Source organism: Patella vulgata, chromosome 5 (assembly GCF_932274485.2).
Source record: "Patella vulgata chromosome 5, xgPatVulg1.2, whole genome shotgun sequence".
Classification (NCBI taxonomy): Eukaryota; Metazoa; Mollusca; class Gastropoda; family Patellidae; genus Patella; species Patella vulgata.
The window spans coordinates 69,982,756-70,054,844 of NC_065883.2; the positions used below are offsets into that span (position 1 = coordinate 69,982,756).

The following is a 72,089-nucleotide window of genomic DNA, read 5'->3' on the forward strand; positions in this document are numbered from 1 at the left end:
GCTACGGACAATGTTAATATGAAAGTCAATGGTGATAAAATAAAGCGACGATTTAAGCCAATCTTACAAAGGGTACAGCTTATTTTTTCATATATCCAAGTGTATAAATCGCCCGAATTTTGTTTAGTTTCTTGAGATTGTATGAGGCCTTTCAAAACACGAATCCAAATTGCAGGGATCGTTATTACATATCGACTGATAGCTCCTTTCATCCCCCAACCCCAACCCACACGGCTATCGTTAGTATTAAACAATTCATTTGTGTTTATGGCAGTGATGTAAATGATATAAAACTGCATGTTGAGAAACATATACAAACCCTGAAGCATTTGATTGAAATTGACACATGTACATCCATTATGATTCACGTATCCTATTCACATGATTGTCACGATACGAGAACATTTTTGTCGATTTTTGAAAATTGTGGTCTTAATATTAACAGTGACTTTCCTGTAAATATGATGTTTCTATTTGAACGGGAAATAAAATAAAATTATAAGCTGGAATAAAGATACAAAAATAATTGAACATATCAAATTATTTTATGACGGTGGTTGTGTCAGACTGATAACTAATGCTTCCTTTAAGTGTTTTCGAAATAATATTCACATTTTCTTATGATAGCTCTAAATATAATTTGACAAAGACCACTATATAGCAATGCCATTTTGGATTTATAATTTTGGATTTCTATTATAAAAAAAGCAATAAAACGTCCGTACTGGTTGTTATGGGTAGCGGTATACTGATTATGTGGGTTGGTGCCACATAGAATTTCCTAGTTGTTTTGGTTGGTGTCACGCTCTTTATTGTATGGGAGAGGCGAGTGAGCTGATCCGCGGGGCACGCTGAGCCACCCCCCTCTCCAGATGCGAGAATGGTGGTGAAAGGTACAAAAAATTTAATTTTTAACCTCAATGTGGATTTTTTGAAAACAGGTCTGTTGTTTTATATTTCACATAACCATAACTTGAGAGACAAATTGACGTAGGATTGTTAACCACTATACGGTTGTAATTTAGCATGTTGGGGATGGTTTTGTTTAGGTTTGATGTGTGAAGATACGGAGGCCAACTTAATTGGAAAGTTCACCACGGGCAAGTTGTTCAATTTTCGATGCCGTGGACGAACTTTCCCACCTTTAATTTATCAGATGCTATAAAGTGATATTGTGTGTTCAGTACAGTGATATTTAAATCTATGGTTTTTTTTTTTTGGGGGGGGGGGGGACTCAGCTTATCCCCTATCCCCGACAGGTTGCCACCAAATCGATGTTAATATGAGTTAAATAAATAAAAAATACCCTACCCCCTTCCGGAACTTTGGAAATGAAGGTATGTCTTCGGCAGTGTAATTTGAATATGTCAATAAATTCTACAGGCACATCCATAAAGATAAATACATATAGCTTACAATCAAGAGAGACCCCGACCCCTCCCGTCCCCTCTCCTCTCCCATATTACCTGTCCTTGAATCGACAGTGAAATACATTCAAATTGGGCTGTACTTATGGCACAGTCAAACATAACCCGTTTAACATAAATGAGTAACTTGTTACAAAGAACATGCGTACAATGCAATTAGCCCCATGTTTGCAAAATCCTTGCAGCAGTCTCCACACCTGTCTATAGTTCGCCATCGTTAGTATATGTTTGTATACCTAGGTTGCTGCATGTTCCTGAAGCAACGACTGTGAATTTTACAACACCTTGACGTTGCTATAGATTACTTTACAATTCCCGAACTTTGCAACTCGATTGTCACAGGTAGACATTTTAGCTGGAAAGCGCGAGACTTGGTATTCGCGATGATCGAGGAATCTGATAGGCTTTCAAGATGGGTGAATACCCATTCGAAATTAGCGCCGAAATATGCACTTGCAAAGATGTACGTTGTAAAAGTGAGATCAAGCCTTAAGGTGATAACAGACAATAGACAATTTTCAGAATAATTTCTGTCTTGCGAAAGTGTAAATTATGGATTACAAATTATAATGAATACATTTGACACCAAACAAAGACTACCCCCTAATTTCGACTGACTCCAAACGTATGCCTTATTCTACAAATCTATAGCAAATGTCAAAGGATTTCAAACAGAATGATATTGGTGTCACCAAACATGACAGAACATTTCTGGGGCACTTTTGGCTAGAGAAAGTTTGTTTTAATTTACCTATTATACATATCGTCCCTTGAGAGGTAAAAGGTCGCAAGTGACAAAAGGTAGTAAGTACACTGGTGGCAGTGTAACAAGATCGTAAGAGACATTTAGATGAGTGCAGTAACTATCCCCAATCATAAAATATTAGAAAAAACAACAATAAATAAACAATTTTACAGGACCATTTTCAAACCATTAAACTCGATTTTCTCGCTTACGACCTTTTCCCTCTCATGGGACGATATCTGATATTTCTGGTTACAGTCCGGCCCCGTGTTCACAAAGCATTCTCAGACTTAAGTTGAGAATTTACTCAAACTTGTTTGCCTTATTTCAACTAAAATATAGCCCTTTATAATAATTTTGTTGTTTTAATGTATCAGATATATCAATAAGAAATATGTGCAAAGTTTTGTGTTTCTGCATCAAAGATATTTCTCATAAACAGTGATTGAAAGTTGAGCAAATTATCAACTTAAGTCTGAGAATGCTTTGTGAACTCGGGGCCTGGTTAAACAATAACGCCAATGACCCGATCTGAATTACTTAACACCAAAATAAAGAAGCCGGGCTGAAATTTCAAGGTAATGGAGTACACGGTATAAAACATTGCAAGCCAAACACAAATTTTGAAATCAATTTTATTGGTTTATAATTCAATCTATCATCACAATGTTTCCATATGGCTATCACACAATTACCTCCGTATACAATTGTATATTAAATATCAGATCTAAGCTAGTGATTTGATGCAAAAATTAGTGAGCACATGAGTATTAATTGTTCAAATATTTTTTTTTTCATTTTCTAGTATCTATAACTTTTAAGACAACACACTTTAGAGTAGTTATTGATAAGATCAATCTGATTAAAACACAGATCCTATTTCGTTTCGTTTTTTTTTAGTTCAAAATTTTGTTTTACTTGTCTTTACTACACTAGGATCTGGAAGAGTTGTTATATAACCTGTGTTCTGGATGATGTGAGGGATTAGCTAATGAAATGGTCTGTTACCACGAGTCTTTGGTGTGAGTTGCACGGAACTGTGGTTAACCACAAGAAACATCAACGCTGATTGATTAATCAAATGACTGATGTCATAGGGTAAAAAACCTGCCGTATGACCTCTGAAGCGACCTCCCACGACAACAGGTCAGATCTTCATGTAGTAGAGGCCTTCGAAAGTATATAAAAAAACGAAACGAAATATAGATCTGTATTTTAATCAGATTGTGATAAGATGTTATTATTACTACACTATCTAGAATTATTTTAACCTTAATGCATGTCAAAGAATTGACATTTATAGTTCTAATTACTTTTAGAAATCAAAATCATTACAAAGCTGTTAGTTTTAATTTAAAACATTATAACCATTTACCAGCACCACCAAAACAGATTCTGTTAATTGTTTATTTTCTCAGTGACACAAATGAAGAGCCCAGAGAAAGAACGATCTAAGTCACCTTTTTCCATGAACCCCAGTTAATGCCCCCATCTGGTAGCAAAGCGTATAAGCTTTCTGTGGAACAATCGATTTCAGGTAAAAACGATCTGAGTCACATCAAACTAGGGCCCTTCTGAAATGGTCTCCCGGTCGAGAACGATCTAAATCTAAAGCGTCCGGGTCGCGTCAAGCAATCTTGTCCTTCAGATTTCAAAGCGTGTTTTGTGTTTTATGCGAAAAGACAAAAATGTGACTTAGATCGTTCTTCCCCAGGGCTCTTCAAATGTTTTGTGACCCTTAAACTGAGCTCGGTGTTGTGTTCATACTAATGTTCCATATTAAATAATTTCCAATGAAAAGGCCAGAAGACGCCAATAATTCAGACAAAACTGATTTATCAACACACCAATGACTTTTTGTTGGGAAATGTACAGTTCGACAAGCTATTATTGCCCGATAGGTTTGGGGCAGCCAACAAGAATCGATAGAGTTTCTTAAAGTCCGGTTATAATTTTACAAGAGTAACGAAAGCTTAGCTATTCGTTGGATATGGTACGATAAGGCGGTTATAAATGGAATTTCAGTAACAATAGTTATAGGATCAAATTGCGTCTCCCCAAAGACCCCGCCCCCGCTCCGCCCCGCACTGTATTACAGTATACAAAGTTAGCTTATTATTCTGTTTCTGTGAAAAACGTAAGTCATGAGGTTTATGTTGGTTGGAGTGATGCAGGGGATATGCTTGAATGTTATATTCGGGTCCAGATATGAGCTACAAATCACCCCGATTTTTCTAAAATATCCTCGGAGGACCAAACAAATATCCTGTGTCCGACACTTTCTCCTACGACAGAAATATTTAGTTCACGAGACATCAAATCCAACCCCACCCCTGTCTCAATTATATCCTTTGGTTGCATTTTAAAATCTGTTAACGAATGTCGAACCGTAGATTTGCCATACACAAATATCACATGGAATATCGCAAATCATTGATTCCCATGTATGTATATATCTAACATGGCACACTAATTTCCAAAGGCTAGAAGGAATATTTGACAAAGAGGAAGAGGTATTAAATTATTGATAGAGCAATCCAATTTTAAAATATATAATGAATGCAATCACATTTCATATAGTTCAAGATGGCTAATAAAATATCGACCACGTCTACAATAATAACAATTATAACAACAAATAACAACAATAACAATAAATAAAACAAATAATAGAGTATGGTTTCTGCCCCATACAGGAATCTTAGATTTTAGCTTTTGCTGCTAATTGTTTTTAAATATATCTTTGTGGGGTGTCAAAAGTTTGAACGTATGTAGATCAAGGGGTTAAACGTATGTAGATCAAAAGGTTCCAAGTATACAGATCAAAAGGTTTAAGGTCTGTAGATCAAAGGTTTTAACGTATGTAGATCAAAAGGTCTTTTAACGTATGTAGATCAAAAGGTTTAACGTATGCAGATCAAAGGGGGTAGTCAAATGGTTAAACCAAAATTGGGTTTCTGGGGGATTAGAGTAATCAAATCAAAAGGGGGGTCAGAAGGGTTAAAGTATGCAAATTATAATCAAAGAGGGTAGGGGCGTTGCGAGGTTATGTAACTTGTGTTACAAATCTTTACCCAAACAATCGATCTCATCTAAAAGGAAGTCGAGATCACGTGTCGTTATGACCGGGTTAGACATGGCAACCCGGAAAAAGTTTGGCAGCTCCCCTAGCGGCTGATATTGTATTAACATCGTTCCCGATTCCATCATTTGAGCTTTTATCATTGGTGCAATCTGCAAAGAAAATCATACATATGTTTTGGGTTTGACATAAAGTGCGAGCGTAGCATCAGAAATGTACCTCTCAAAATGGGAAAGCCGTTGTAGTTGACGCTAGCTACGATTGTTGCGGATCGTCCATATATAGTCTGTTAATTTTATTTTGAATTCAGGGGGGGGGGGGGGGCTCGAATGGTTAACACGTGCGCGCTGTATCGCAAGACCTGTCATTGAGTCAACTGGCGTGGTTTCGAATCCCCGGTTTTACGTGACAAGGAGTAGGGTCGCCTGTCCAACCTCGTGGGTTTTCTTCGGGTCCTCCGATTTCCTCCCACTGCTAAAGACCGCTACGCGCAAGCGAATTATAGAAATAAAATTGAACCATGTGTTAGCCCCGAAATGACCTAGTTTGTGTCGAGTGGACGTTAAACCCCATTTCTCTCTCTCTCTCTTTCCCTCTCTCTCTCTCCCTCTCTCTCTCTCTCTCACTCTCCCTCTCTCTCTCTCTCTCTCCCTCTCTCTCTCTCTCTCTCTCTCTCCCTCTCTCACTCTCTCCCTCTCTCTCTCTCTCTCTCTCTCTCTTTATTTTGAATTCAAAGAACGTATTTCTGTTTTCCCGTGTGTTTTCCTCTTGACAGTGGTCCAGGACGGAGGGTCTGACAAGAAACAGTCTCTAGTTATTCGGATGGAACGTAAATCAGAGAACCGTTTACAAATCAAAATAAGAGTAATTCGAAATAAGAGTAGGCGGCAGTTCGAGCAAAATTTTCTTCATAGCACACTGCGTGGCGTATACCCGTCTTCATTACCCCAGTCGGTGCAGAAATGAAGTGAAATGAAATGGGGGTTTAACGTCCTACTGTTCTGCTCCTAAACTGGTCTAATGAAGACGGGCATACGCCATACAGTGTGCTATGAGGGAAATTTTGCCCGGTCAGCGGCGCTACGGCCTACTCTTATATCGAATTCCAACTGCCAAGGGATAATTTACGTGCACGCCAATATGTACACGGGACCTCGTTTTTTCGTCCCATCCGAACGACTAGACAGCTGTCCTTGTCAGGCCCTCCGTCCTGCATCACTGACAAGGGGAAAGCACGCCGGAAAATCTGGATGAACTTTCTCGGCCAATGCACGGATCGAACACCCGACCTCCAGGCTAGCGAGCCAGCGTCTTACCCACTTAGCCACGTGATCCCCCAGTCGGTGCAGTAAAGTATAACCCCCATTTCATATCCAATATTTAATTGTATATATGTTTACCTTATTCAGTTGTTTGTGTTCAATTTGAGCGAATGGTAGAGATCGCCATTTTAAAGGTATATACCAAAAACATACATTTGGTGCTTCTATCTGTAAATAGATAAAGTGGTCTACATATTAACCAAGAGTAGCGGAGTAATTTTGTTACTGCTCTAATAGAAAGCAATGCAGATTTTATTTATATTAACACTAGTCGCAATCATCTTTAAAAATAAAATGCACTGATTGATTTCGTAGGTACCACGAAAGATCCTTTCCGAAACGAAGGCGTAGAAAACGCAGAAATTGTTAATCCTAAGTTCTCACTGTTGTACGATGCGTTGAGATGGGGTTGTCCCTATTGGGTCCACGGTCTGGTACGTTAAGATACGTTTGGTTACGTTTGGATACGATAAACACAATTGCTACGACTTAAATATGTGATAAAACCTGATAGGACCACCACGATTAATCCACAATTAAAGCCACGAATTCAATCCAGAGGCCTATCGTGAAAGTGGAAACCAAGCATGTACGAAATCCTGGGGTCTACCCAAAGTACCTATGCACGCAATCGAAAGTGTGTAAAAGGGTCCCTAGTGGTTAGAATGAGAGAATGAGTAAACGGTAATACCGCTGCCTATCCAAAATTCCCCTGTATTACTCAAGAAACAATAATATACTAGTTTCGTTTTCTTACCTCTTCTATAACTAAATGGAATCCATCTCTGGTCCTGACCTTCTCTAGCATGTACCTTAAAATAAAGACTCTACATGTATAGACCGTTACTTTTTCGCCAATTTTCACAAAACTAAATTCTCTATTGGCAAACTATAATAATAATATAAAAAAAAACTTGATTTAATGAGGCAACTTATTTAGTTTGTAAGAACTAATCTTCCATAAATCCCTCCTAAAGACATATATACATGTAACACGTCGCACCGGTGTGTGTGGATGGAGGCGATGGTAGTGGTAGTGGGGTGTGCACTTTATTCGAGTGGCGTGGTTTTGTCCATTCGACACAAACTAGGTCATTTCGGGACTAACATATGGTTCAATTTTATTTGGATAATTCGCTTGCGCGTAGGGGTCTTTAGTAGTGGGAGGAAACCAGAGGATCGAAGAAAACCCACGAGATTGGACAGGCGATTCTACTCCTTGGCACGCACAACCGGGGAATCGAAACCACGCCAGCTGACTCAATGACAAGATATCTGAAACTCGAGTAAATTATTGATACATATTTTGTTTCGAAAACTTATAGGTATCTCAAATGTCCGCATCTCAGTCAATTTTCAAGCTACAGACCACAACTTGTACACAGTTTCTAGTTTTTTCATGTACAAAATAATCTTTTGACCAATTATATATATCTCCGTGTGTTAGAGATTAATGATACCACCGAAGACGATTTGATTCTTAATATTAGACCTCACATGCATTGTATCGATGCTTTGGAACTAATATGTTATTAATAATTGTTAAAACAAACCCTCCCCCGCCCCCAAAAGTATTCATTTACAGGCGTTTGTCTTATGGCGTCTTGTCCAATTTGAGTGGTAACCTGTTATACTATATTATATAATACTTACTTGGATAAGTCAAAATTTTTATTCAGTTGATCTTCAAACCCTGCATCGCCCTGGAAATTAGAAATAGTATTTTACAGCAACTTCCAGTATGAACAAAAAGAAATTGGTGCTCTATGATAAACTATTCATAAACATTTACTAAAGGCCCGAAACATATAAAAGACAATTGTTTTAGTGACAAACACGCACTTCGAAAAACAAAAAAAAACCCAAAGAATATTGGTCATAGACATAGTTGCTATCATAGTCAATATGAAAAGAAAACCAGTAACGTTAGCTATGCCCCTTTCTTCTTTTTGTCGAAAAACCAGTTGTTTTCCCTCTATAGGCTGGCTGGGGCTTAACTGTGCAATAACTCTACATGCTCGTTGTTACTGCACACTTTTGCTGGTTTACGCCAGATTAAGTGTAGGATAAAGCACAAGACTGAGGTTATGCTGGGGAAAGGAAAAAAGAAAAAACAACGAGGCCTGGTAGGTTTTTTGTTTCGGGGAATCGAAACCAAGCCATTTGACTCCATGACAGACCTTATGATACAGCGCACGCGCTAACCATTCCGCCATCCAACCACCTTGAGAAAAATAAACGAGACAGGTGGAATCAACAATTGTCCGTAGTAAAAATGTGGATTAACATCCAATTCCGCCTAGTGTAGAATCACAGACAAACTATCCTATTGACGACTTTTTACACAAAATGCATACTTACTTTAGCTCTCCACATTAACCATAGTTTAAATACATCATTATGTCGTCCACATTGTATCGTCTTATCGCCAGTGTCATACGATGTATCGTAGTTTTTATCTTTTTGAAATAAATAATTAGCATTCATCTGGTTGGCTTCTTCTAAAACACCCTGCAATCAAATAAAACAATGAAAGTCATTCAGTGCATCGATAAAATTCAAATAAAATCGATTGTACCAACAATCTGATTAAAATACAGATCTATATTTCGTTTCGTTTTTTATACTTTCGATGGCCTACACTACCTTAAGATCTGACAAGTTATAGTGGGAGTTCACCTCAGGGGTCAAACCTATCACATCAGACATTGATTAATCAATCAGCGTTGACGTTTCTATGAATTTACCCACAGTTTCGTGCAGAGTACGTCAAGAAATCTCCGTAACATACCGTTTCATTGGATAATTTTTCTCTTAGATCGAATTTCAACAGCAAAGGGGTATATTACGTGCACGCCAATTTATACATGGGACCTCGGTTTTACGTACCATCCGAACGACTAGACAGCTCTCCTTGTCAGGCCCACCGCCCTTCACCACAGACAAGGGGAAACCACGCCGGAAAATTTCGATGAACTTTCTCGGCCAACGCCGGGAGCGACCCACGACATAGAATTGGGATGATCTTTGTGTTATGTCGAATAGTACTGATGGGACAAGCTTTGTGGATGATTAAATTTGTGTTTTGAAGGATTCAGCGGAAGTTGTCTTGCTATAATAGTTCAAAATTTAAAAAAATGAAAAATGAATATATTGAAAATTAAAGTCAAATTTCTTTCTGTGGGAAGTTATGATTGTTTGAAGTTTTGTCAAAATGTAGTGTAGATTGTTTATGAACTATTATATGCGGTCGCAGTGTTCTAGTCTAATTAAAATCGGAGCATCCCGATGACCCGGAAAGGTGATTATGATTATACTTGAAAAATAATTTTTATAAATTTTAAACCAGAAAAAAGACATGGCCATGTGTTCATGAAGCATTCCCAGGCTTAAGTTAAGAATTTACTCAAAATTGTTCTACTTATTTGAACTAAAATATGTTTTATTGTATCAAATACATCATTAAGAAACTATGTGTTTCTGGACCAAAGATATTTCTTATCAACAGTGATTGAAAGTTGGGTAAATTCTTAACTTAAGTCTAAGAATGCTTCGTGAACTCGAGCCGGTATGGACCAAGACTAGTAATTATTTCCCCTTATTTCATACGAATGTAGTGCGAGTTATTAATAGACAATTTTTCCCTTAATTTTTCCCCCCTCTTCCTGCATTTTTGGGTTGACCTTTTGGTCTAGAATAGGAGAAAAGGGATCAAATTTGCAATTTTATAGCAGTTTTGGGTAATATTGGTGATATTACAGCGGAGGGATAGGTGTGTAAAATGTCTTTCTGCGGAGCAATTATTGTATCGGAAGTGAGATTTTCACCCCAGTCAACTTCAAATCCCCGTAGCAAAATATCTAAACGGTCACCCCCAACAAATTTATGCTGAGGAGATTGCCAAATGTGGGTCCCCATTGTGCCTATAGAGATTGGAACCAACGGAATGTTGAGCAAAAAGCTACAGCCTGTGATGTTACACCCATTTAACATTGATGTCAATGGGCAAATAATTACTAGTCTGAGTCCATATAATTCATGTTTAATATACTTACTTTATGCTTTGTTAAGATAGCTGAACACTGTAAGGGTACGCCCATCATTTTATGGGGATTCCACGTCATAGAATCGGCCCTAACAGAAATATTAGAACATAAACATAATTAACAAGAAACATAATTTCGATCTAAAAGATAAGTATTAAATCCTAGCACACCAACTAACATAAACAAATGAAATGGGGTTTAACGTCCTACTGCTCTGCTCCGAATCGGCTAATGAACACAGGCATACGCAATACAGTGTGCTATGAGGAAAATTTTGCCCGGACAGCGTCCCTACGACCTACTGTTATATCGAATTCCAACTGCCAGGGGTTGTTTTACGTGCTTGCCAATATGTACACAGGACCTCGGTTTTTCGTACGATCCGAACGACTATACGTTGTCCCCCACTGACAAGGAGGAACCACGCCGGAAAATCTGTATGAAATTTCTCGGATAATGCAGGGATCGAACACCCGACCTCCAGGTTTAGCGTGCCAACGTCTTCCTCAATGAGCCACCGTGGCTCCCCCCCCCCCCACAAATCCTTATCGACATTATGCAAAAGAATAATCAATCACATCATTTCAAAATGTGAATCTTGTCTATATAAAAAAAGGAATGGTGGTGCTATTGATATAAGAGCAACATAGTTCGTGTATCAAAGGTGCCATGAAAACGTTGGGTTATGATAGGAGTGGAGCCTGTCAACACAATATTTAAAAGGTTATTTTCACCCATGGCCACGTGTGCAATTCTAGGGAATTGAATTTTATTCGGAAAGCGGTTTGTATACGAATGATTTAGCAACACTTGCTTTGTTCGCCGTATAGCCTCTACCCGTCACAAATTGGCATAGTACTTGTTGCCCTTGAACATATTAGCCGAGAGTCAAGTGCACTTACCAATATCTGTCTGATATTTATTTCTAATTTTGGACACGATCATGAACAGGGGCATTATCATTTTAGTTATTTGTTTGACTAAGGGGTTGGATGGCCGAATGGTTAGCGCGTGTGCGTTGTATCATAAGGTCTGTCATTAAGTCAATTGGAGTGGTTTTGATCCCCCGGTTGTACGTGACAAGGAGTGGGGTCGCCTGTCCAACCTCGTGGGTTTTCTCCCGGACCTCGGGTTTCCTCCTACTGTCAAAGATCCCTACGCGCAAGCACATTATTGAAATAAAACTGAACCATGTGTTAAGGCCCGAAATGCCCTAGTTTGTGTGTCTCTCTCTCGTTATTGGACTAAGCTTACCTTTCTACTCCATGTAAAAGATGTCTGTGGTCTCTTGATAGTAAACTCGAACCTCCCCAGGCTCCCTGGATTAAATTTTAATTCAATTAATATAGGTTAGTAACAAAACAAATACACTTTATTATATCAAATAATACGACCTCCCTGACACGAATTTGTTCGGGTAAATTCGCATCATTTACCAGATAATGTGTTGCGATGCGGGACGGCAGCGGGAACTATGTGTTTTGTGGGTGACACTGCAGTACACTGCGGGACAATGCGTTACGACAGACATGAACAATGCGCAAACAACACTTAACCTATGCGTAAACAAGTATAGTGCCATTGCGTATCAATGTGTACCAATGCGGTCCATGTTGTGCTGCGCATTTCATAGACAATGCGTAACTTATGTGTGTACAGTGCGCAAACATGGCTTCCACGCGTTGCTGCGTACCACAGCGCATCGCGCAGTATTGCGGTGACAAGAATCATGCATAAAGCGATAGACCATGCTGCCACGAAAGGCTGTTTTCCTGCATTCAACATTTGGATTTCTTCAGAATGACCATACAGCATTAATTAACCTCTCCCTGTTTCTGGGAGTTAGCGAAAAATAATACCATTTAATTTTATATTCATATTTAATGCATAAAACTTACATCTACATGAAACCAGATATCATATTTTTCACAAATTTCACCAATTTTTTCCAGTGGATCGTAAACACCAAGCACAGTGGTACCTGCCATGCCGTTAACTAGTAGTGGTATTTTACCCGACTGTTTAGCTGCCAATATTTTATCTTCCAGATCTTTAATTAACATCTTCCCTCTAATACAAATAATTACGTTACAATAATTAAGCTACAAAAACTAATCTGATATTGCTTTTATGAAAAATGCCCAGTTCATAAACGTATATGTCCATGCACGCCACTGTGTGAAGTGGTTCCCTAACTAAGCTCGTTTGTAGAATTTAAGTGATATCCCTGAAGCAACGGGCCGAGGAATCCCTTTCTCGAACTAACCAAACGAAATACTGCGACGAGCTTAATTTAAAGGGGTATAGAGGTCTTACCTGAAAGGTACCATAATAATTATCAATTTGAATATACAGTTACAATCGGCATGTCCAAGCTAGAGACAAAGCCACTTAGCCAATCATTGTTCTAGTCCTGGGTATGTATTTTTTACCCATGGTGACCCGGTCGATTACCCTTTGGAACTAAACAGTAAAAGAAGCTACCGAAAATTTATTTCGTTTCATGATTTAATGTTTTTTTAACACAAGGGAGGAATTAATGAACATAATGTTATTGGATTTAGTACTATGGAAACTGTTTCATTGGCTGGGGTATTGAGACTTATAGCCCAGCAGATAGCGGCTCAAATACAAGGTAAACGTTAGTAGATAGACGTATCGAAATTGACACAAATATACCGTGGGGACTATTCTTTTTAAAAAGCTTATTAGCCGCTAGAAAATTCAAGACGGTTGCCATTTTCAAGGCAACGAGACAAAGTCACACTAAATTGTAATATTTTATTGTCCGTAACATATATGTTAAGTTTCATTTAAATCGAACCTAAGATTGTGGGTTCTAGAGGGTTCACAGAATTTGCACACAATTTACATTTTGCTTAAAAGGCAAGGGCAAAAACCCAAAAACTTGCGATCTGATGTAACCAGAACAGCGAGTCCTTGTTTTTTTGTCCAGTGTTAACAAGGGAGATCCGATGATCGTGTTTTTCTGGGCTAGTCGGGGTATTGACATTCCTTAATCCTGTTGGTCACCTATTGGTCAATACTGCCAGGATTAGTGGACAGTGTGCTCAATCAATAGAAGGGTTAATCAACCACTTGACCAGCTTTAAATAAAGACCCGATCCACAAAGAATCATTAACATGGAGTATTTACCTTTGGTCACAGTCAATATAGATGACGTTGTTAGATCCTATTCCCAAGATAACCGCAGCTCGCTTGATTGAATAATGACTCTAGAAAGACAGAAGGTTGTACATCAGTAGAAATTATTTGATGTGTCATCAGAGGCGAAATGTGTAGACATAGTTCTTTAATCCATATATGGATTTATTCTGATAAGGACGTCCACGTATAGTATATACATTAAAGAGAATATGAAATGGAATAATGTTGAAAAAACATCCTGGTTTAGGATCCGTTTTAAATTTTAAAGACCTAACGCTATTGTTCGCGATATCATTTGTTAAAATGCAACCTTGCAGAGAACAGACCTATTCAGACCAGACAAATGGTTTTGTTTTTTGTTATTCACAAAGTTTACAAGAAAGGGTATAAAAGAATCGCTAACACAACACTCTCAACGCCTATTCTTTAATGGCAATATGTTTTATGGTTATTAAGTATAAATAACTTATGCGTGATACAATCTTAGATATATTTCTTCTGATCTATTGTCCATGTTCCTTTTATCTTAAATCAACAACCTTTTGAAAAATAAAAGTTGAATATCCGATTATTGCAATCAATAAAATGATCGGGATAGAACAAGTGGTGTGATCATTAGCTTTATAGAACGGACTAAAATAACTGGTTTTAGTTGAAACTGTGCAATTTGGTACGGAACTGATAACGACACTCATCCACCATACTAGTTATTTTTGATAAGATATTGAGTGATAAAATGTATACTAATGTTAGGGTTTCACCTAGGAATATCTTATAAACAAAACGTAATGACCTAATAAATTCATTCAGCGCAATAGTAGAAACCGTTTGTACACTGGACCGGTGATTAGGTCCCACAAATTAAAACGTTTGCCTTCTCCAATTCCTTCAGGATACAAACTTTAAACAAAAGTACTTAGTTGCTCCTATAAAAAGCTTATGAGGTTAACGTCCACTCGACACAAACTAGGTCACTTAGAAAGTAAAGTATGGTTCATTTTTATTTCATTAATTCACTTGCGCGTAGGGGTCTTTAGCAGTGGGAGGAAACCGGAGGGATTCGGAGAAAACCCACTAGGTTGGACAGGCCACAGTTTAAGCGAATAAAATGACGGGCAGGGGAAAACGCCATCGTCTGGGAAATTCCCCCATATCATAACAAAACATTGCACACAAGAATTTAGTGAATGTTAACACAGTATAGGGAGAAGTTCTGTGTCACTGGATTTTAAAGATTTATTAGGCGACGTTTCGATCAATCAATAACAACAAATCACAAACCATTTTAAGGAACTTGAGCCAACAGAAAATGGATGATAATGTTCTTGAAGTATCTATTGTATAGTTTTAGTTTCATTTGGAAATTAATATTTAGTAATCTACCACTTAAAATTGGTAGTATCTTGTCGATATGTACTAACAATCTGTTTGGCATACATCCAGGGGAGTGTTCCGAGCGCCCATCGGCCAAGATTAGGAAACAAATTATTTGACAACTATTTTTTTTATCAAAAATAAAAATAAAAAAAATTATCTTCGCACCCACTGAAAACAACTAATGACCTATATCCTATGTTAAAAATGATCTATGAATGGGGTGCAGAAAAAGCAAATCGAGCTAGTTTCGTTTTCTTCGGCGCTATCGGTGCCGAATCCCTGGTTGCACGTGACAAGGAGTAGGGTCGCCTGTCCAACCTCGTGGGTTTTCTCCAGGTCCTCCGGTTTCCCCCCACTGCTAAAGGCCCCTACGCGCAAGCGAATTAATGAAATAAAATTAAACCATATGTTCGTCCCGAAATGACCTAGTTTGTGTCCAGTGGACGTTAAATCCCATTTTTCTCTCTCTCTCTCTCTCTCTCTCTCTTTTCGCAATCGGTGCCCAAGGAAACCAGTGGGTCCGAGGTCACAAAGCTACCCAGTCAGCCGCTAATAATAATAATAATTTGTAAAATTTGTAATGCACTTAATAATCCACCCATATTCGCATGTACAAGGCGCAACATTTAAAGAATCTCTCGTCAATAAAAACGCACATAAACAATATGTTTCTAATCTAAATAATAAACTTTATTATAAACAAATGAGTTTTGTGAAAATATGAAATTCTCTAATGTTTACTGGTAACTGATTACAAAGGTGAGGTGCAACAGCACACAACATAAGGTAATGGATCCAATGTAATGCGTGTTAGTTGTTTTTTTTTTAAATTACAGTCTGCATATTTGTTGTCTGGTCGTGATGAATCTCGTATATTACCTGTTTAGATGTAAAGATAACGGCCTCACCACAACCATTCATACCATTGAGTTTAGCCTGAGGAAGATGTCGCTGTCGTGCTAATAATACAGCGTAAAGGTTAGAAACTGCACCACCTAAAATAACAATACAACATATGGGTAGAAAATCGCAACTCCTAAAAGGTGGAAAACCACTATACAGCAACGAGGTTAGAAAAGGCATCACCTCGCACAATAATACAGCATAGGGGTTAGACTTGAAATGACACAATCTAAAACAACAATACAGAATACAGATGGAAAACCACTATACAGCAAAGGGGTTAGAAACGGCATCACCTCGTACAATAATACAGCATACAGAATATATGTCACAATCTAAAAAAAACATACAACATGCGGGTGCGAGAATGCACCCCCCCCCCCTCCCCAAAATAACAAGACAGCCAATCTGATTAAATTAGAGATCTAAATTTTGTTTCGTTTTTTTTATACTTTCGATAGCCTCAACTACATGAAGATCTGACCAGTTGTCAAACGGGTGGCTTTTGGCCCTCTGACGTCAGACTTATGATTTACTAATCAGCGTTGATGTTTCTACTGGGATACCCACAGTTCCGTGCACCGCACGCCAAAAACTCGCCATAACAGACCTTTGCATTGGCTAATTCGTCACATCAACCAGAACGCTAGTGGTCTAGAGTGCCTCGCTTCGACCTCTAGCTGGTCGGTAACCTCTGGCTTGCGGTTGTGGTTTCGAGCGTATGTGGCTTAGAGACAGGGTCAACCTCGTGGGTTTACTCCGGGTACTCCGGTTTCCTCCCAAAGGATAGGCCCCTACATGTGCACTATGACAATAAAAATGAAATATAAAACTTGTCTGCGATATCACCTTCGGTGGATGCGGACGTTAAACACTAAGAAGAACAACAACAACAATAAAGCAATGTCAACTGTGTCCTTCGGGCTGTAACCACGATAACAAAAACACATGTTAATTTTGTAGCACGGTTTGGTAATATCAGACAGGGGAAGGCTTCACTTAACTAGAATCAATACCAGATGGGAGATTTATTGAAATCGGTTTCGATTAATCCATATACATTAGACAAAATAGATTTCTTACACTTTATTACAGAATCTGTCTTATCCAGTTTAAAAGTCCAATTTATAGCAAACATCTTCACTGTCCCCACCCACACACATACAAATTTAATTCTTATGGAAAGACAGTTAGACAGTTTAGATTTAATTTCTTTTTAATTGTCTAATATTGTTATGTGTGTTATACATAGCCTCGATCGCTCCAGCCCAACATGCCTTTTGTCTACATAGAAATTGGCGTCCAGGCTGTTTTTTCATGTCCTGTATACAGTCTTGATCGCTGCCACCCCGGGTGTCTGGCTGTTCGCGTATACGGTGTTCACTGGGCTCAATCCATTCGCAAACGCAATTTGAGGACCAAATCTCCGTATGACCTTTGACACGTATAAACAATTGTCGCTATTTAGTCCAGACCAATATTTGTTTATACTAGTAGCGTAGACAATTTAGGCTAAATCGACCGAGATTATCTGATATAATGTAGGTATTAAAGATACATTATTTAAGATTTAGATAAAGAGCTAGCCATTTTTGCTATAATAGTTCGAAAATAGATAATGTAAAATGAACAATTTGAAAATTTCATTCAAATTACTCTATTGCGAGCGAAGATATTCGCCTTTGATGGTTTGACAAGACGTGTGCAATAATTACAACCACCGTACTGGTTGTTCGAAGCTAAGTCTCGCTCCTCCATTTTTAGCTTAAATCAAAATATGGCTGAACTGTTCTAATCTATTTAATATAGGAGAAATCCTATGCCATCGAGAGTTGATTATGGCCTGGATAAGTTAATATAATGTCTAATTAATAATTTAGAAAATATTTCAGGCCTAAAGAAAGACCTGCAATAGGCAGATTTAGTTCTTGCATAATGTATATTTAAGAGTATATAAAGCTAAACAAAGTGAACAAATCTATTTTATATAGTTCATAACATGAATGAGTGCACTGGCGATATACCTGTTCAAATATCCAAAATATGTATTACACTAAAACGCTCAATCGAAACGTTTAAAAAAAACTGCCCCTTTACCTGGCGCGAAAATTCCGTCACCATTTTCCCAACCAATCAGATTCATCATTCGTTTTAATATCACCTCTTCCATCAGCGTAAATACTGGAGCCACTTCGTATGTGAACCTGTAACATGGATAGTGCTAAATGATAAGGCCAGCTCAATTTTTCGTCATATGTCAGTAGATGTAAACAGGGCTAGCGCGAATCCCATCCCTAACCCTAAACCTGGACCTAGCCCCAATGCTTACTCTAACCCTAATCTACAATCTCGCCAACAATCACATGCCCTAACCTTATTTACATCTAAAAGATCTTGACAACAATTGAGCTGGCCTTAACAAATAGATTTAGCTCTGTAACATGGATAAGACGGAACGTACAGTTAGATTAAAAGGCAAATAGAGGGATTTAGATCACAAGCAGTGAAACAAACTCTTTTTAGACAAACCGGTTTTTGACACATTTGACCAATTACCCCCAAATTGGGCTCCGCACTAGAAAGGAGCCCCCAGCTCACCAACTTAAAAATTTTCCAGGCTATCTGGATTACAGGTATTAAACGATTACTAATTGTGACGTAAAGCATAGTTGGCCTTAAATATAAATAAATATCGACCTAGTTAGAGTTATAATTCATATCCTGCAATGTATTCATATCCTGTATGTAACGCAAATTGAGACACACATTTTCTCTATCTGCATGAAAATACACATTTAAACAACATTTAAATACTATCTACCACCTGTCGCACTTTACCCTCGAACTAACAATAAATTGTTTATTGAAATTTTCCATTAAACGGAAACGTTCTGGTAGCTGTCAAATATTCTATCAAAATACAATGTGTTAATATATATGACAATTTAAGGTCTACCGTGTAATTAGCAACATGTTTTAACATCATATCTTTCTTCATGAGATGACAATAAATTGTTTATTGAATAAAACAGAAACATAATGTTTTTGGTATTTTGTAGCTGTAAAATAATATATGAATTATTTTTTTTATATAGCTTATTTCTACTGATGATTAAAGTAATCAAGTTATGTCGAATTTTGCAACACGTTTTAACATCCTATTTTTCCCTTCACTTTTAACCATGGTTGTTTCAGGGATCCCGAAACTATTTAATATATATTCTTCCGAAATTTAGAATCCCCTTTTAGTCATAAATTTACGTTGTTTTTTTTTTTATAGATTTCGGCTTCCAGTCGCATTCCCTTGCCAGACCCCCTGTCTTGAACTATTGACAAAGACTGAAAAATCACGAAAACCCGAGAACGCCTTGCGTTGATCAGTCAGTCCAGGAAATCTGAACTCCTAATGGCGATAGATCGACCGATTTTTCTCAAATTTTGCACAATAAGGGTATATGAATATCTTGAATGTGACTGAATATTGAGCTTAATGTAAATATGTGCTTCATTACCGACTGCTAATGACGTTTAAAGATGTAAAAATATTATCTGGTGTTCCGAGAGGAAAACGTTCAATGTTATATTATAGTAATCGAACTGAACTATACTGTTATAGTATACAAAATCGCCATTCCTTACTACGCATTTGATATGATATTGGCCACCGGAACATCATAGGAAAGGTTATTTTTCATTAAAATTTAGAACTGGATACCCGTTGCCTCATAGGAAAGGTTATTTTTCACTAAGATTTAGAACTGGATAATCATTGCGTGATGAAGTCTACTACGAGCGTGGAATATTTCAAATACACCCACCTCTAAAAGCCCCATTTGGATGATTATTTTTCTGAGAATTATAAAATACAATTTCGTTAATATCAAAGCTTTATTGGGAAATACTAATTCCCATCCAGATCTCATCAAATTTTAAAACATGTAGGAGAACTTGATCAGGGAATTGAAGATGTGTGTCACGATCAATAGAGGTTATGTTCTTAAAGCAAGGCTTGTCATCACTAAAGCAGGAATTGTTGACTTTGTTTTAGGTTCCATAGATCAGTATATCTATTCTTATCGTGATGACCAACATCAAATATCAATAACATGAATGAATTTAAATCTTCGTTGATCGATACGGTTATACCAAGATAAATATACAGTTTTTTTACTTTATTTGTACAACAATCTGATAAAAACACATGTCCTATTTCGATTCTCTTTTATTATGGTTCGAAATTTTATTTTACTTGGATGAACTACACCAGGTGAAGGGCATCTACATGAAAAAAAACCCCAGCGAAACGAAATATATATCTGTATTTTAATCATATTGTTCGTACAACGAGAAAAGGGGGTGGTTTCATTCTGATAGCGTTTCCATCTATTCGTCTTACAATTCTAATATACAGGTCACAATTCTAAGGAATACAATTACTACTTATTACTGAGCGACGTTTCGACTAGGCTTCTCTAGTCATTATTATTAAGCAATGATAAAATTTATCTTACTTTCTTAATGCCATGCAGGGATGCCGGTATAGTGCTCAAGGGCCCAAGGGGTATATCTGGTTGGTCAGCATGAACTAAGTATGGTTGTGTACATGTCTATATTGTCTTGTTATATTTTCATATTTTATCACTGCTTAATAATGACTAGAGAAGCCTGGTAGAAACGTCGCTCAGTAATAAAAAGTAAGTGTATTCCATAAAAATTGTGACCTGTATACACCAGTTCAATTACTAAATGGCATTGAAGGAATTTACAATTCAAAGAGTCTGGGGATCTTTAACGTACATTAGCAATTTGCAGACTTACATGTTGGTGTTAGAGACTGCTGTTAACCATTCACCAGCCACACCGATGATATCTATTCCAGTTGATAATTGATTAAAGAACCTGGGGTGACCTGCATAATAAATTACAGGAAGAAGTTGAAGATTTATAAATGAATAATGAGAGAGACAGAGAGAGAGAGAGAGAGAGAGACAGAGAGAGAGAGGGGGTGGGGGTTAATGACCACTCGACACAAATTAGGTCATTTCGGGACTAAAACATCCTTCAATTTTATTTCAGTAATTCGCTTGCGCGTAAGGGACTTTAGAAGTGTTGGGAAGCGGAGGTCCCGGAGAAAACCCACGAGGTTAGACAGGCGACCCTACTCCTCGTCATGTACAACCGGGGAATCGAAACCACACCAGTTGCTCATTGACAGACCTTATGATACAACGCGGACGAGCTAACCATTCGACAATACAGGAAGATTGATAAATGAATAATTCTTGCGTGCCGATGCCTACTAAATACTCTACGAGGGTGGAATAGCTCGATGGGTGTCGTTTTTCTTCACTGCTTTAATGTGAATGACTAACATATCGACTATCTACTGGAAGAACGTAATTAAAAAGAAAAATGTGAAATGAAATGGGGTTTAACGTCCTACTGTCCTGCTCCGAACTGGGCTAATAAAGACGGGCATACGCCATACAGTGTGCTATGAGGGAAATTTTGCCCGGCCAGCGGCACTGCGTCTTTTATTGAATTCCAACTGTCAAGGGATCTTTTACGTGCATTCCAATGTGTACACGGGACCTCGTTTTTTTGTCCCATCCGAACGTCTAGACAAGAAAAACGTTATCAATGTAATGTATATCATGCATGAGTAGATATGCTTACTTTACACAACAATTATTTCCCAACTGTTCATGCTATCCCCATCCCCGTATTTAGTTCCGCCATTAGAAGTACAATTTTACTAAAATACTTCAGAGTATTCAACTTTCCAGACTAAGACTTCTCAAATTAAAGACGGATATATCAAACATATTTTTTTTTCTAATTGCTAATTGAAAATTCTAAAATGTCATTAAATAGATGTTGTGTATACAAATCGTTACTTCTGTCAACGACTTGATTATCTCGATTGCCTATTGCATTACAAAGAGCCAATGTCATAATTCAGAAAACGAACTGGACTGAACAACCCACTGGGGTATGGGGTTTATCATTGTGTAAACATTTTACCCCGTTAAGTAGTTCTGCCGGAAAGCCATTCCAACAAATTTTATTGATATTCTTTACATTGTTTCGAAGAAAAATCGAAATCTTAAAAAAAGTATTGGCGAGTGCTGAGAAAAATATTTTTTTCTGGTAAAAAATTTTCACAAAAGAATATTGCTTTGATTAAATACAGGATGCAACCTACCCGTCCTCACGCAGTACTTCAGCGTTTCTTTACAGTCACTGAGAATCTGTTCCAGGTCTCTGGGATTTTCATCAATGTCCAGACAATGGTCCATCATTTCACGTAGTTGATGAGGATGGTGAAAATCTAAAACTTTAGATGCTCTGTCGTTTTCTTTAGTAATATAGTCGGTTAATATGTGGGATATCTCTATCAGGAATCTGTGTAGTTTTTCAGAGTTCTTTGATTCTAGCAGTTCTTTAGAAACAAAATAATTAAGAAAATGAATTTTGGCTAGATGCCAGAACATCACATCGGTGACAGTCATAAATATGACACTGGTGAGAGTATCAAGAATATAAGTGCAGGCAAAAAGGGTTATGTCCGGTTCCCACTATCACTATTCGTGCTTCGATTGAAATCGTGGTTTTAATCCTGGAGTAATCGTGGTGATCATATCAGTTCTTATCATAGCAATTCTTTAGAAACAAAATAAATTAAGAAAATGAACTTTGGCTTTGTGCGAGAACATGACATCGGCGACAGTCATACATATGACACCGGTTAGAGTATTAAAAATATAAGTGCAGCCAACAAGGGTTATGCCAGGTTGACACTATCTCGATACGTGCTACGAATGAAATTGTGGTTTTAATGCTGGAGTAATCGTGGTGATTCTATCATGTCTTATAATATTGAAGTCAGTCGTAGCAATCGTGTTGACCGTAACGAAACGTATCCGAACGTACTTGCACGTAGCAGATCGTGGACTCAATAGTGACAATTCTATCGTAACGCATCGCACGACAGTGGGAACCTAGCACAAGGAATAACTGATAGAACAAAAATGGTCAACATCTTCTGTTCTTGGTATGCTAAGTCATTACAAGTTATATATATTTTAGTGAACTACGACAGTTCGTCGAATGAACCTCTTAATACATATTTCTGGAATAATAAGGTCGATGACCTGCCCATTACTCCGCCACAACCCCAATACATAATTATGGGTTAATAATTTTGACAAATTGAGTGTCCCTTTATTTGTTTTGGATATCACCTCTCCCCCCCCCCATTTTTTACCCCATGATTATGGGAGGTGATGATGTTGACGATTGAATATATTTCCTGAGCAAACTCCTAATCTATTCCATGTGTAATACTTTCGACGATGGAACCGATCAATATCTAATCCTGTGATAATAATGTCGACGATTGAACCGATCAATATCTAGTCCTGGGGTAATAATGTCGACGATTGAACCGATCAATATCTAATCCTGTAATAATAATGTCGACGATTGAACCGATCAATATCTAGTCCTGGTATAATGTCGACGATTGAACCGATCAATATCTAATCCTGGGGTAATAATGTCGACGATTGAACCGATCAATATCTAATCCTGTGGTAATAATGTCGACGATTGAACCGATCAATGTCTAGTCCTGGGGTAATAATGTCGACGATTGAACCGAGCAATGTCTAGTCCTGCAGTAATAATGTCATCGAATGAACCGATCAGTATCTAGTCTTGGGGGTAATAATGTCGACGATTGAACCGATCAATTTCTAATTCTGTGATAATAATGTCGACGATTGAACCGATCAATATCTAGTCTAGGGGTAAAAATGTTGACGATTGAACCGATCAATGTCTAGTCCTAGGGTAATAAGGTTGACGTTTGAACCGATCAATGTTTAGTCCTTGGGTAATAGTCATCGATTGAACCGATTAATGTCTAATCTCGGTGTAATACGGTCGACGGTTAATTTTCTAATATCTATCGATTTTTTGAGAGATGGACGATGGTGGGGGGGGGGCAGATAACATGTGCATATAAGACCCGTTATATGTATACATTTAGAAATAATTACATAATTCACAATAGTAAATAACGTATTTTACATTTCATATACGGGCCACGCCCATGTCATTTTCTGTTTTTCGGTGTCTTAATAAATAAATATTTGACCACTTGAACCACTTGAAAGATGTTTTGTTTAAAATTTGTAAACTTAAAAAAATGTGGCACTAAAAGCTTTCGAGCAGTGTAACAAAGTACCGGTACTCTTACTTTTAAGTAAGTCTTAGTTTTAAGTAAGTCTTAGTTTTAAGTAAGTCTTAGTTTTAAGTAAGTCTTTTTCCCGATGAAATTAGAAGAATACAGATGTTCTAGAAGAAATAACTGAAATGAATAGAAATGGGGTTTAACGTCCTACTGTTCTGCTCCGACTGGGCTAATGAAGACGGACATATGCCATACAGTGTGCTATGAGGGAAATTTCGCCCGGGTAGCGGCACTATGGCCTCCTCTCATATCGAATTCCAACTGCCAAGGGATCTTTTACGTGCACGCCAATGTATACACGGGAGCTCGATTTTTCGTCACATCCGAACGACTAGACAGCTGTTCTTGCAAACCACATTATTGTGTGGCCTAACCGAATGAACCAACAAATATATTATTTACGTTAAACTGACGATTATCAAATACATAATTCCAAACGGGAATCGTTGTGTCATAAACTGCGGAGATGATTTCAATGTTTGTGCTCGTCTGTATCTGCGCGATAGTCTCAGTTCGAAATCAACCCTTTCATGAAAAAAAAAAAAAATAAATAATAAATTTCATCTTACCACGCGAAAACGACCCTTCAAATTCACTCCAATCCGGACTCTTACAATAAAACATGTTTCTCCGTTCTCGAGCTGTTGATACATCCGATGATTTCTCTGGCAACTGGCTTTCCAGATCCCGTGGTTCTTGAACGTTTCTCGTTTTCTTCAATTTTTGGAACATTCCACAATCAAATGCCATGTTAGAATAACCGATGGACGGCAGCTGCTGAATAAAATTTAAAAATGTGACTAAAAAATAAATTCTAAATACAAAATGGAATATCTGACGATATGCCTTTATGTCATTGATTCTCAACCAGTGTGCCGCGAGGTCTTCTTAAGTCTGCCGCGAAATTTTGAACGGCACACTAAGAAAATGCGAAAAACCACGTGATCCCAATTGAGTATTCATTGATATCTACTGTAAAGTTCATGGCTGTGTTGTTCTTCATTTAGTTTGTCATTCTATGTGTCTATGACTAATCTGTGTCTGTGGTTGTATGCCGTCTATGATTTATCATGTTTTATTTTGCAAAATTTAAATATTTTTTATATATATTTAGCCAGGCGTGCCGCTATTTTTCCATGTGTTCTAAGGTTGATAACCACTGCTTTAAACATGCATTATGCAAGAGCTAAATCTTCCTATTGCAGGTCTTTCTTTAGGCCAGAAATCTTATCTAAATTATTAATTAGACATTAATTAACTTATCCAGACCATAATCAACTCTCGATGTCAAGGCTTGCCTTCGATATCGACTGGATTAGAATCCTATATGCTGCAGACGCTCATTGATAATTAAATCAAAACAATGGATAATCGAGACTATGCTTTTTAACGTACTAACTTTAGTAATGATGAACGCGGCTAGGCGGAATTTACAAAGCTGATATCTCGGTTCATAGTGGACCAATTTGACTGAAACTTTCAACAAATTACCTTTACATTATTTAGTTTTTAACTATTATAGCGAGAACTGTCAGCTCTTTATCTAATCTCCCATAATGTATCTTTAAGTATTGCAGTTTCCAACGGTGTTCGCGTGTGATTTCTCATCTGAGACAGTGGTTTGGTATAAAATCAGGCAGAAAATATGTACCGGGAATGAATCTTGCTTCTCACATTTTGATATTTGATTTGTCTCTCTCCATTGCTGCCTTTTCAAGGTATCTTGTAAGTACACGTCAGTCTCCCAGGTGTCACAGTGCTTTTGGTCTGTGGTGTGTATTACCATTCTACCTGTTTGCAAATAAAGCTGCTGAAAGATTGTATACACACACCCCGTTCAGACATTCATTCTGGGTGATTTATTGAGACTTAAACTGTGTATTGTTCTGTGCGACATTAGTTTCAAAGAATTGTGCATCTTACGGTAGAATTCATATTATTTTTAATTTGTTTATCAAAGTCGGTATTTTATAATGTTATGATCCCTGTCCTTTTCTTAGATTAATTTATTTACGGTCAAGGTCGTATAGTTAACGAAGTCGCCATTGTTTGTTTTCTTGAAAACGTAAAACGTATCTTCTTTTTGCCCTGTAGTTCCTCACAAGATGTTAGTAAGCTTTTAATGATTATATGTTTTCTGGTCAAGATTTATGTATAGTTATTTTAATGTTTATTCTCTGCATAAATTAATGGTTGTGTTGGGGATCACGTGGCCTGGATGTCGGGTGTTCGATCCCTGCATTGGCCGAGAAAGTTCATCAAGATTTTCCGTCGTGGTTTCCCCTTGTCAGTGATGCCGGACGGAGGGCCTGACAAGGACAACTGTCTAGTCCTTCGGATGAGACGAAAAACCGAGGTGCCGTGTATATATTGGAATGCACGTAAAAGATCCCCTGGCAGTTGGAATTCGATACAAGAGTAGGCGATAGTGCCGCTGCCCGGGCAAAATTTCCCTCATAACACACTGTATGGCGTATGCCCGTCTTCATTAGCCCAGTATAGGAGCAGAACAGCGGGACGTTAAACCCCATTTCATTTCATTTCATTTAATGGTTGTGTTGTATCGATAAATGGCACTCGTATCGCCTATGTCTTAGTGCACATGGTTTTCCTGCAAGTGCAAAGGATAATACACTTAAATGCACAACTCTAACCTATAATACTCGAGTATGTTTATTTGTAAGGATGTTCAGATATTAGAATGTTAAACTCATGTTATTATTTTTTCTTGTAGAGAAACCATCAAACGCAGTCATCATCACATAATAGGGTGACCCGTGCACCCAAAATTTTCCGTACAGAAAGTTGGTCTCGACACGGCGAATGTACACGCTTCAGTGGTTTGTCTGGAAGTGATTTCTCGCTTACTACGCAGTATGATAATACTCAGCCGTAGAGTCTATGATGCTATAAAAAGCCATCTCACGTGCAATTCTCTACACAACTATCAACTATTACAGTCGTAAAAAAAGCTAATTGGTTATTACAGCAGCTTTAGAAATTAAGTTCTTAAAACAATTGTTGAGTTGCCCAACGTGTGTGTTTCTAAATATAATTTCTTGTTCCAGCTTTCTGCTATGTTTCCTAAAAAAGTAATCTTGATTATCCCGGTCTGTCAAGCAAACGTAGAATGGTCGGCAGACTGGTTAAGCGAGACTACTTTCAAAACACGGGCACGTAACCTATTTTTTACTCACATGTACTCCGATGCTATGGCCGACACTCGTAACCATCTTTCAGTGTATTATTTATGGATGATTAAATGGTCATAGCTTATTAAGTACAGCATGACCGTTTATTTAGTCACTATCAATGTTTGAAACTGATTTAAGGCTTAGTGTGTATATGGATATTGTAGTGTAATTGTCGAGATATTTGGAGATATTTATTTATGGTGGGGCACCCTACACATAATAATATGATCATAAAAACGTAATTATCAAAACGAAAATTCTTGAAATACAACGTAACGTCATCGCCATCATGATTATATCATCATAAACACCATCATCTACGTTAACATGACTATTTGTACTACTCTACTGTAATTTGAAGATTTGTGTTTATCTGTTAATGGACGATTTAATATTAACAACGAACGATTTATATTAACGATAATTGCTTAACGATTAGTGCATTGTATTAACACATCATATTAACGTATTGTATTAAGGTTTTGTATAAACGTAACGTATTGTATTAACGATTGACGTGTATTCTATGAGAGGAACTTAGTAATAAAAGTTAAAGATACATTATGGGAGATTAGATAAAGAGCTGACAGTTCTTGCTATAATAGTTAAAAACTAGATAATGTAAAGGTAATTTGTTGAAAATTTCAGTCAAATTGGTCCACTATGAACCGAGATATCAGCTTTGTAAATTTCCGCCTAGCCTCGTTCATCATTACTAAAGTTAGTACGCTAAAAAGCCTAGTCTCGATTATCCATTGTTTTGATTTAATTATCAATGAGCGTTTGCAGCATATAGGATTCTAATCCAGTCGATATCGAAGGCTAGCCTTGACATCGAGAGTTGATTATGGTCTGGATAAGTTAATTAATGTCTAATTAATAATTTAGATAAGATTTCAGGCCTAAAGAAAGACCTGCGATAGGCAGATTTAGCTCTTGCATAATGCATGTTTAACGAATATGTGACAAAGTCTTCTTTTCTTAAATTGAATCACACCGGCAATTTAATACAGGGAAACGGTGGCAACAGGGCAGGTATTTGATTGCTTAACTGCTATTTCAATGAAATCGTTTATACTGACGGCAAACGAGAACGCCGCCGAAATTTTGTTCGCGCGGAAAACAGCAGATATTTTCTCCACATCGAAATTTTGGGTACAGTTTGTGCGAACGATTTTCACTAGCCAGTTAGAGTGGGAGGACAAAGGTCAGACATGTGTCGTATCTGTAGCTGGACATAGTCAGATCATAAATGCACCACTTTCATCTGCGAATTTCCATGCGTATCGTCGCTTCGAGGTGTTGCAGATCGCGGGTGCTAATAGCCCCGTCAGACCGGGGTGGCGTCCTTACTGTGCTGCTACGGCGACGAAAAATGGTCTCAGATCGCGTTAAGATCGCCATAAGCGTGGTGAAAGAGTGGTGGAAACGCCAGATATCGTGCGGAGCCCCCCATGCTCAAACAAACGCCAGGGTTCTGTGAGAACGCTGCTTTGTTTCAAGTTTGTCATTTTTTGGGTCATTTTCTCGAGTTGTGTTCACTTTTACCGGCGACCTTGTCCATTTTCTGGTCGCCGCAGCGTAGTAAGGACGCCATACTGGTCTGACGGGGCATTAAAAGTCCGTTTATACTAAGCGCGACCGCGACCACTAAAGTGGCGATCGCATCCATAGGCGTACTGGTTCTATGACTGTTAGGGGGGCACAACCCGTGATGGTCGAAAATATTTCGGGTAAAGACCCCCCCCCCCCCCCAGAAACTTTAGACAAATTGACGACCGCAAACGCGTTTTCCTGCTTACCCGAATCCCAATCAATCGCATGGGAGCCTCGCCGTCCTGGAGAAAATTTTGAAAATGTAATCGCCGCAAATGTGTTTTTCTGTTCTTCTAGCCCGTCCAATAGATTTGTAACCGAAGTCCCACTCAAGGCCGACCTGAATTCCAACCCTCCAATCAGATTGTTGCAGCTACAATTACATAATAATCGATGCCCGAAAATGTCGCTCCAGACAAAATGTAATAAGCCATAGTTAATTCAGTACAAATTCGTGGTATTCAATTAAAAGAAAAGTAAAATTGGTGTTTTATTAGATTTGGGCCACTTGATTTTGTCACTAATTTTTATTTTCACTTTACTCGTCTGCCCGAAAAGCCAGATTGACTCAAAGTTTGGTTTTTTGGGGGGTTTTTTTTGGGGGGGGGGGGGCTGCCCCCCTGGAAGATTGCTTAACTAATATTTCAATGACGTCGTTTATTACTGAATAGTATTGACGAATAACAATAAGAATATGTCTTCAAAAATAACTGTATGCTATCAAATTATGTACATTTGCAAGTATTTTGTTCGACTCACCAACTGCATTATATCCCAATAGTACAGCTGTCGGTACTATTGTGTATATATATATGTAATCAAAAGTACCCTAAACAAAATAAAGCATAGTTGTTTGAAAACTGAAAACCATCTCAACCATTTCTTAAAGGCTCAATATATATACCACTCTTGTTGTAACTTGAATAATATGCCCCAATCTTTATTCTGGTTAACAAATTGCACTATTTTACAATATTCCAATTTCATCTTAACACACCTAATTTTCAAATGTGACTTGGATTTAAAAATATTTTTGAACCCTCTGGACAAGTAAAATAGGATTTAATGGATAATTTACACAACAGGTAAGACACCAACACATCTAGTACTTAGAATAAGGCTATTTTTTATTTTCTGGAGCTGTCAAGCCAGCCAGAGTGTTATTGTCCCTTTAAGATGCCCCACTGAAGATCTACTCACTACTATACAGCCCTTCGCATATTCGAATTAATGAAGACGACATATCCTATTTTTGCGTGTCCTAAAACCCGGTCATTCATATGTCTCTGGGTTGCCTGTCTGACCTTGTCGGGGATCACGGTGGCTAAGTCGGTAAGGCGCTGGCTCGCTAGCCTGGAGGTCGGGTGTTCAATCCCTGCATTGGCCGAGAAAGTTCATTCAGATTTTCCGGCGTGGTTTCCCCTTGTCAGTGATGCAGTGCCGCTGTCCGGGCAAAATTTCCCTCATAGCACACTGGCTTATGCCCGTCTTCATTAGACCAGTTCGGAGCAGAACAGTAGGACGTTAAACCCCATTTCAGTTCATTTCATTTCTCTCTCTCTAACTCACCTATATGTGTCTATATCGTGTTAATGCAGCTGGTAGAGTGATGATATTAGCGAGGGTGTCTATACACCAGATAATGTAATATCGATATTGATATTATATAGTGACATGCTATTCAAACATCACAAGTCCCCATGGTGTTCAAAAGAATAAATTAGTATCTTATTAATTTGTTTTATTTAACACCGGTCGTATACTGTTGTTCTTGGCAATTCGGCGGAAAGAATTCGTTTATTTTTCAGAACAATGCTATTAAAATAATGGTAACTAGACCTGTCCTTGAAACAGGTTTGGTAGTTATTATACAACGCAATTTATACACTTATACATTAATTTCAACATGTTGTAGATTAATATGTTTTGTTGTCCTGTTTTTATTCTCAAGAATCTTAAAGAAAAAAGGCATTATTAAAATCTGTCGAAAAGTCCCTATCTTATATAGCAAAAACATTTCAGTAAGGAACTTTTCCTGTTTTTGGGGGTTTTTTTTGTTGTTAAAACAAATTGCACATAACCTATATTTACAAACCGATTGTTGTAACTTTCAGAATAAGCACCAAATGGCGTAGTTAATCGTTTACCATCAACATTTTACCCGATTTCAAAGTTTGACATTTTTTTTAAACAAGCGGTTGCCATGCAGGATACGCCCACATTTTTCAAGAGATGGACAGAGAACAAGCTCAAAAAAAGAAACGATTTGTTGTACAATCAGGGGGCATAATCCAGGAAGTTACGGTCCGATATACGTGAATCCACGGAAAAATGAAATGAAATGAAATGGGTTTTAACGTCCTACTGTTCTGCTCCTACTGGACTAATGTAGACGGGCATATGCCATACAATGTGCTATGAGCAAAATTTTGCCCGTACAGCGTCACTATGGTCTACACTTATATCAAATTTCAACATCCAAGGGACCTTTTACGCGCACTCCAGTGGAATCTACAGGAACCTAGATCTTCGGGATATAAACATTGTGACCTCTTGAGGATTCACAACCTTGGTATTACATACTTTTACACTATTCTCGTACTAGGAGCGAGCGGCCATTAGGTCGTCCGGTTTCGATCCGATTTTTACTAAATTCAAACTCAATCATCATTATACACTATGGTGTAATGGTGATATATTTAAAAGCTTTATAAAATAGGATATAATTTGACGGTCTACTCGTATTTCAAATTAAAAGTGCCAATGGTTCCTTTTCTTGCACGGCAATGTGTACAGGGGACAGCAATTTTTGTCCCATCTGAACGACTGAACATTGTACCTTGCCAGGCCCTCCAATCTGCACCAGGGATACAAGGAAACCACAAGAAACTGTCTCAGGCAATACCGATAGCGAGTCACCACGACACATTTGAAAAAATAAAAGTGAGATTAGATTTTCAAAAATGCTCAAATGTTCTTAACGGCACCTGCAAATCTTCCAGCTAAGGTACAACCGTTATACTTTAAAACCGCGCCACTGGAGAGCTTTAGTTTTAATGGTATTCAATGAAGATGTCATGTAGACAAAAGACGTGTTATATAAATTCGACGGTCAACAATTACATGCTCAAATGACTTATTTTAACTGTAGAAGCCAAAAATACATATTTTGGTAAACATTTAAATTAAACATAACCAATGATGGGTCATAATCTATCAGATTAATCCAATAGATTAATCTTTTTAAAGTTGCACAGAACGTTTGTCTATAAACTGATTTTGATAAAACTTTCAGAATATGCACCAAATGACTCAATTTATCGTTTGTCATTGACATTTTACCTGATTTCAAAGTCTTACAGTTTTCTGAAAATCCTTTAATCGTATAACGTCCCTTAAAAAAAATCTAGGTCAAATATCAATTTTCAAAATATTCTCTTTTCATTATCATTTTTTAACCATTAACTATCAGCCCCTTATCTAATCTTACCTGATGCCGCTTTAAAGGACCTAAGTCCGTAACTCAAAATCCTCCAAAATCTTCGACATCGAAAACACGAATTATTGGTCAATTTAAATCAACATTGATGATGTAAACTTACCGGGAAAAGATGAGCTTCTGATATCCGATATTTAAGATAAAATAATTTTTTTAACATTGCTACACGAATCGTGTACCATAATGCGCTTCAGTCCCAGTTGTATTGAGAGACTCGAGGGACGAGGCTAGACACATTGCACCAAATCAAATGGAGTTATGTAGACTAGAATAACTAGACGCTAGAAATTTGCACTCGATTGAGATTGCTGACTTATTTCACCGAACATAACTGATTTGAAATTGGAGTAAAAACGGAAACCATTAAATGTAAATCAGTTTATATACATTCATATTACAGTATTATATGCGTTGCGACCCACTTTTGTGAATTTCTAGGTCCCAAATGTTAGCGATTTAGCTCCTTTAATGTAAACACTAAATTATTTCCTTTCCCAAAACCAGTAATGTGACAAAGGCGCAAATTTGCAACTGAGCACTGGCCTATAATACCGTTAAGTGATTATTATACCCTACTCGTTGCAGATTCTGCTCAAACGTAAATTCCGCTTTTCGGTAATAATAATATTAATTGGGTACATTAAATGTATTTCATTTTATTATTCTAGTCCAGTCTCTAACTGAATATTTTCCATAATATTCGAAATTAAACAAACGAAGTAGAATTCATTATTGATCAATGTCATTCCTACAACGTAATGTGGAAGTAATTAGCAATGATGATTCACAAACGACAAGATAATAATTTAAAAACCGTGTAGAATGCACTCAGCAGGCTTAAACAACTGCCGTTCAATTTGAATTATTCAAGTATTTCACCGAACATAACTGATAAGAAATTACAATTAATATCACTTTACATACATTCACATTACATTATTATGTGCGTTTAGAACCATTTTGTCTATTTCAAGGTTCGAAAATATAGAGTCATACGCCCTCTAAGTAGCATAGCAAAATATTGTAACTTAGACTGACTTTATGACCACAATTTATTTGCACTAGGTAGCTGGGAACCCTTATTGTGTCATATTTTTCATTCTAGACGTACACCATTTTGATTGAATGCACGCATCTCAAAGATGTAAGATCCACTTTTTACCGCCGCCAGTCGAATTACTTAACTGAGATTATATTGTAAAATGCTAAAATTAAAAACAAATACTTCAAATCGTTATTCTTAATATCAACAGCATAATGTATTAATGTTCAAATACTAAAATGTAATACTATAGGGTTTATACACAGACATCTTTGATTTTATTTATATGCATCTGCGATATCGTTTTTATTTACGTATATAAATAAATACGTTTGTGTGATAATGTTTGGAAATTATTTAAACGAAAGTACTGCGCAATTATAATTTGCGACTTCATGAACAAATAATTCCATTTGAGGAAAGAGTGTAACTAACAACGACTTCGACTGGTATGTGACGAAAGTAAAACAACCCCGTCCTCGCAAGGAATGTTACTCGGTCCGACGTTAAAGAAACATAGCGAGGAGTGAAATTTTTATATGTTTTCGTCTCTTTTCAATATATTAATATTACAAGGGAGTGTAAGGGGATCACGGTGGCTAAGTGGGTAAGACGCTGGCTCGCTAGCCTGGAGATTGGGTGTTCGATCCCTACCTTGGCCGAGAAAGTTCATCCAGATTTTCCGGCGTGGACCCCCCTTGTGTTACATAATGTGAGCGACAGTGATAGGTAAAAGTTTAGAATCATCATATGACAGCTTGTGCGATACAATCTCCGATGTTCTTTAATTGACCATACTATTGTTTAATTTAGGAAAGGCCCAGCGGCTTGCATATGCATAGTAGCCAAGTTAGATAATCATGGTCAAATTAGATAATACGCTGACCGCTAGTTGCGTTTACTACAATGTGTTCAATTGTCACACATCATTGTTCTGTAACCTGCTATGTGATTATCGTGAGATAATCTCAAGTTCTTTTCTTCGGTATCATTAATGAATTGCACGAGATGCACATGAAAAACCCAATATTCACGTGCAGCATTGTGTGTGAGCCCTTTAAAAGCATGCTTTCAACTTAATGTGCAGTACATGAACTGTGAAACTTCAATCTGTCGTCATTTGTTGTTGGACGTGTGAAGGAATCGAGCTAGAGATGCCGAGACTTACTGAAAATCAACGGAATGAAGCCATGGGAATGTCCAGGGATGGCATTTCTACACGTGCTATTGCCAGACACTTCAATTGTCATCAGTCCACTATTGTAAGGATGGTAGAACGTGTTCGAGTTACTGGATCAACACGTGACCGTCAACGTCCTGGTCCACAACGCGTTAGAAACCAGGCTCAAGACCGCTACATCCGGGCACGACGACCTTATGTTGGAGCTATCCTTAGGGATCATCACCGTCAGCGGCGTTTGATATGGGCTCAAGGACACCAGACATGGAGAAGAGTAGACTGGCAAAGTGTGCTCTTCAGTGATGAGAGTCGCATTCATCTTTATTACGCTGATGGCCGTCAACGTGTGTGGAGACGTCTTGGGGAACGTCTTGCAGACTGCTGCTTCTTCGAAACGAATCGATGGGCTGGGGGAAGTGTAATAGTGTGGGAAGGCTTCACATTTCATCACCGTACCGCCCAACACATTTGCAGGGGTCGCGTTAATGCTGTAGCCTACCGTGATGATGGCCCGTGGAGGACACACGCGCTACTGACATCTGTGTCGTACTTTTGGTTTTGACCTCTCTGACTTTGTACCCTTGATTACAGATTAAGCATCCATAAGTGTACAAATATGTTGTTATTGATGCGTTTCCATTTGAATATTGTTCACAATAAGAAGCAAAATAAATAAGATATGTTTACAGTGATGCGTTTTCCATGGCGCTCAGTATATTTAGTAGACCATTGTATATGTTAGAATAAAATGTTGAATCCAGATCATCTTATATTTCTGTTAACACAAACTATGTTATAATCATAAATTGGTTATCGTGACCAGCGAACAACTGTGGTTGTACGAAAATAAAATGTTGAATCCAGATCATCTTTTAATTTCTGTTAACGAAAACTATGTTATACTTGTCAGTGATGCAGGACATGCACGTAAAAGATCCTTTGGCTGTTGGGATTCGATATAAGAGTAGGCCGTAGTGCCGCTGTCCGGGCAAAATTTCCCTCATAGCACACTGTATGGGGTATGCCCGTCTTCATTAACCCAGTTCGGAGCAAACCAGTAGGACGTTAAACCCCATTTCATATCATTTTGTTATATTGTTTAATTTGTCTACGTATGTTTTGTTTGCGCAATATACCCCTGTAGGAGTTGGCATGCCATAAAACCTCCATTTCATGCGTTCATTCGAGACCACCCACCTATTACCAATATAGTCTTGCATTAATACATATACTAATGTCCAAAAGAAAGTATACTCTGTGCATTTCGTGTTGCATCAACCAAAGTTGTTTTCCATCGTATGCGGCGGCATTTGGGTACAATGTCAATTTGTTTCGCTTTTTTATTTTGCTTAGAAATGTTTAGTTTTGACGCAAGAGACAAACTCAGTATGTTTTATCAAATGTTTTTAATCTAAATAAAAACTTAGTCCTATTTTTAGTGTGTATACTTTCTTTTGGACATTAGTAATAATATTACATCATGTGTCTTTCTGCAGGGTGTCACCTCGTAAAGGTATCTATTTTACGTCATGGGCATTAGCAAGTTCACACGTTCCCTCATACGAAAATTACGCTGTTTTACATGATGTATGTCTGTTCCCTAATTCCATTCAGACATCCCGAATAAAAATATTGTTTATAAAAAAAGAAAAAGAAAAAAAAAAAGAGAACAGACAGGAAGCTAGTTGACCGACAATTTAATTTAAACAGTCGAAAACACGAGATTTTTGAAAAGTATTTATTCCGCTTCTATTTTAATGAAATTGGAAATGTTTATTTTAGACAATAAGGAACTTTCGTATCAGTACGAAAACGTGTACTTGTGACGTCAACCCTTACATGAGTGTTCGGCCAGTGAAAAACGTTACGCGTGTAGAGCTGGATTCATGTATTGAATTTTCCACAACTTTTCGAGGCCTTGTCGATATTGGTGATTGTGTAGAGTGTGCTCAAATGCAATATTCGGCTAAAAGATCAACCGAAAACTTTGCCTGCATGGACCCAGAAGTTCATAGGGTGAGATTACGACCATAGCTATTATTGTACGTCGGATTGCGAAACCGTGTGTTAAAGGACACGACCGCGAAAGCGTAAACGAATATATGGTTAGTGTTCGTTTTCGTACCGAAGCGAAAGGTCCTTGTAAAAATGTAAAGCGGATTAGAACCACCTAACAAATTAAGATATTTAATTGTTCGTTGGCAGCGATCAATTCGCAAAGCAGTTAGTTCTCCATGTCTAAATGACTATCCCCTTCATCTTTCTCAACTAACGGACATCTAAAAAAATACAAGAAGAGAGGGAGAGAGAGAGAGGGGGGGGGAGAGAGAGGGAGAGAGAGAGGGGAGAGAGAGAGGGAGAGAGAGAGATGGGTTTAACGTTCACTCGATACAAACTAGGTCATTTCGGGACTGACTAACATATGGTTCAGTTTTATTTTAATAATTCGCTTGCGCGTAGGGGTCTTTAGCAGTGGGGGGAAACCGTGTGAAAAGCGGTACTGTGACACTATCCTGTCCGCAGTCCCTAGAAACCGACCAATGACACTCCCGTTCCTCTCGGTAGGACTTTACGCTGAGATAAGTGAACTCTGGAACAATGTTTTTATAACTATTTTATATATGAAATACAGGAAACCATGACATCTATGATAGTTCATTATGAGTTAAATATAAGTTCTCTATCCCTTAGCGCATCGGCATCTTAGCCGAGCGGCTGGGAGCGCAGGTTGATGTCTTCTAAAAACATAAACCCCGCACGTTCCTTATATTTATAAAGACGATACGTGCATGAGTCATGTACTGACCCGAGGGAAATTGGCCAGGCACTTCCTTTGTCTGATTGCGCAGTTGCACAGAAACTACCCTGGATTAGAACACAAACACAATGTTCTAATATGAGCACCAAGAAGGAGGAGCGGATGGCGGATGTCCACTTTTCTAAAGCGTGGGATTCCATATTTGGATAAGTGTTTCATTTTTAATGAACTAATCTGTATTCCATAGACCTCCAATCTGATGTCTTATCGTAACGTACATTTAATATCTCGAGATAAATGGCCGGAGGGACATCATTAACGTAAGAGGATAATATTTAACACCCCATTTGTTTAACCACTTCAATATATTAAACAGAACTGAAATTTAGAGTACTGAAATAACCCCTACAGTGTATATAGTGTATATAAATAATATAAATATAACAATATATTGAGAACGTCAGTTAAGTTACCCATTGACAAACACTCTTACCCTGATAATGGACTTGTCATATGAATAAACGTCTAAATAATAATTTACATAACATTTTAGACCAGTAAAAACAACCGCAACGCACAAACGCACACACACGCAGAGAGAGAGAGAGAGGGGGATAGATAGATAGAGAGAGAGATTTTACTCTAACGTCCACTCGACACAAACTAGGTTATTTCAGGACTAACTGGCGGGGTTTCGATTCCCCGGTTGTATGTGACAAGGAGTAGGGTCGCCTATCCAACCTCATGGGTTTTCTCCGGGTCCTCCGGTTTCCTCCCACTTCTAAAGACCCCTACGCGCAAGCGAATGATTGAAATAAAATTGAACCATATGTTAGTCAGTCCCGAAATGACCTAGTTTGTGTCGAGTGGACGTTAAACCTCATTTCTCTCTCTCTCTCTCTCTCTTTCAGGACTAAGATAATACAGTTATAATGTTGAACAAAAAATAAGTCCTGAGTATTCTTCGCTAAAATTCTTTCATTACACACAGAGTGGGTTAGATAAGCTAAATTACCCGCCTGGATGATATCATTCCATTCCCTCCTTATCATCTCTGTTTTAGTGTTATATTTTGCAAATTAACAAACCAGTATACCAAAATAACTACTGTTTTCTTTTTAACTTTCCGAGCTAATTTTAAATGGTTGCACATCAAATTAAATTACCCCTGAACATAAATTACGTATGGCTGAGTTATGATTTACCACGCAGTAAACTTTTTATAAATTTGTGCGCAGAATGTTAATATTTGTGCTATTATCGTAGATCTTGTAAAACGAATTTGTAATGCACGACGCGACGGCATTAATTACAACAACTATTTAAAACATTACAAAGTACAAAGTGTAATAAATTTTAGCTAAATGTAACTATTTTTGGGTCATGCTGTTAAATGTATGAAACATGTATATCATGATACTGTTTGGTTATTAGCATGGGTTATTACTGTTTAAATTATAACTCAAAATAAATGAAATGAAATGGAGTTTAACGTCCTTAACTGCGCCAAAAGTGTGTTATGTAGAACATTTTGCTTGGACTTCGGCTAGATGACATGTCATTATTTCGAATTGTAACGGACAAGGCGCTTTTTTGCACATTTCTGAACCACTGACAAGGACAACAACGCTGGGAATTCCAGAGAACTTTCTCGGTCAAAACCCCGAGCGATTCCCTTTTAACCATTTAAAATATAATATTTTACTTTATTCATAATAGTTTTTTAATTGTTTGTAATTAGTTAAAAATAAAGAGAGAGAGAAATGGGGTTTAACGTCCACTCGACACAAACTATGTCATTTCGGGACTAACACATGGTTCAATTTTATTTCAATAATTCGCTTGCGCGTAGGGGTCTTTAGCAGTCGGAGAAAACCTAAGGACCCGGAGAAAACGCACGAGGTTGGACTCTCGGCCCTACTCTTTGTCACGTACAACATGGAATCGAAACCCAGTCATTTGACTCAATGGCAGACCTTATGATACAGCGCGCACGTGCTAACCATTCGGCCATCCAACCCCCGATAAAAATAAAACGCAGTGTTTTTTAAAACACTATACAATTCACCACACTTATAATTTAATCAAGTCTTTCTTACCTTAATTACTTGTTTGATAAATTGTTAAAATTTCCGGTAGCGTAAATCATTTCCCTGATGTTCTGGACTTCATACAGTGATTGGAATACAGTTGGGGGTGTTATATATGCACGCGCCATCACACTATTGGCTAGATCGAAAATGTCAGATGTACGGTTTCAGAATCAATTTGGTCTCCACGAGTCAATTGATCCTCGATTCACCATTTGTACTTCACGACTTAATGAGTTTATTGACAGCTCAGTCCGTTAGGTGTCGCTGTTTAGTCGGCTCTTGACTTTGAAACTACGAATAAAGAAAAGGGGGCCAAATTAGTTGAATATTCGATCGCTCGGATCAAGTGTTTTGGATAATATATTAACGGAATCCTAAAGCTGGTATATTGGATTTTAAGTGACAGGAACAGTAACTTTTCGCAATCACCCTCTGACAGGATAAATTGACTCTGATCGGAATATAATTTGTTTTCCTTAGATGATATTATGAAATGCGTTAAAAGGGTTATTGGGGTTCAGTAATGCACAAAATAGTATTTAAGATGCCGGATATAAAATTGAATTTTTGGTAGAAAAAAAAATCAAAAGAGAGATATTTTCTAACGAATTAATAATATTTAAAATTGTTTCTTCTTCTATTTGGCATTTTATATCCTTAATATCAGAATAATCTATTTCTGTATTTAAGTATTTCAGTGTATTTCAGTGTACTCGTGTATGGCCACCTGACACCAAGCCATACGAGCATAGGCATCAAAGTCCAGATATCATGTAAGGGAGCCACTTAAAGGGGAATTATGCGAGATTAGGCAAAGAGCTGACAGTACTCGCTATAATAGTTAAAACAAAAGATGGCATAAAGAGAATATGCTGAAAATTTCAGTCAAATTGCTCCACTCTGAACCGAGATATTAGCGATTGAATTTTCGAGGTACCCTCGATCATCAAGACGCTGCGATAAAAAACAAAGTCTCGATTTTCCATTTTGACGTTAAATCATCCATCACAAAATGTATTAAAATCCAGTAAACATCGTAGCCTAGCGATGGCATCGAGAGTTGATTACAATCTGGATAAGTTAATGTCTAATTAGTAATTTAGAGACCAGTGTGTGAAATAGCTTTATTTAACGTCCACTTCCACGGAAGTGATATCGCAGACAATATAGAGACTATGTTGTTGTTCTTAGTGTTTAATGTCGGCTTCCACCGAAGGTGATGTCGCAGACAAGTTGTCTTATTTTTATTATCTTGGCGCACGCGCAGGGGCTTTTCCTGTGCCAGGAAACCATTGTACTCCGAGTAAATCCATGAGGTTGAGAAGGCGACCCGGCCTCCATGCCACATACGCTCACACCAGGGATTGAAACCACACCCACAAGCCATCGCAACCCAACCCCCAATATAGAGACTAGCAACTCTTGCTATTATATAGAACACGTGACACCAATAATCCCCTAGCTGTTTGCCAACAAATCTATTGAACGACTTATTAACAGCCTTTCTCTCCCTTTCCCTTTTGTCCCCTTTTGCATGGCGTCACGAGGTTAAAATGTAGGGCCGGCAGTTGCATATTTACTAGTAGGCTACTACCAGTTTGTCCATCTCAGGTTACTAATGGTAAACCTCATATATGCTTTTGAGCAAGTAGTTGCCACATGTTGATCTGTCTGTAGTAGAAAGTGTTTAACCCTGGAAAAATTTTGAAAACAAAGTGACGAGAATTAATAATAGATTAAACGGGCAGATTTCGCGTAGTAAACGTGGCTCAAACTTTCTAACTCTCCCTAGCCCGAGATTTAAAGCTACCAGAGGCCGAATACAACGCAGGCTTTTTTTTTAGATAATTCTAGCAGATTCTTTAAAGACTTGACGTGAGTGTCTGTTGATTTATCCATTAATGCTGGATGGCTCGAGGCTACTTTAATTCACATTTTACCAGTGATGAAAAGTCATTTGTAGACGTCTGTACGAATCAGTGGTGTAATCGATCATGTGTAAATTTAGTAAATATTTTATCAGGCTAAGTCTGATGATATGGAGAAAACTTAATATGAAATCTTGTATGATCTTTATAATTAAGCGTACACAAAACTATGGAATCTGACTCTGTGAGACACAACCCCCTCAAGATCAGCACTACCAAATCGAAACTTCTCGCATTTAAAGCCAGAACACAAAACGTTAAGCGGGACACATCTTCGCGCATTATTAATTCGATAGTATTAGTTATATAACGTTTTTAGTCTTGGGGATTGGGTGGTCGATAGCTTAGCACGTGCGCGGTTTCGATTCCCCGTGACAAGGTGTAGGGTCTAACATAGGTTCAATTTTATTTCAATAATTCGTTTGCGCGTAGGGGTCTCCAGCAGTGGGAGGAAACCGGAGGACCCGGAGAAAACCCACGATGTTTGACAGACGACCCTACTCCTTGTCACGTACAACCTCAACGACAGACCTTATGATACAGCGCGTACGTGCTAACCATTCGGCCACCCAACCCCCTCATCATCATATTCCAATGATCAAATTCTAGTCGTTTGAATTTATAGATATTTCTTTAAATTTATACATAAATTATTTGCTCGTGTTTGTGGCCAAACTTTATAGCTGTTGGCGCAGAGTGAATTGTTCATTCAGCACTACATATTTCATCAATGAAATACGTGCACGAGACACGTTAAAGTAGCTAAGTCTCTAACTCCAAATCACCCAAAGCCTTTCAGCGCCATTTGTAAAAAGGGACTCGAAGAACGGGGCTAGACATATTCCACAAGTCATTTCAAACGGCAACCTCATATTCTTATCTGGAGAGCATGCGCAATAACTACTATCGGTGTAGAATGGAATAACAAGCGCTAGAGATTGCCAATCGATTGAGACTTCTGGCGTATTTCGCGGGAAAATAACTGATTAGAAATTACTGTAAAAACAGAAACTATTGAATGTAAATCAGGTTATATACATTCAGATTAGATTATTATATGAGTTGCGACCTATTTGTGTCAAATTCTAGGTCCCAAATATTAAGGATTTAACTCCATTAATATGCACCTACCTCACCTGCAAAACCTTTAAATGAAATTCACCTTGGGCCCTTCACTGCAAAGACATTGTGTCTTACCCAACAAAGCTGGACCAAGCCTATTTTTGTTGCTTCCTCTGGCAAGTTTCTTAGGAAACACTTGTCTACGATATTACGCTTGTTGAACGTGGACATAAAACAAACTCCAGGAACGAACGAACGAAAAGAATCGTGGGCGAGTTCATGTTCGCCGAGTTGGTAGTTTAACGGAACACCTTATTTCAACATCGGTGGTCATCTGTATCAGCATTGTTGAATATGTCACAAAATCTGTGTGCATACACAGATATAAGTCCTGCTTTGTCCTTTAATTCTTGTATAAGCAGTTTATTTCAACGTCGATTATCGTTTGTATAAAGGTCCGTTCATACTACATCCGTATCCGTATCTGTAAATACTGCGTGAATACGTACTGGTATACTTTAGTCATTTTTAGAGAAAGGGTTCAAATAGAATCCGGCACGTATTGCGCACAAAAACAACTGCGTCCGTTACGCCGGACCGATTGCTCCCAGAGCGTATTTTTGGAAAGTACGTCCGGCATTTCGGCTAGTGAGCCGAGCTTCAGCCAATCAGCGAGTACTTTCCCCTTATTACATCATCTCCCTAAATAGAAACTCAATCTCTGACAGACAATTCAGTCTTGAAAGCCGGACGTTTTCGTGTTTTCTATTTAAACGGCAAAACGGGGATACGGGTGCGGGTGCGGGTGCGGATACGGATGCGGATGCGGATGCGTTTATGGATACGGATGTAGTATGAACCGAGCTTAAGGGGTGGGTGGATGGCTGATTGGCTGAATGGTTAGCGCGTGCTTGCACGCTGTATCATGAGGTCTTTCATTGATTCAACTGGCATTGTTTCGATCCCCGGTTGAACGTGACACGGAGTAGGGTCGCCTGTCCATCCTTGTGGGTTTTCTCCGGGTCTCCCGGTTTCCTCCCACTGCTAAAGATCCCTACGCGAAAGGAATTATTGAAAAAAAATGGAACCATATGTTAGTCTCGGAATAACACAGTTTTTGTCGAGTGGACGTTAAACCCCATTTCTCTCTCTCGCGTTTGTATAAGCATTGTTGAAATTATTCACAAAATTATTGTGAATGTATAGACATAACTTCTGCCTGATCTCGGAATTCTTATAGTAGTATTTTACAAATGAATTATTTATGAAGATAATTTAGATTCTTTAAATCACAAACATGTTTTTTTAATCAATGGCGTACAAATGCAAGCATTACTGTTTAAGCGAGTTATGAAGTGTCGACAGTTAAAGGGATCGGGCACGGGATGTGGTATCGAGATGAATAATGGAACAGATGTACTAGCAGCCATTCAACGGTGTTAAAGGAAGTATGAGAACACCACGATTACTCCACGATTAAAACCACGGTTTCAGTCGTAGACCGAATCCTGATAGTGCGAACCTAACATTAAACGTTACTGAACGATACTGATTTCGTAGTACTATCCCAGTTCCTTAATATCTTAATTATAATTACGGTAGTCTCGGTCACCCAGAACCGCTAGTCTTCAACGTATGGAGAGAGAGAGAGAGAGAGCGCGAGAGATAGAGAGAGAGAGGTTTAGAGTCTGAACGATACTGATTTCGAGGTACTCTTATCCCAGTTTATTAATTATAATTACTGTAGTCTCGGTCACCCAGAACCTCCTAGTCTTCAACGTACGGGGGGGGGGGGAGAGAGAGAGAGGGAGAGAGAGAGACAAACTAGGCTATTTCGGGACTAACATATGGTTCAGTTTTATTCCAATAATTCACTTTTTTATTTCATTAATAACAATGTTTACGGCTTACCGTTGTTAGCTTAAAAGATATTCCTGGATCCTGAATAAACGTCATATTTCGTACTCGCGAATAAACGTCGTATTTCGCTACTCGCGAATAAAGAAATACGCCACACGTCCGCTATCGTGTGCCTTTTTCAGCTCACAGCTGATGTCATGCTCTATAAATAATACCAGTACCCATAACGGATCAAGTCCATAATGTCATATTGATTGTATTGGACGTTAAATATGTAATAAACAACAACAATAACAGTAGTATCAAATAGTATCAACAAGTCTGGTGTATCAAATACAACAACATGGAGAATACTTCTACGTAAGAAACTTTAATATATATATTTTCGTATTAAAAAGAGAGCTATATTATATATATTTATATATAGTTTATACATTTAATATTCCGTCAGCGAGATATATTTCACGCCTATTTATAGCTATACAGGCAATACATAGGCCGTTTCAATGGTATTAAGTAATTGAACTGGAGTATACAGGTCACAAATCTATGGAATACAATTACTGCTTATTACGTTTTGACTAGGCTTCTCTTGTGATTATCAAGCAATGATAAAATATGAAAATATGACAAGACAATATATACATGTACACAACAATACTTAGTTAATGCTGACCAACCAATTATCCCCCCCCCCCCGCCCTACCAACTAATTAAATTAGATTCCCTTTAGGTACATATAATTAATGGGTTATCTCTGGTTGGTCAGCATTAACTAAGTATTGTTGTGTACATGTATATATTGTCTTGTCATATTTTCCTTTTTTATCATTGCTTGATAATGACTAGAGAAGCCTAGTCAAAACGTCGCTCAGTCATAAGCAGTAATTGTTGTATTCCACAGAATTGTCACCTGTATAATACCTCGGCCATTGATTCGTTTGATTAAAGGTAGATCATATAATACATTTATTTACGTATATATAAATATCAATAATAGGATATATACGTTATATTAAATGACAAGTTTAAACGCGTTACATTGTTAAATACAGAACGTTTAAAAGCAAACAGTCTAGGTAATTACTAGAAAATGGAGACGTTATTGGTGGTCAGTTACTCCTTTATAACTATTAGCAGTAGTACACTGAGAGATATAAAAATGAAATAAAATGGGGTTTAACGTCCTACTGTTCTGCTCCTATCGGGCTAATGAAGACAGGTTTACGCCATACAGTGTGCTATGAAGGAATTTTTTTCCCGGATAGCGGCACTACGGCCTATTACGTGCACGCCATCCGAACGACTAGACAGCTGTCCTTGTCAGGCCCTACGTCCTACATCACTGACAAGGGGGAACCACGCCGGAAAGTCTGGATGAACTTTCTCGGCCAATACAGGGATCGAACACCCGCCCGTCTTACCCACTTAGCCACCGTGACCCCCCCCCCCTCCGAGATAAACAACTTCAGCGATTCAAAACGACATTTAAATTTATATTGTTTATAAGGCATTTAGTGATAGGAATAACATTGGAATAATACGAACACAACTTTATGGATAACAATCACTAGCAACTTTAATAAAATTGAACCATGTTATACTCTGGTTTGTGGTGAGTGGGCGTTACCCCCTCTCTCTATCTCTCTCTCTCCCTCTCTCTCTCTCTCTCTCATTCTCTCCCGTTTTGGGATTATTCATAAATAATATCATGTATATATATCAGTGATTCATGTTTTGTGTTTATTGTACAACTATACATTTAGATAAACACTGAATAAAACCGTTTATATCTTACAACACAAGAAGAGTAATAGGGTCAGTATATGTGTGTGAAATAGACTCGATATATTTATTTAATAACATATAATGGCTTGTTCACACATTATCCCACACAAAACTAAATCTTTATAATATTTTCATACATTATGTAAGTAGAATAAGTAGAACAGAACTAAAAATACATTAGCGCGTGCGCGTTGTATCATAAGGTTGTCTGCCATTGAATCAAATGTGGTTTCGATTCTGCGGCTGTACGAGAGAAGGAGTAGGGGTTTTCTCCTGGTCCTCCGATTTCCTCCAACTGCTAAAGACCCCTACGCTTAAGCGAATTAATGAAATAAAATAGAACCTAGATTGTCTCGAGTGGACGTTAAACCCCATTTCTCTCTCCTTCACATTTGCACCAATGATTTTACACTATAGTTGGCCTTAACAGACACCAAATTTGATCAATTTTTTCTAAATTGCACCGACTAGGGGATATTGAAATTCAATCACCGTTTATTCGTTCTAGGATTTCGAATATATTAAATAATAATAAGTAAACCTTTATATAATTTCATAAGAATAATTTCCTTAGTAAAATTTCCGGGCAAAATTTCCCTCACAGCACACTGTATGGCGTATGCCCGTCTTCATTAGCACAGTTCGGAGCAGAATAGTAGGACGTTAAACCCCATTTCATTTTGTATAATATATGGAAATTAAAGATCTGAAGATATTCCCATGGAACATTTCATTTCACTTTAATACAGAGAGCTGAAATCTTTACTTTCATACTATTAGTAGAATAGTTATTTAAAGCTGCCCCCCCCCACCCTGTCAATGATGCAGCAAATAGGGCCTGACAAGAACAGCTGTCTAGTCGTTCGGATGGGACGACAAAACCGAGGTTCCGCTTACACATTGGCGTGCACGTAAAAGATCCCTTGAAAGTTGCAATTTGATATAAGAGTAGACCGTAGTGCCGCTGTCTTCATTAGCCCAGCTCAGAGCAGAAGAGTAGGACGTTAATATTTATAAATATTATATTTGTTAAACCCCATTTCATTTCATTTAAAGCTTCTCTTCGGGAATTTATTTTACAATAATTCAATTAACAATTTACACCCCCCCCCCCAACACACACACACACACAGGCACACATGTGCTGTGAACTCCGTGAAAGAAACGTGTTAACGCTTTTAGTATATTTAAATCTATCTTATTTGTTTCAGAATGTACAAAGAAGAATATCATTCAACCCCAAGACCTCCATACGATCACGATGCGGCTACCGTTGCATTTATTGTGTACTCGGTGTTAATAACTACATTTAATATTATATTAATCACCGTATTCCTCTTCAGTCAGGTGCTACGTCGATCTATCAAGCATGTGTTAATAGCCATCCATTCGGCGTCCGCCTTCATTCTTGGATTTCTGGTATTGCCATTCCTTACTGATAAGGCTATTCTAAGCCGTAGCTGTGATATGTTGGTTTTATTCATTGGATTGTTCTATGCTTACACTGCAATATCAGCCTGGATGGTATTTCTCATCTGCCTGGATAACGTTCTCTACAAATGGAGAGTGTGTATTAAGAGCAGAGTATACGTAGGGGTTGTTTTAAGTATTGTTGCGTGGATTGGAAACACTGTCGTTATCATGACCATTGTCAGTACGGCTCCGAGACGTTCAGAACCAACAAGTTGTTACATTGTTTTAGAATCCGAATACCAAGAGGCTATGGATGTTTTGACAGTTTTACCCTACCTCTTTGTTTTCTTAATACTCTTTGTTATAATGTTCTCGTGTATTAGATTTCATTGTTCGCACAGAGAAACTGATTTTCACAAATATGAGATACAAGACAAATTCTTCCCATTAGACATTGTTCTGGTGGCTGTCTTTTCCATTTTGTTGGACGTTTCATACTTTGCCGGATTGCTAGTAGCTGATGAGGTAGAATCGGGAAGCCAGGTGGATACAAAATTATACATGGTAGCTACCCTGTGTGTGGCATCCATCAAACCCGTTATAATTCCGATGTTTTGGTTGACTAACAGATTTACCAGAAAGATGGTAACAGTAGTGTTGTGTTGCAAAAAAGCTCCAGAGCCCAGTCGGAACACACAGAGTACCACTAACGAAGCCATGGTGGAAATGAACAACGGACATCGTAATGCGTGGGTTGAAGGCTAGACAATTATTGCATCTTGGAGAAAATGTAATGTCATGGTTAATATCCAGCTAGCAATGTTATGGCGGAGATAAATGGAAATCAAACCTCGTGGTCCAATAATATGATAGAAATGAATGGAAATCAAACCTCGTGGTCCAATGATATGGCAGACATGAATGGAAATCAAACCACGTGGTCCAATGATATCGTAGAAATGAATGGAAAGCATATACCAATGCTAGAATATTGACAAAAATAGCTTTAAACCTACCGAACATTTCGTGTTTTAAGGATCACTACATACCTTGTCTATCAGAGAGAGAGAGAGAGAGAAATGGGGTTTAACGTCCACTTGACACAAACTAGGTCATTTCGGGACTAACATATGGTTTAATTTTAGTTCTGTAATTCGCTTGCGCGTAGGGGTCTTTAGCAGTGGGAGGAAACCGGAGGACCCAGAGAAAACCCACGAGGTTGGACAGGCGCCCCTACTCCTTGTCACGTACAACCGGGGATTCGATGTTGTTAATGGGACAAAGTGCCCAATAACTTTCATAAAATTTTCCATCTTATGAAATACGAACTGTTATTTAGATGCTGTGAACTTATTGACCCACAGCTGGTTTTGATAATATATGATATTGGCTTTTCAACTATACACTTTGTTCAAAACATGTAAGCGCTGTGTTGTAATTAAGGAGTCATGATCTGGGACATATGATCTGTGTACAACCTGGTGGCCAGCCAATCTAAACAAATTCATATGTGACGATGCCTTGTGTTGTTAGACTCAATTCTTGATGTTTAAAGGTATATAACAACGAGTTTCTTGAAATTTAGAGAGACGAGGAGACAGAGAGACGGTGGGGGGGGGGGGAATAGCAGAGACCGGCGTATGGACTCACCCGAGTTCAGCCGCTGCCGTGGCAGAATGGTGGAAGGGTTGTAATATAGTAATGGTGTAGTTGAGTTTCTGTTTAATTTTTGTTGCTGTTTTTATTTATGTTCCTGTTTTTTTTTTATTTCTGTTCCTATGATGTAAATAAATTTTATATTTACAAAATTGATTTTCTGCTATCATTAATATTAATACTTAATCAATGAATATGGAAGAACGGACATTTGAAAACAATCGTCTTCATTAGCCTAGTCGGAGCAGAACAGTAGGACGTTAAGCCCCATTTCATTTCATTTTAATACTTTCAAATTTCATAACGCTATGGTATTTGATTTGCATATTGTAACCCGCTGACAGTGATTGACAGTTACCTTGATGACATCACCCCCGTCACTTACTTTTTTCGGACAATATATAATTTCTCACGGTTAATTAAACGCTAAATGTACTGAAATGTACTGAAATTGATTATTTCAACCGAAGATTAAAGATACATTATGGGAGATTCGATAACGAGTTGGCAGTTCTCACTATAATAATTAAAAACTAGATAACGTAAAGGCAATTTGCTAAAAAAAATCATTCAAATTGATCCCTTATGAACCGAGTACTAAGCGAATGAAGTTTCTGCCTAACCTCGGTCATCATTAAATGAAATGGGGTTTAAAGTCCTACTGTTCTGCTCCTAAACTGGGCTAATGAAGACAGGCATACGCCATACAATGTGCTACGGGGAAATTTTGTCCGAGCAGCGGCACTATGGCCTACTCTTATATCGAATTACAACTGACAAGGGATCTTTAACGTGCACGCCAATATATACACGGGACCTCTGTTTTTCGTCCCATCCGAACGACTATACATATACAGCTGACCTTGTCAGGCCCTCCGTCCTGCTCTACTGACAAGGAGAAACCACGTCGGAAAAACCCGATGAACTTTCTCGCCTAATGCAGCGATTAAATACAAATGGAAATAGGATGCAGTACTATCATCAGCACATTTATACGCAGATTGGGGCGGTGGTCAGGCATATCTTAGGGGGATCACGTGGCCAAGTGGGTAAGACGCTGGCTCGTTAGCCTGGAGGTCGGGTGTTCGATCCCTGCATTGGCCGAGAAAGTTCATCCAGATTTTCCAGCGTGGTTTCCCCTTGTCAGTGATGCAGGACGGAGGGCCTGACAAGGACAGCTGTCTAGTCGTTCGGATGGGACGAAAAACCGAGGTACCATGTACACATTGACGTGCACGTAAAAGATCCCTTGGCAGTTTGAATTCGATATAAGAGTAGGTCGTGGTGCCGCTGCCCGGGCAAAATTTCCCTCATAGCACACTGTATGGCGTATGCCTGTCTTCATTAGCCCAGTTTAGGAGCAAAACAGTAGGACTTTAAACCCCATTTCATTTCATTTCAGACATATCTTAGCATGAAGTTGCTGTACTACTTGTTTATAAAGGGTGAACCGCGATGACTTAGTGCGTATGATGCAGACCCTCTCTCACTGTTGGCTTGGCATCTTTTTCCCCCTTCTTTTTGATGTTGACAATGACAAGTATGGGTATTTAAAAACACGATACGAAAATCGGCCAATCATTCGGGTGCAGTACCCAAGGTTTAAAGTTCAGAAAAATTGGTGGGACATCTATTGACATCCCTCCCAATTTAGGAACAAAATGTTGACTGGGGTGGAGTTCAACATCACGAAATCCACTCAAAAATAATCTATATTGAAATGTGAAGGAATCTAAAAGCCAAGGTCATCTTTGAGAATTATAATCAATTAATAAAGGACAGTAGTGTTAACGTCAAGAAATACGTCAAAGCGATTTGTAACAGAGGATATTAGTGACAGATGTTTAAGTGATCTAATAGAATCAATATCAACCAGTTAGTCCAATATTCTGATCCAAATCTTCTAATAGATATCGACTCCTGTTCAGCTTGTCTTCACGCCATCTCTGTTAGTTAGTAAAGGTACAATTGTTGAGTTGCGCCGGTTGTTTTGGCTCGTTTTCTCGCCGGATATGTCCACTAATTATATCACATTACTTTGTTTATAGTTTTTGGTTTAAATGTCTTTAGAAACGATGGTACAATCTTATATTAACAGGAAAATATCGTCCGATCCTAGTCAGTCTTAATATTTGTTACATTCTTAAAGCCTCTGGGCAAACTAGTTCGATCCCTGCATTGGCCGAGAAAGTTCATCCAGATTTTCCGGCGTGGTTTCCCTTTGTCAGTGATGCAGGACGAGGACAGCTGTCTAGTCGTTCGGATGGGACGAAAAACCGAGGTCCCGTGTACATATTGGCGTGCACGTAAAAGATCCCATAGCAGTTGGAATTCGATATAAGAGTAGGCCGTAGCGCCGCTGCCCGGGCAAAATTTCCCTTATAGCACACTGTATGGCGTATGCCCGTCTTCATTAGCCCAGGTTAGGAGCAGAACAGTAGGACGTTAAACCCCATTTCATTTCATTTTTCTGGGCAAACTACAATAGCGTGAAAGATACGACGTATTTACAAAATTATATGTTGTTCGCAATTTTGTTGTCTGCGAAGATTTATTGATAGGTCTGCTTTGAATCCGACTGAATCCAAGCCGGGACATTGCACTGTAACCCGGGTATCATTTAATCTTGTGTTTTTAACACTAATGTTTTTCACATTCATTCGATATCAAATCTTTGCTTAAAAATTCTCAAAAACCCTTTAAAATCACCAAAAATAAACAACGCATTGATTACTGATAATGATTAATTTTTGAATAGTGGTTATGAAATTAAATACTTTTAAACTGGACATTATCAAAATTAATCAGCCATCCTTAAACTAGACACGAGTACAAATTAGATGATTTTTGGTGGTTTAAATGATTTTTACAAATTTGTAAACAAAGAATTGATATGAAACGAATGTGAGAGAAATTAGTGGTAGAAATACAAGATTAAATGATACCCGGGTTACAGTGTTATCTGACGTTGATATTTTATTCTTATTCCTTAATCAAATGTTAAATATTTAATCTGAATACATGTCAACGAGTATATAGCCTTGGAAATCTAGATATCTTAGCAAAAAATGAAAATGACGCATTGGTACATTAAAGAATATTCCAATACGAACGATCTTATACATTAGAGACTTTTGGCAAGCGTAAATTCCTGGTCCGTATCGCGTATCCGTAATGATTTTGCGTGTGACGTCATCAATTCGTGTGCATTTCTCATACGTGATACGGCACACGGATACGGCAGCACGTATCGAACAGCTTTAATACGGAAAAAGTCGTCGTCTTTTTTGCTACTTTTAGACGCTGAAATGTTGTGCCGTAGCGTTTTTATGAATCTATATATGTCTATCCTAGAACGAAGGTGTATATTTGATGTGATTTTAACCATGGCAAAGACTGGAATTTAATTATTACTTTGGATGAGATTTTCGCGGAATTTTCATATTTTCCTATCTGTATGCACGCTTGTTGATGTACGTTCTAAATTTAGGGAGGTGGGACCTTGCAAATCTGTAAAAGGGGTATATTTTTAATAAGATTCGACACTATTTTTTTTTTTTTTTTTATTAAATAACTCCGCCAAAGTCGAACGACTTTACTCCCTTCAGGAATTTGTAGGCTAGGTACTTGACTAGTACTGATATTGATCTTGGTAGATAACTGCCATCATGCTGTAATAGAACTACGCTCAGCTCAGCTACCCATACGTAGACGGCGCAAAAATCTGCCAAAACTCTAAAACTAAATTAACGCAACGTATCACGTGACGATACGGATACGTTATACGGATGGGAAAAATTCCACTTGCCAAAAGTCTCTATTGGCTTCTCTGCCCCTACCACCATAAAGCTTTGTAGTAAATTTACAGTTGAACAATCGGAATTACGTGTTATTTACGAAAATTAAGAGAGTCTTGCCATTGTCTTCCCAATATTTGATTTTCGATTAGTCTTGAAAGAGACTGGAGATTCATTAAACATGGAATGGACCATTTCGAGACTAACATTATTATGTTTTAATCTTTGTTCCATTCCCATGAAGAACTCTGGACAGATCTACGAGGTTAAGCCGGGCACTCCCATACTGTTAAAATCGTGGGATCGGAAATGCTGGTACATGTGATTGTCATGTTAAGCACTTTTAAAAGCTCTTCACTGGCTCCCTGTTCGACAAAGAATAAACTTTAAGGCCCATATTTTCGAGCAGTGTCTAAAATAATCTGTGATTAGGTCTAATCAGTAACTAGCTAATTAGAGATTAGTAGTTGACTAAGTTTTGATTCTCAAGAGAGTCAGATTAGCTAAGCTTAGACTAGAATTTCTCTTCGTCAATGATTAAAATTATGTTTTAAAATTTGATTGTAAATCAAACATTTAAATTACTGATTTCATATAATCATTGATTAAAGAGTTTTTGTTTATCATTAAAGAAAGGGCTCAGAACATGAAGTGGGTCACAAAAACATGACATTGTGTTTGAGAACCGTGTTTCCCAACCTGGGGTTCAAAGGCATCATCGAATCCCCGGTTGTACGTGGCAAGGAGTAGGGTCGCCTGTCCAACCTCGTGGGTTTTCTCCGGGTCCTCCGGGTTTCTCCCACTGCTAAAGGCCCCTACGCGCAAGCGAATTATTGAAATAAAATTAAACAATATGTTAGTCCCGAAATGGACGTTAAACCCCATTTATCTCTCTCTCTCTCTCTCTCTCTCTCTCTCTCTCTCAAAGGGATCAGTAGGGTGTAAGCAGGAAGAAAAAGCGGGTCCGGGTAAAAAGAAATCCAAGTAAATTATAAGAGTGTGAAATTTTTAGTTTTGGTATTGTAGAAATTGTTAGTATTCGGACAGTGAATTTCATTGGTTGTTATCCGTCACATTTCCCAGAAGTTCACTAAGTACATTAGAGTATGAAGTTTTTTGTATTGTGCAATGTTTTAGTATTGGGACAGTAAATTTTAGTAGTTGTTATCCGTCACATTTCCCACAAGCGACCTAGTTAAATTCACAATGGCGATGTGAGGATTGTCTTCACTACAATAGAAAATTTTCTCGGATTAAGATCCAAATTTATCATTATTTGTCAATGTTGTATAAACTTGGAATATTTCTATTTAAAGGGAACACCCCGGATTTTAACAGAGTCTTTGAAACAAAAGTGTACGTATGAAATTTAAGCGCCAAACTTTAGAGGAATGGTGTATTTACCTGGTCTCAAAATTTCAGTTCGAAATATTGAGTCGTTTTCAGGTCGACGTCAAGACTGCTTTTAAGGGTTCGATTCAATGTTTTTTCGTTAGGTGGCCTGATTTTATATTGCCGTTCCTTTCAAGATCTATACAGTATATGACACACGTGCTGTACTTGATAACGAAATCTACATTTCACCTACAGGTTATTTTTATAAATTAAAAGTCTGGTTTTGTCCAGACACCGTATAATACTGCTTGAGACACAGGTCTCTGTTTCCAGATGAAGTGAGAGAGAGAGAGAAATGGGGTTTAACGTTCACTCGACACAAACTAGGTCATTTCGGGACTAACATATGGTTTAATTTTATTTCAATAATTCGCTTGCGCGTAGGGGTCTTTAGCAGTGGGAGGAAACCGGAGGACCCGGAGAAAACCCACGAGGTTGGACAGGCGACCCTACTCCTTGTCACGTACAACCGGGGATTCGTAACCACGCCAGTCGACTCAATGACAGACTTTATGATACAGCGCGCGCACGCTAACCATTCAGCTATCCAACACCCCCTTCCAGATGAAGACTGACGGGTTTAAGTTGTTTGAAAACGTATCACGTATATTAAGTTATTTTCTTGGCCAAAAGGTAAAGGATTTTAAGGGCTTTTAACACAAAATTGAGCAGTTTTATTCTCCAAAATATAATCGAGATTGGCACTTTAAATAAGACTGGAAGATGAAAATGTAATTATCATTTTTAATAAAGTTGTTCGCATCGCCCCGCTTGGCATGTCATTATATAAGCATACAATGTGTCTATTTCATGTTTCGATGTAATTTAATTGGCCGTTAAGATACTGCTTTTGCAATTTTTATACATACAACTGTGTGCCAATTACATAAAATTTCATGAGATATATTAAATATAATATCATTTATTATATAAAAACATGAACAGTATATTTGTAATTATCATGCGTCAAAGATCTTGAATATAATTATTAAGTTAGCTCCGCTTTGAACTTGGCTGTTTTTCATTTTTTACATCTCTTTGTTGGAAATATTGTGTGAACATGTGAAACGACAACAAGGAATTTAACAAACTATTTATAATGCAACGAATTTCATTTCTAGTCGACTTTGCCTTGTGTTTTTTTATCTACATAATCGCTTGAAAGTGTCACCAAATATCCCGTCTTCGATACGCTCTACGGGCCTTTGGTTTGGCTGAACCCCACCCCTTTTGACAAATCATGTATCCACCCTTGTGAACAGGCCCTTAGCCAGTGGGGTAAGCCCGGGGCGTCAGTAACAAACAAGGAAAGCCGCCGGCTTTTTTTCCGTACATCATATCAAGGTTGTAAACTCGCGGTCGTTGCTACAGGAACATGCATCCTCTAAAATATCTTGCACTTTGTATTTTGGGTTGTTGTGTTTGGGGGGGGGGGGGGGCGTAAATCGGAAATATATATAATTATAGGCAGACAGTGTAAGTTGAGTATGCGAAGAGTGTGTGTGAATTATGGAGAAAGGGGAATGTATAGTGTTAAAAATAAATAAAGGGAGCTTATTGGGTAAGATCCTGACTCGTTAACCAGGAGGCTCGTCTGGATTTTCCTGCCTAGTTGGTTACCCTCTGTCAGGACGAAAGGTGCGAAAAAACCCTTACAGTCGTAATTCGAAATAAGAGTAGTCTGTAGTGCTGCTGTCTTTGATAAAATACTCTGATGGCAAGATACAGATAAGAAGGACGTTAAAACCAAATTCATTTCATTTCATTTCAAAATAAATGTCGCTTCATGCTTATTTGATTCATAACTGCATAACTGAATGTATCATAATGGCATATCCATGGACTTAATCCTTTCTTTAACTGCCCCCTGAGATGACAAATATTTGGCGTGACTTAGTCAAAGATTAAGTACACGTCAACGTTTCAGAATATCACATTTTATGGTATTCTCGAAAAATGATTAACTCAATGATTAGGCTAATCAAAGTTTATAAAAATTCTAGTTTAACATTTAGTCAGCTTTCTAGAATACGACTGGTCAGAAAATCGGAGATTAAATCTATTCTACTTTCGAAAATATGGGCCCAAGTTCTAACCCCAACTTATCAGTGTATACACCAGGCTATACTATGTAATATAATTTAGATCACTCCGTTCTGGGGCCTGTTTCACGAAATTTTAACTAAGATAAAATCCAAATTTTAGTTATTTGATTGGATAATATTAGACTAATTTTAGTGCTTAGCCAATCAAAATTGAAGTATCTACTAAAATTTGGATTTTATCTTTAGTTAAGATTTCGAGAAACAGGGCCCTGGTTCCCAGTGTTTATTAACTGTTTCAGAGTATAGACTGAAAACCATTGGCTCAGATCATTTGACTATAATGCGACACATACATGGAACTCTCTGCCACTACATCAACGGACTGCCCCATCTCTAAACATCTCCAAACAGAAACTCAAAACTTATAACTGTTTCCTGTAAACTTTGTTAGCGCTTTAAGCAAATACTACTGTTTGAAGTCTAGCGATTTATACGAATTATTATTATTATTATTATTACATGTTATGGACATTCCAATGATCTTCAGATCTGCAACCGCAAAGAGCCCAACAATCCGCTGATACAAATATTGAAGGGATAGACCGTTTCGGTATTGTTGTAGACCCAGTCAATGGAATTTATAGGATATGGCGTCCTATAATTTACTTTATGAGGAGAGAAATGCAAGAATTCCAGCTTTAAATGATTCAAATTGTTTTAAGCCAGGACACATAAAAAAAATATAGATCACCCATGTTTTGATCATTTTTATAATTACGAACATGAAGACTAAATCTTTCTTTTTTATGTCCTAATCTATTAATTTAGCAAGGAAACAAAGACATTTCAGAGAGAGAGAGAGAGAGAGAGAGAGAGAGAGGGGGGGGTAACGTCCACTCGACACAAACTAGGTCATTTTGAGACTAACACATGATTCAATTTATTTTAATAATTCTCTTGTGCGTAGAAGTCTTTAGCAGTGAGAGGAAACCACGGGAGAACCTGGAGAAAACCCACGAGGTTGGACAGGCGAACTCTACTCCTTGTCACGTACAACCGGGGAATCGAAACCACGTCAGTTGACTCAATGATAAACCTTATGATACAGCTCGCACATGATAACCATTCGACCATCCACCCCTAAAGACATTTGATACATTTAGGTTCGTTATACAACAGATGAAAGACTGGATTTTTATGTAATTTGGGGGGTTGATGTGAGACCGTATCATGATTTTTAGGCACTTTATTTTCTTCTTGTCTATAACCTTTTTAAACATGCATTATGCGTGAGCAAAATCTGCTTATTACAAGTCTTTCTTTAGGCCTGAAATGTTATCTAAATTATCAATTAGACATTAATTAACTTATCCAGACCATAATAAACTCTGGATGTCAAGGCTAGCCTGCGATGTTGGCTTGATTAGATTCCTATATGCCGCTTAACGGCCATTGATAATTAAATCAAAACAGTGGATAATCGGGACTATACTGTTTATATTAATGATTTTAGTAATGATGACCGAGACTATCCGAAAATTTCATCCGCTTCGTTCTCGGCTCATCGTGGATCAATTTGACTGAAATTTTCAGCAAATTACCTTTACACTATCTAGTTTTTTAACTATTATAGTGAGAACTGCCATCTCTTTATCTTATCTCCCATAATGTATTTTAAAATAAGAAAAAGTCAAACCTGTACATTAATATTTCCACCTAATTTTCAAAACTAAATTTATACTAAAATCACAGGTTCCGTCCACAATTTTTAGCAAATAGGCTGGAATTGAACCCAAAAAGGGATTTTATAATCATATAATCTTATATCGCATTTTTGTACATTTTGCTGAACGCCTCAGGGGCATTAGGTAAAATAAGATACAGAGCTGGCAGTTTTCGGTATAAAAGTTAAAAATTAGATAATGAAAACAGAATATGCTGAACATTTCAGTCAACTCTTTTCGCTTTGATGAATCGAGATATAAGCGATTCAATTTTAGGCCAGTCTCGAGCATCATTACTAACTTCGGTGCTATAAAAAACGATCTCTCGAATATCCATTTTTTACGTTAAATTATCCATCACACAATGTATTAATATCCACTAAATATCGCAGGCTAACGATGGCATTGATAGTTAATTCTGGACTGGATAAGTTAATCATGTCTAATTAATAAATTAGGTAACATTTCAGGCCAAAATAAAGACCTGCAATGGGCAGATTTAGCTCTTGCATAATGCATGTTTAAAATTTAAGGAAATTAATTGGTGGTCTGCATCCGTATTAGTAATTACATCCCTTGATCTACAAAAAAATAAATTACAAACTGCAAGCCCGCTTCTTTTTTTCAGATGAGTGTGACATGTTGAGCTCGTTATGGTTATAAAGATCAAGATAATCGGAATGTCCAAAGCATATTAAAGGCCAAGACATGTATTCATTGAATTCAATGTGGGGAGTATTGCGAGCCTTAATACGTAGGTTTGCTTTAGCTCAAGACTGTGATGTCAATATCTATAAATAGACGATTTACGTGATTTCAATATGGTAGGCCAATACAAGTCTTCATATCCATATATATTAATCAACATGATGGTGCTGTATTAGTAGTAACTAATTCCGGTGTATTAAAAACAACAGAATGAGCAACGATTTCAGGTAAACATGTTTAATATATTCAGAGAGCGAGGTGTACACTTCACGTCTACTCAGTCTATCTAGGTCACTCTATCGATGATCGTAGATAGTAGAGAAATATGCGCTATCATACGCATTCTTCAGCTTGAAACTATGATGTCACGATTAAAAGAATGATATAAAGCTGACGGTAAAATAGTATGAAAGCCAATATGGCATTCTTTTAGTATCAAGACAACAATTCCCAGTACACAGTTTTAGTATACAGCTTTAGTATATTCATACAGCGAGGTATATATACGTCACATCTACACTGTCAATATCTAGGTCATTTGTCCCATTGATATAAAGCAGATCATATACAATCATATAAATATGACTATCAGTGAAAAAATACAGGGGTTAAAGTTATACTGTTCATCGCCGACTGGGCTAATTTAGACGAAAATGAAATGGGGTTTAACGCCCTACTGTTCTGCTTCTGACCGGGATAATGAAGACGGGCATACGTCATACAGTGTGCTATGAGGGGATTTTGTCCAGACAGTGGCACTATGGCCTACTCTTATATCGAATTCCAACTGTCAAGGGATCTTTTACGTGCACGCCAAATATGTACATGGGACCTCGTTTTTTGTACCATCCGGACGACTAGAGCAGGTCCTCGGTCCTGCGTCACTGACAAGGGGGAACCACGCCGGAAAATCTGGATGAACTTTCTCGGCCGTAACTTATGAGATATTTACAAATTTTCTTTAGAACTATTTTGGGGGTACCTTTAATGTTGGCCGTACCTACAGACAATTATTTTTGTGGTGGAGAGGTGGGGTTAGGTGGTCGAGCGATCTGACGCGTGTGCTTTAGATCCCAATGGGTGGGGGGAGCGACTGGTTAGCGTGTGCGTGTTGTATCAAAAGGTCTGTCATTGAGTCAACTGGCGTGGTTTCGATTCAGAAGAAGAGTATAAGGGCATACAATTACAATGTTAATCATTCTGGAATATACTCTTAAAACACAACAACTTACTAACCAAGTAAACAAGAGTATAAGGGCATACAATTACAATGTTAATCATTCTGGAATATACTTTTATAACACAACAACTTACTAACCAAGTAAACTCTTATATCTATTTGTTTCAGAATGTACAAAGAAGAATATCCTTCAGTCCCAAGACCTCCATACGATCATGATGCGTCTACTGTTGCATTTATTGTGTTCTCGGTGTTAATAACTATATTTAATATTATATTAATCACCGTATTCCTCTTCAGTCCAGTTTTACGTCGATCTATCAAGCATGTGTTAATAGTGGTCCATTCGGCGTCCGCCTTCATTCTCGGGATTTTGGTCTTGCCAGTCCTCACCGATTATGCTATTCTAAGCCGTAACTGTGATATGTTCGTTACATTCAACGGATTGTACTTTGTTTACACTGCAATATCAGCCTGGATGATATTTATCATATGTCTGGATAACGTTCTCTACAAATGGAGAGTCTGTATTAAAAGACGTGTATATGTGGGGGTTGGTTTGAGTATTGCCGTATGGATCGGAAGCGCGGTGGTCATCATGACCACAACGAGTACGACACCTAGACGCCCAGAACCAACAACCTACGAACGAACAAACTGTTTCTTTTTTTTAAAACCCGAATACGAAGAAGTTGTGGGTATCTTGACCTATTTACCATACCTCCTCGTTTTCTTAATGATCTTTGTTATAACATTCTCGTGTATCAGATTTCATTATTCGCACAGAGAAACCGATTTTCACAAACATGAGATACAAGACAAATTCTTCCCATTAGACATTGCTCTGGTGGCCATCTTCTCCATTTTGCTGGACGTTTCACACTTTGTTGGATTATTGGAACCCGGTGATGAACCATGGTCAGATCAAGGTTGGTCAAAGATATACATGGTAGCTACCCTGTGTATAGCATCCATCAAACCTGTTATAATTCCGATGTTTTGGTTGACTAACAGATTTACCAGAAAGATGGTAACAATCGTGGTGTGTTGCAAAAAAGCTCCAGAGCCCAATCGGAACACACAGAGTCCCACTGACGAAATCATGGTGGATATGAACAACGGATATCGTAATGCGTGGGTTGAAGGCTAGACAAGTGCATCACGAGAATACATATTCCTCCAAGGAAGCCATGGCGGGAATAATTAATGGACACCGTGGGTTGAAGGATAGATAAAATCATTATGAAATTATGTTTGACCGACCTGTGACTTTTTAACAAATAACAATTTTTACAGAAACTTTAATCAATAATATTCTGCGATGCTGTAGTAGAAATATTTGGTGCCAATGCTAAAATATTGACAGAAAGAGTTGTCGCAAATTTCGATATTTTCAGACAATATCTAACTATTCACGAATCAATTCACTTGCTTGGTTATATCCAATGCAGTGGATGCGGATAGTTGGGAAATTTGTAAGTTGAATTACATCTTAAACATATTTCTTTTCGAAATCCAACTTTCACAAAAATAACCAACCGCCTTAAAAATCGACACAAGGTGTTCTACATTGTGGAAATATTAGATAATATGTAAACAAACAAGCCGCCACGTGATTTCGGTGCATATTGTGATTTATAAATAAAGACAAAAAAATCATTAAACCAGATGATCAGTGTTAATTCGTTATCTTTAATGCTAGGTCCCCACTGTCATGCGATGCGTTACGAGAGAAAGAGAGAGAGAGAGAGAGAGAGAGAGAGGGGGGGTAACGTCTACCCGACAAAAACTAGGTCACTTCGGGGACTAACATATGGTTCATTTTTTTATTTCAATAATTTGCTTGCGTGTAGTGATATTTGGCAGTGTGTGTGGGGGGGGGGGACCGAAGGACACGGAGAAAACCCACGAGGTTGGACAGGCGACCCTATTCCTTGTCACATACAACCGGGGAATCGAAACCACGCCAGTTGACTCAATGACAGACCTTATGATACAACTCGCACACGTTAACCATTCGGCCACCCAAAGATTCCCCCACCTACTGACATTGGTTAGAAGGCGCAATGCATGTACTTTCATTGCCGTATACACCCACAAATCACGCTATGTCAGTAGATGGTTCTCGATTTCCTTGCATTCGATGCCACTTCCAAAGGAAAATACTATTTTAAATGTCTCTGGGAGGGCGAAGCGAGGCCTAATCGTTCCGTTGCCGGTCAACGAGAGGTAGGCGCGGACTTCGTGGGATGAGATTCCGGCGTAGAGGCGTTCAGCCGAAAGCCCCAGGACAAAGGCAAAGCCCCAATGGCAATAAACCACCAAGCACCAACGCTTTCAATCCCGGACCAACGTTCCTCTCGTACTAGTCAGTCCTACCCGCTCGTAACCGCTCATTCGTAAAGAGTTCCCTACCAGTAGGGTAAAACTAACCTGTCTCACGACGGTCTAAACCCAACTCACGTTCCCTGTTGGTGGGTGAACAATCCAACGCTTGGCGAATTCTGCTTCGCAATGATAGGAAGAGCCGACATCGAAGGTTCAAAAAGCAAGTTCGCTAAGAACGCTTGGCTGCCACAAGCCAGTTAACCCTGTGGTAACTTTTCTGAAACTTCTTGCGGGAAGCAGTAAAGAATAGAGCTCTCCCATCGTCGCCATAAGGGCGACACAAAAGGATCGATAGGCCTTGCTTTCACACGGATCCCTCCTATTGAAAAGCATCCTCAATCTAGCATTTGCCCTTTCGCTCGACCAAAGGTTTCTGTCCCTTGTGAGACTGGCCTTGGAGCGTCCCCGCTATCGTTTTGCGGGCGCACCGCAACAGTTTAGCCCAAAACTGAATCTGTCCTCGAAGACCCACGGGTGGTCCGGTAACAACTCTGTGGGTCGCGCAAGAAAAATAGAACATTTTGCCACACTCTCTTCTGGACATGTCGGGCAAAAAGAATAATTGTACCAAAGGTTCCAAAATTTTATTTGGTTGGGGTGGGGCTTGGGGTCATGATCCGTGATGGGGTGGGGTCAGTGGCCGGGTCGGTCATTAATCTACGCAACATTGTTTTTCCTCAGTCTGGCTAGCGCTGGCATAATTTAATAATTTATCCTTGTAGTCTTCTATTTTCAGACAGTTCTGTTTAATATATATAAGTTTAAAAAGATACGCCTGCGGCCATACCAAAATATACGAAGAAATAGGACAGTATTCTAAGTTTAGACTGAAAACAGGGAAAAAGCCAGCTGTAGCTGGCTGAATCCACATCTGATCACCCTTAAATGCAGTTGTCTCCCATTAAGAGCTTACGGTAATTGCCGTACTTTCAACTTATGGATCGTAATTTCTTCTTACAGTCTACTTAAATGCAATAGAAATAAAGACCCGTATAGTCCGTTATTTCTTCTTACAGTCTACTTAAATGCAATAGAAATAAAGACCCGTATAGTCCGTAATTTCTTCTTACAGTCTACTTAAGTGCAATAGAATTAAAGACCCGTATAGTCCGTAATTTCTTCTTATTGTTTACGTGTGCTATATTTTGTTCAATAGAAATATAGACCTGATATATACAGTTGTCCTGTCGCCACCCCAAAATATACGTATAAATTGGAACATATTTTCCAAGGGAAAAAACAATCTGCAGCGGTCAGGTCCCATCGGGATGCAGACCACCATTAATTTCCCCATTGACTTCAATGTTAATTCTGGCCTCTTTGCCCACCTCCAAATTTTCCCAAAATTTTCGTTGGGCTGAATGCTTTTCACTACAGTCAGAGGAACAGTTGGTCCTGTCTTTGCACTAAAATTTGTATGAGGTTGACCACCAAAATTTTGAGATACTAAAAACATGTAACTAGATGCCGTACATATTATCACCGTACCCAACCTGATAACCCCGTTATCGTTGTCCTTCCGCCTCAAAATCATGAATATTTACAAAAACCTGGCAGAAAATGTTAATTCAAACCCTTTTCGTCCATTCTAGACCAAAAAATCAACAAAAAATGGGCATGCAAAAGGGGAGAAGAGAGACACGGAGAGAATTGCTCTAAATAGATGGTGAAATTTAATGGTGGTCTGCATCCATCCCTTCACTATAGTTATCTCCCTTTCGTCCGATTACACTTTTATTGTTTTTTTTTTAAAATTATTTGAAGGAACGGGCCTATAGTAATTGTACGTTTTAGTGTTAACTATTCTTCAGTGAAATTATGACCAAGCATAATGACCAGTCAGTTTTAGATAGTATTTAATTTGTCATGGTTAATATAAATCAGGATAGAAGCTAATTAGTTAAGTATTTAATCCATTATTGTTTATTTATGTTAATGTCTCTAGTGATAATCTTGTATAGTATATGTTTTGATGTCAACACTTGAGCTTATCCAATTACAGTTAGAATATAAAAAGACTAATGTACATCAATAGGCAGTCATTAGGTCACCCGACTTAGTAGCAGCTACGTCGGTCATCCACTGTGCTGTAAGTGTACATTGTATGTATTGAATTTTTGTCATTTGTAAGAGATAAGTTCCAGTAATTAAAAGATTGAAGAACCATTCCAGACTTATTAGTTATTGAAGAACCTAGCGGTTATAAAATGATATAAACTAGTCACCATTGTTTTCCAAATATTGCTACGCTAAAATTATGTTTAGTCTTTCTATCCCTTTCCTCCCTTAAGCAAGGCGATTTTTGTTGATTATTTGGTGTAGAATCGAAGAAAAGGGTTAAAAATGCATCGTCTGCCAGGTTTTGGAGAATATTCATGATTTTGAGATGGAAGGATAAGAGAGTTGAGCGGTTGATTAGGTTGAAATGTAGGGCGGAATGTGTTTTTGTCTTTACTTCCAGTTTGTTTATTTCAAGTATTCCATGATGAACAACCATACCTGCTTTTGAGCAAGCGGATGAAACATGTTGCTCCATCTGTGGAGCCAGTCTAAGAGACGAGAATTAACATTAAGGTCAATGGGGAAATCATTAGTGACCTGTACCGATATCTACACGTGGTGCAATATATATACTTCAAATTGGTAACATGGTCTCGGTGGTCCTACTTCGGAGCCACGGTGGCTAAGTTCGTAAGATGCTGGCTCGGTAGACTAGAGGTCACAGGTTCAATCCCAGTGTTGGCCGAGAAAGTTCATCAGGATTTTTCGGAGTGGTTTCCCCTTCTCAGTGGTGCAGAACGGAGGTCCACTGCTGCAGAAATAAAATTGAACCATGCGTTAGTTTCGAAATGACATAGCTTATGTCGTGTGGACGTTAAACTCTCTCTCTGTGTGTCTCTCTCTCTCGGGGGGTTGGATGGTCGAATGGTTAGCACGTGCGTGCTGTATCATAAGGCCTGTCATTGAGTCAACTGGCGTGGTTTCGAATCCTCGTTCGTACGTGACAAGGAGTAGGGTCGCCTGTCCAACCTCGTGGGTTTTCTCCGGGTCCTCCGGTTTCCTCCCACTGCTAAAGACCCCTACGCGCAAGCGAATTATTGAAATAAATTCAAACCGTATGTTAGTCCCGAAATTACCTAGTTTGTGTCGAGTGGACGTTAAACCCATCTCTCTCTCTCTCTCTCTCTCTCTCCCTCTCTCTCTCTCTCTCAGAGTTCCCATGCGTTTAGACGCCCTGACGAAGCTAATCAACTTTAAGCATTCTCTGATGTTACTTATTCGTGCTGAACAAATGTGGTATGACGTAAATTATACCATACACTGATAGGGGCTGGTACTGGTATACACTGAATAATACATTGGCTCGCGAACCTGGAGGTTTCATGTTCGACTCCGGGGTTGCCCGAAAAAGTTCATCTGGATTTTCGGGCGTGGTTTCACCATGTCTGACAAAGAGATAACGTTTATTCGTTCGGATGGGCTTGTGTACACATCGGCGTGCACGTAAAGGAACCCTTGACAGTTGGAATTCCATATAAGAGTAGACCGTAGCGCCGCTGTCTGAGCTAACTTGTATGGCGTATGCCCATCTTTATTAGCACAGTTTAAGCAGAACAGAAGGACGTTAAACCCCATTCCATTTCCATACACTAATTATCAATTTATTCAGACGAAGATTCGAAGGGTATTCTCTCAACGCCATGAAGAAATGATAGCATTGAAAGAATACTCTTTAAAATGTCGCTTACATAAATTTGTAATTATTCTTTCAAGTATGGATACAGTTAAATGTCTATATGTATGTTTAGTATTACACGAAACTCGACACCAGTTGCTAAGCAAGTAGATCAATAAAACGATCAATGTGTTATTCAAGGAAAGGGTGTTTTTCTAGGAATACGTGTAATGCGGAGATACTGACTGCCTAATAAGGATAAATACGATACACCACCCACTGAAACACGAATACATGATTCACATGATTCATCAACGTCTTTTTATGTTAAAAATTATGTTGACAAATTTTATTGTCGTCGCTGATCGTAAATAAACGCTTTTATAGTCGATCGTAGTAGCCTTGACACGAATCAGCTTATTAAAGAACAATATTGGTGTCAGTCGTTATCACATAGGTGATAGAACTGGTTAAACACGTTCCAGATATAATTCTAACACAGAGAGAGAGAGAGAGAGAGAAATGGGGTTTAACGTCCACTCGACACAAACTAGGTTTAATTTTATTTACATAATTCGCTTGCGCGTAGGGGTCTTTAGCAGTGGGAGGAAACCGGAGGCCCCGGAGAAAACCCACGAGGTTGGACAGGCGACCCTACTCCTTGCCACGTACAACCGGGGATTTTAACACAGAGATCATTGCTATGGTAGATGCGTAAGGAAGATTTCAAGAAAGGGAAGTGACGAACGCAAAGGACAACATGAGTTATCCTTCTATATAACGGTTAGGTTGCTGAATGGCGTAACGTGCCCGCTTTAGACCATAAGGTATGTCATCGGGTCAAGTGGCGTCCCTTCGTGGCAAGGAGCGGGATTGTCTGTACAACCCCGTGGGATTTCTCAGGGTTCCCCGGTTTCTCCCCCACTGCTAAACACCCCAGCGCGAAATGACTGAGTTTCTGTTGAATGGATGTTAAACCCAATTTCTCTCCCTCTCATTCATTGAATGGAGAACCCTACTGCTGTATGATTATAACTAACATAGTTATTTCCCCTTGTAACAAAATCCTGTTAGCACGGCCGAGACTCCAGTTATGACGTGATATTTCTAAATTTTATATTTTGTTTTTATCTATTCTATGGAACAAAATAATTCTTAATTCAAATTTCAATGAGCTTCGATAATAGCTTTCACTGTTATAACCAAGTGTTACGATATCATAGAATCTTCATCGTGTGAGTTGTTAAATACATTGGAAGGAAGAAGCCTAGTTCTTTTCAGAGGCGATTGATATTAAGTTAACATCTGTCAGCCCCCCCCCCCCCCCTTTCTCTCTCTCTCTCTCTCTCTCTCTCTCATATATATATCACAGTACAAAATAGCTACCGGCGTATAGCGCGAGCAGAATAAAATTAATGTTGAGTTTTTGTCAGTTTTTCAATCTGAATCAACTTTATAAAATCAAATAAAAAAAATACCCACGTAATTGACCCATAACGGCGCATCTGCTCATGGGTATATGTTTCGTTGACTGGCAACTTACATGTCACAGTCGAGCATTGCTACCTAATCCAGTTTGGGTGGAATTTATATAATCAAATCAAAAAATTCCCACGTTCGTTCATATTAACAGCTAACAAAACTAATTTGTAAAGAGACGTACGTTTTGGACCATAACGACCTGAATATTAAAAAAAGGAAATAATTGGGGAAACGAAACTTAGCTAATCATTAAAGTATACACAGTTCCTAATATTAACCTTAAAAAACTTCGCTTCCCTAAGCAGGAGGAGGTATAATTCAGGCGACTATGCGCATATTAATCCCACGGTATCTCATTACATTATAAACCATTCTTTTTGTACTAATCTAAAATAGTTTTAAATAAATTTAAAAAATCACGATTTTTTTTTTGTTTGAATACTTATTTTAAAATGCTTATTAGACGCCTAGCTAGGTAACTACATAGCATGATGATTACAACAGTCTGTTAGAATGACCTTTCCGAAAATTTCCTCAAAATGTTCGCCCCCCCCTAGCGAAAGGTAATGCCCCCCCCCCCCCCCGCTTAATGGTGTCTAGATACGGGCCCGGGCAGCGTAGGCTACATTTCTATATTAACAAGGATGTTATTATGTTACACTTATTGTGTGCAATGAGGCTTGTAAGCATGCGTGTTTAAGATTCACTGGGAAAACCCGATTTGTGATACTGGTTTATTACTATATTTAGTACTATATTATCACGACGTTGATTGGTTGGATCGCGCGTTAACTGAGCTTGCACGCTGTTGATTGGTTGTATCGAGCTTTAACCGAGCTTGCACGCTCGGTAGTTTGCCAGGTTTCACAACTGGGAGAAATATATAGGTAGTGACCGTGCCACTAAGAGTAATCGGCAGGTGGTTGGGGTTTTCAAATTGGGAGTGTTCAACTTGGAGCAGTCTGCAGATTACGGGTGTTCAACTTGGAACGATCAACAGATTGCGGTTGTGTGACAAGGAAGGAACTACAAGTAGTACGATATAGCGTGAGTAGCTGGTTGTATCTTAATTTCAGATTTGAATGCGGAGATTCGTTTTTAAAGGTGTATACATGTATATTGTACATCTTGATTATGTCATTCTCGTCAAACTCTGCTGAATTTCAAAAAGTTCTGTAAAAAATTCCGTCGAGTTTTAAACCAATTAAATCAAAGATGGCGTCACGGTGGCGCAATGATTAATGCGCTGAATCACTAGCCATGCTGGGAAGAGGGGGGGGGGGTATGGTCGAATAGTTAGCACGTGCGCGCTATATCATAAGGTCTGTCATTGAGTCACCTGGCGTGGTTTTGATTACCCGGTTGTGTACGTGACAAGGAATACGGTCGTCTGCCCAACATCGTGGGTTTTCTTCGGTTCCCCCGTAATCCTCGCACTAATAAAGATCCATACGCGCAAACGAATTATTGAATTAAATTTCACGATTATCGCGGTTGGGACAGGAAAAGTAATCGGTTAAACTCCATTTTATTTTAGACTGTCTAAACGACAGTAAACATGTCTGCCTACCAACACAAACGCAATTGGAAACAACAAACAATAAAATGGTTTAAAAACAAACAAAAAATAATAAAATAAATAGAGTTCGTCTTAATATGTTATGTTTCAAGTGGCGATAAGCCAGAATAATTTGCCATTATTAATTAGTTTGTTATCATACTTATACGTAGATTCCACATGACGTCATCAGGTAAAGGTCATCTGGTCATCCGCCATCTTTGCGGCCACACTATTGATATTTACACTCGAGTGGTCATATCGACTAAAGCTATACAAAAACTATAACACAATGTTTAATACCTGTGTTATTTGTGGGTGTCATTACAGGTCAGATCAAGGCCCAGTGAATAGATCGTATCATTCATTCTGCTCATATCCTGGCGGTTGGGTACCCCAATGAGTCTATTTGTAATTGATAAGGAGTAAGGTCGCCCGTACAACCTCGCGGACTTTCTCCGGGTCCTTCTGTTTCCTCCTACTGCTAAAGACCTCTACGACGCGCTAGCGAATTATTGAAATAAAATTGAACCATATGTTAGTCCTGAAATGACCTAGTTTGTGTCGAGTGGATGTTACGCCCCCCCCTCTCTCTCCCTGTCGCTCTCTCCTTGACCCATCCGGAAACAAAATGTCATTCAAATTTTATGCAACCGACACAAACTAGGTCATTTCAGGACTAACATATGGTTCAATTTTATTTCAATAATTTGCTGCTTGCGCATAGAGGTCTTTAGCTGTGGGAGGGAACCGGAGGATCCGGAGAAAAAAACGAGGTTGAACAGGCGACCCTAGTCCTTGTCACTTACAACCAGACTTAATGACAAACCTTATGATACAGCGCACACGCGGAGGTTCGGTAAGATTAGTAAGCATTTAGACGCCAGTAATATAGTACGTGTTAACCCCATGCTAAGTCTGAGCGTAGTTTGTTTTTATAAATCGATAACAATATATGGTTAACGTCCACAAACTATAGGTATTTTCGGGGCTAAGATTATTTTATTATAATAGTTTGCTCGCACGTATCATTGGGAGGAAACCGGAAAAACGCACACCTTGTTACAGTAGCAAACCTTACCTCATGCAGGGGATCACGTGGCTAAGTGGGTGAGACGCTAGCTCGCTAGCCTGGAGGTCGGGTGTTCGATCCCTGCATTGGCCGAGAAAGTTCATCCAGATTGTCCGGCGTGGTTCTCCCTTGTCAGTGATGCAGGACGGAGGGGCTGACAAGGAAAGCTGTCTAGTCGTTCGGATGGGACGAAAAACCGAGGTCCCGTGTACACATTGGCGTGCACGTAAAAGATCCCTTGGCAGTTGGAATTCGATATAAGAGTAGGCGGTAGTGCCGCTGTCCGGGCAAAATTTCCCTCATAGCACACTGTATGGCGTATGCCCGTCTTCATTAGCCCAGGTTAGGAGCAGAACAGTAGGACGTTAAACCCCATTTCATTTCATTTCATTTCATTTACCTCATGCAATAAACCATTCGGCCTCCCACCTTAAATGAACAAAGAGCTAACGGGTGTAATACGCTTACTCAATTACTGTGGACAGGCGGCTTGATCAACTCGGTTAAATAGGGTCAAGGTTATGTCAAAGTATTGATTATTTTGCCTTTTATATAACACACCGAGTTTTATAATGTTCTTAATAGTCAGCCAAATGTTGATGTTATAAATATTTACAGGGACTGGTTCTGCTTTTAAAACATTTTGAAATTTTCGACTCATATATTTTATCTTCATATCGATATGATTAAAGTTCGATCCCTGCATTGGCCGAGAAAGTTCATCCAGATTTTCCATTGTGGTTTCCCCATGTCAGTGATGCAGGATGAAGTTGATGACACGGGCAGCTGTCTAGTCGTTCGGATGGGACGAAAAACCAAGGTTCCGTGTACACATTGGCGTGCACGTAAAAGATCCCGTGGCAGTTGGAATTCGATATAAGAGTAGGCCGTAGTTCCGCTGCCCTCAAAGCACACTGTTTGGCGTATGCCCGTCTTAATTAGCCCAGTTTGGGAGCAGAGGACGTTAAACACCATTTCATTTCATATCGATATGATTAAAATATATTTGTTGTTTAGAGCTAAATATGTTATATATATAAACGAACGCGAGATTAACGGATGTAATACGCTTACCCAGTTAATATCTGCTGGAGGCAATATCAGCTTAGTGAAATGTTATATTGTTATTAAACATGTAAGAGCTAAATCTGCCTATTGCAGGTCTTTCTTTAGGTCTGTAATGTTATCTAAATTATTAATAAGACATTTATTAACTTATCCAGACCATAATCAACTCTCGATGTCAACGCTAGCCTGCAATATTTACTGGATGAGAATCCCATTTGCTGCTCAGCATCCATTCATGATTTCATCATGAAATGGATAACCGAGACAATGTTTTTTTTATCGTACCGACTTAAGTAATGATGATCGAATTTAGACCGAAAATTCAATCGCTAAAATCTCAGTTCAGACGGGATCAATTTGACTGAAATTTTCAGCAAATTGCCTTTACATTATCTAGTTTTTAACTATTATAGTGAGAACTACCAGCTCTTTATCTAATCTCGTATAATGTATCTTTAATTTTGTTATGATTTCAATCATTGAATGATATTTACCTCATAAATTACTTACAATTTAAACTTAAAGGAGCATAATGGAAGATTAGACAATGAGCTAGATAATGTAAAGGGAATATGCTTAAATTTTCAGTCAAATTGCTC

The 72,089-nt window shown here is 38.3% G+C and overlaps 4 protein-coding genes across 6 annotated transcripts in view; 3 read left to right on the forward strand and 1 right to left on the reverse strand.

Moving 5' to 3' along the window:
- Positions 1-2,840: 2,840 nt before the first annotated feature.
- Positions 2,841-39,949, reverse strand: LOC126820607 (glutamate decarboxylase 1). 2 transcript variants are annotated; one of them, XM_050548679.2, is made up of 15 exons: positions 39,697-39,949; positions 24,898-25,102; positions 22,277-22,513; positions 20,890-20,980; positions 18,169-18,275; positions 16,048-16,163; positions 13,780-13,859; positions 12,521-12,692; positions 11,877-11,941; positions 10,632-10,710; positions 8,938-9,087; positions 8,230-8,279; positions 7,334-7,388; positions 6,655-6,744; positions 2,841-5,406 (listed from the first exon to the last, which is right to left on the reverse strand). In XM_050548679.2, exons 2-15 carry the CDS (start codon positions 25,076-25,078, stop codon positions 5,233-5,235), a joined length of 1,647 nt encoding a protein of 548 aa, XP_050404636.2. In that variant the 5' UTR covers positions 25,079-25,102; positions 39,697-39,949; the 3' UTR covers positions 2,841-5,232. The 2 variants fall into 2 exon arrangements, with proteins under 2 accessions (XP_050404636.2, XP_050404637.2); XM_050548680.2 differs by having other exon boundaries at positions 24,898-25,105.
- Positions 39,950-44,767: 4,818 nt separating this feature from the next.
- Positions 44,768-49,540, forward strand: LOC126820619 (uncharacterized). The gene is made up of 2 exons (XM_050548702.2): positions 44,768-44,900; positions 47,540-49,540. Exons 1-2 carry the CDS (start codon positions 44,884-44,886, stop codon positions 48,504-48,506), a joined length of 984 nt encoding a protein of 327 aa, XP_050404659.2. The 5' UTR covers positions 44,768-44,883; the 3' UTR covers positions 48,507-49,540.
- Positions 49,541-58,947: 9,407 nt separating this feature from the next.
- Positions 58,948-61,915, forward strand: LOC126820620 (uncharacterized). Its single transcript, XM_050548703.2, has 2 exons — positions 58,948-59,293; positions 60,415-61,915. Exons 1-2 carry the CDS (start codon positions 59,277-59,279, stop codon positions 61,394-61,396), a joined length of 999 nt encoding a protein of 332 aa, XP_050404660.2. The 5' UTR covers positions 58,948-59,276; the 3' UTR covers positions 61,397-61,915.
- Positions 61,916-68,632: 6,717 nt separating this feature from the next.
- The window catches only part of LOC126820609 (GTPase IMAP family member 7), an 8,297-nt gene continuing 4,840 nt past the window's right edge, over positions 68,633-72,089 (forward strand). For both annotated transcript variants that reach the window (XM_050548683.2, XM_050548684.2), the window contains exon 1: positions 68,633-68,839. The gene's annotated coding sequence lies outside the window, so the exon portion shown is untranslated. The remainder of the gene's footprint in view (positions 68,840-72,089) is intronic.

Bases quoted from the DNA above. Each gene is read 5' to 3' on its own strand.
- LOC126820607 (XM_050548679.2), bottom strand. From the start codon at position 25,078: ATGGCATTTGATTGTGGAATGTTCCAAAAATTGAAGAAAACGAGAAAC. The intron at 13,860-16,047 runs GTAATATACGAG...CTGTCTTTCTAG, and splicing joins TTATCTTTACATCTAAACAG to AGTCATTATTCAATCAAGCG. The intron at 9,088-10,631 runs GTAAGTATATTA...ATTTGATTGCAG, and splicing joins CTATCTTAACAAAGCATAAA to GGTGTTTTAGAAGAAGCCAA.